Here is a 67,796-nt window from a genome sequence, read left to right on the forward strand (position 1 = left end):
TCCGTGGCGCAATGGGCTAGCGCGATCGGCTGCTGACCGAAAGGTTGGAGTTTCGAGCCCTCCCGGGAGTGGTGTGTTGCTTTTTTCTTTGCGCTGATAGCTTTGAAGATATGTTCTGATGGTGGTGAGAGTGGAGCAAGACTGTCTCCGTGGCGCAATGGGCTAGCGCGATCGGCTGTTGACCGAAAGGTGTGAGTTTCGAGCCCTCCCGGGAGTGGTGTGTTGCTTTTTTCTTTGCGCTGATAGCTTTGAAGATATGTTCTGATGATGGTGAGAGTGGAGCAAGACTGCCTCCGTGGCGCAATGGGCTAGCGCGATCGGCTGTTAACCGAAAGGTAGGAGTTTCGAGCCCTCCCGGGAGTGGTGTGTTGCTTTTTTCTTTGCGGTAATAGCTTTTAAGATATGTTCTGATGGTGGTGAGAGTGGAGCAAGACTGTCTCCGTGGCGCAATGGGCTAGCGCGATCGGCTGTTAACCGAAAGGTAGGAGGTTCGAGCCCACCCGGTGGTAGTGCAGCGCTTTTTTTTCTTTGCGCTGATAGCTTTGAAGATATGTTCTGATGATGGTGAGAGTGGAGCAAGACTGTCTCCATGGCGCAATTGGCTAGCGCGATTGGCTGTTAACCGAAAGGTTGGAGGTTCGAGCCAACCCGGTGGTGGTGCGGTGCTTTTTTTTCTTTGGGCTGATAGCTTTGAAGATATGTTCTGATGGTGGTGAGAGTGGAGCAGGACTGTCTGCGTGGCGCAATTGGCTTGCGCGATCGGCTGTTAACTGAAAGGTTGGAGGTTCGAGCCCACCCGGTGGTGGTGCGGCGCTTTTTTTTCTTTGCGCTGATAGCTTTGAAGATATGTTTTGATGGGGGTAAGAGTGGAGCAAGACTGTCCCCGTTGCGCAATGGGCTAGCGCGATCGGCTGTTAACCGAAAGGTTGAGTTTCGAGCCCTCCCGGGAGTTTTGTGTTGCTTTTTTCTATGCGCTGATAGCTTTGAAGATATGTTCTGATGATGGTGGGAGTGGAGCAAGACTGTCTCCATGGCGCAATTGGCTAGCGCGATTGGCTGTTAACCGAAAGGTTGAGTTTCGAGCCCTCCCGGGAGTTTTGTGTTGCTTTTTTCTATGCGCTGATAGCTTTGAAGATATGTTCTGATGATGGTGGGAGTGGAGCAAGACTGTCTCCATGGCGCAATTGGCTAGCGCGATTGGCTGTTAACCGAAAGGTTGGAGGTTCGAGCCAACCCGGTGGTGGTGCGGTGCTTTTTTTTCTTTGGGCTGATAGCTTTGAAGATATGTTCTGATGGTGGTAAGAGTGAAGCACGACTGTCTCCGTGGCGCAGTTGGCTAGCGCGATCGGCTGTTAACTGAAAGGTTGGAAGTTCGAGCCCACCCGGTGATGGTGTGGCGCTTTTTTTTCTTTGTGCTCATAGCTTTGAAGATATGTTCTGATGGTGGTGAGAGTGGAGCAGGACTGTCTCCGTGGCGCAACTGGCTAGCGCGATTGGCTGTTAACCGAAAGGTTGGAGGTTCGAGCCTACCCGGTGGTGGTGCGGCGCTTTTTTTTCTTTGCGCTGATAGCTTTGAAGATATGTTCTGATGGTGGTGAGAGTGGAGCAAGACTGTCCCCGTGGCACAATGGGCAAGCGCGACCGGCTGTTAACCGAAAGGTTGGAGTTTCGAGCCCACCCGGTGGTTGTGCGGCGCTTTTTTTTCTTTGCGCTGATAGTTTGAAGATATGTTCTTATGGTGGTGAGAGTGGAGCAAGACTGTCTCCGTGGCGCAATTGGCTAGCGCGATCGGCTGTTAACCGGAAAGTTGGAGGTTCGAGCTCTCCCGGTGGTGGTGCGGCGCTTCTTTCTGTGGGCTGATAGCTTTGAAGATATGTTCTGATGGTGGTGAGAGTAGAGCGGGACTGTCTCCGTGACGCAATTGGCTAGCGCGATTGGCTGTTAACCGAAAGGTTGGAGGTTCGAGCATACCTGGTGGTGGTGCGGCGCTTTTTTTTCTTTGCGCTGATAGCTTTGAAGATATGTTCTGATGGTGGTGAGAGTGGAGCATGACTGTCTCTATGGCGCGGTAGGCTAGCGCGATCGGCTGTTAACCGAAAGGTTGGAGGTTCGAGCCCACCCGGTGATGGTGTGGCGCTTTTTTTTCTTTGTGCTGATAGCTTTAAAGATATGTTCTGATGGTGGTGAGAGTGGAGCAGGACTGTCTCCGTGGCGCAATTGGCTAGCGCGATTGGCTGTTAACCGAAAGGTTGGAGGTTCGAGCCCACCCAGTGGTGGTGCGGTGCTTTTTTTTTCTTTGGGCTGATAGCTTTGAAGATATGTTCTGATGGTGGTGAGAGTGGAGCAGGACTGTCTCCGTGGCACAATTGGCTTGCGCGATCGGCTGTTAACCGAAAGGTTGGAGGTTCGAGCCCACTCGGTGGTGGTGCGGCGCTTTTTTTTTCTTTGCGCTGATAGCTTTGAAGATATACTCTGATGGTGGTGAGAGTGGAGCAAGACTGTCCCCGTGGCGCAATGGGCTAGCGCGATCGGCTGTTAACCGAAAGGTTGGAGTTTCGAGCCCTCCCGGGAGTGGTGTGTTGCTTTTTTCTTTGCACTGTTAGCTTTGAAGATATGTTCTGATGGTGGTGAGAGTGGAGCAGGACTGTCTCCGCGGCGCAATAGGCTAGCGCGATCGGCTGTTAACCGAAAGGCTGGAGGTTCGAGCCCACGCGGTGGTGGTGCGGCGCTTTTTTTTCTTTGCGCTAATAGCTTTGAAGATATGTTCTGATAGTGTTGAAAGTGGAGCAAGACTGTCTCTGTGGCGCAATGGGCTAGCGCGATCGGCTGTTAACGGAGAGGTTGAAGTTTCGAGCCCTCCCGGGAGTGGTGTGTTGCTTTTTTCTTTGTGGTAATAGCTTCGAAGATATGTTCTGATGGTGGTGACAGTGGAACAGGACTGTCTCCATGGCGCAATTGGCTAGCGCGATCGGCTGTTAACCTAAAGGTTGGAGTTTCGAGCCCACCTGGTGGTGGTGCGGCGCTTTTTTTTCTTTGTGCTGATAGCTTTGAAGATATGTTCTGATGGTGGTGAGAGTGGAGCAGGACTGTCTCCGTGGCGCAATTGGCTAGCGCGATAGGCTGTTAACCAAAAGGTTGGAGGTTCGAGCCCACCCGGTGGTGGTGCGGTGCTTTTTTTTTCTTTGGGCTGATAGCTTTGAAGGTATGTTCTGATGGTGGTGAGATTGGAGCAGGACTGTCTCTGTGCCGCAATTGGCTAGCGCGATCGGCTGTGAACCGAAAGGTTGGAGGTTCGAGCCAAACCGGTGGTGGTGCGGTGCTTTTTTTTCTTTGGGCTGATAGCTTTGAAGATATTTTCTGATGGTGGTGAGAGGGGAGCAAGACTGTCTCCGTGGCGCAATGGGCTAGCGCGATCGGCTGCTGACCGAAAGGTTGGAGTTTCGAGCCCTCCCGGGAGTGGTGTGTTGCTTTTTTTCTTTGCGCTGATAGCTTTGAAGATATGTTCTGATGGTGGTGAGAGTGGAGCAAGACTGTCTCCGTGGCGCAATGGGCTAGCGCGATCGGCTGTTGACCGAAAGGTGTGAGTTTCGAGCCCTCCCGGGAGTGGTGTGTTGCTTTTTTCTTTGCGCTGATAGCTTTGAAGATATGTTCTGATGATGGTGAGAGTGGAGCAAGACTGCCTCCGTGGCGCAATGGGCTAGCGCGATCGGCTGTTAACCGAAAGGTAGGAGTTTCGAGCCCTCCCGGGAGTGGTGTGTTGCTTTTTTCTTTGCGGTAATAGCTTTTAAGATATGTTCTGATGGTGGTGAGAGTGGAGCAAGACTGTCTCCGTGGCGCAATGGGCTAGCGCGATCGGCTGTTAACCGAAAGGTAGGAGGTTCGAGCCCACCCGGTGGTAGTGCAGCGCTTTTTTTTCTTTGCGCTGATAGCTTTGAAGATATGTTCTGATGATGGTGAGAGTGGAGCAAGACTGTCTCCATGGCGCAATTGGCTAGCGCGATTGGCTGTTAACCGAAAGGTTGGAGGTTCGAGCCAACCCGGTGGTGGTGCGGTGCTTTTTTTTCTTTGGGCTGATAGCTTTGAAGATATGTTCTGATGGTGGTGAGAGTGGAGCAGGACTGTCTGCGTGGCGCAATTGGCTTGCGCGATCGGCTGTTAACTGAAAGGTTGGAGTTTCGAGCCCTCCCGGGAGTGGTGCTTTTTCTTTGCGCTGATAGCTTTGAAGATATGTTCTGATGGTGGCGAGAGTGGAGCATGACTGTCTCCATGGCGCAGTAGGCTAGCGCGATCGGCTGTTAACCGAAAGGTTGGAGGTTCGAGCCCACCCGGTGATGTTGTGGCGCTTTTTTTTCTTTGTGCTGATAGCTTTGAAGATATGTTCTGATGGTGGTGAGAGTGGAGCAGGACTGTCTCCATGGCGCAATTGGCTAGCGCGATTGGCTGTTAACCGAAAGGTTGGAGGTTCGAGCCCACCCGGTGGTGGTGCGGTGCTTTTTTTTCTTTGGGCTGATAGCTTTGAAGATATGTTTTGATGGTGGTGAGAGTGGAGCAGGACTGTCTCCGTGGCGCAATTGGCTTGCGCGATCGGCTGTTAACCGAAAGGTTGGAGGTTCGAGCCCACCCGGTGGTGGTGCGGCGCTTTTTTTTCTTTGCGCTGATAGCTTTGAAGATATGTTCATATGGTGGTGAGAGTGGAGCAAGACTGTCCCCGTGGCGCAATTGGCTAGCGCGATCGGCTGTTAACCGATAGGTTGGAGTTTCGAGCCCTCCCGGGAGTGGTGTGTTGCATTTTTCTTTGCACTGATAGCTTTGAAGATATGTTCTGATGGTGGTGAGAGTGGAGCAGGACTGTATCCGTGGCGCAATTGGCTAGCGCGATCGGCTGTTAACCGGAAAGTTGGAGGTTCGAGCTCTCCCGGTGGTGGTGCGGCGCTTCTTTCTGTGGGCTGATAGCTTTGAAGATATGTTCTGATGGTGGTGAGAGTAGAGCGGGACTGTCTCCGTGACGCAATTGGCTAGCGCGATTGGCTGTTAACCGAAAGGTTGGAGGTTCGAGCCTACCTGGTGGTGGTGCGGCGCTTTTTTTTCTTTGCGCTGATAGCTTTGAAGATATGTTCTGATGGTGGTGAGAGTGGAGCAAGACTGTCCCCGTGGCACAATGGGCAAGCGCGACCGGCTGTTAACCGAAAGGTTGGAGTTTCGAGCCCACCCGGTGGTGGTGCGGCGCTTTTTTTTTCTTTGCGCTGATAGTTTGAAGATATGTTCTGATGGTGGTGAGAGTGGAGCAAGACTGTCTCCGTGGCGCAGTTGGCTAGCGCGATCGGCTGTTAACCGAAAGGTTGGAGGTTCGAGCCCACCCGGTGATGGTGTGGCGCTTTTTTTTCTTTGTGCTGATAGCTTTGAAGATATGTTCTGATGGTGGTGAGAGTGGAGCAGGACTGTCTCCGTGGCGCAATCGGCTAGCGCGATTGGCTGTTAACCGAAAGGTTGGAGGTTCGAGCCTACTCGGTGGTGGTGCGGCGCTTTTTTTTCTTTGAGCTGATAGCTTTGAAGATATGTTCTGATGGTGGTGAGAGTGGAGCAAGACTGTCCCCGTGGCACAATTGGCAAGCGCGACCGGCTGTTAACCGAAAGGTTGGAGTTTCGAGTCCACCCGGTGGTGGTGCGGCGCTTTTTTTTCTTTGCGCTGAGAGTTTGAAGATATGTTCTGATGGCGGTGAGAGTGGAGCAAGACTGTCTCCGTGGCGCAATGAGCTAGCGCGATCGGCTGTTAACCGAAAGGTTAGAACTTCGAGCCCTCCCGGGTGTGGTGCGGCGCTTTTTTTCTGTGGGCTGATAGCTTTGAAGATATGTTCTGATGGTGGTGAGAGTAGAGCAGGACTGTCTCCGTGACGCAATTGGCTAGCGTGATCGGCTGTTAACCGAAAAGTTCGAGGTTCGAGCCCACCCGGTGGTGGTGCGGCGCTTTTTTTTCTTTGGGCTGATAGCTTTGAAGATATGTTCTGATGGTGGTGAGAGTAGAGCAGGACTGTCTCCGTGGCGCAATTGGCTAGCGCGATCGGCTGTTAACCGAAAGGTTGGAGTTTCGAGCCCTCCCGGGAGTGGTGTGTTGCTTTTTTCTTTGCGCTGATAGCTTTGAAGATATGTTCTGATGGTGGCGAGAGTGGAGCATGACTGTCTCCATGGCGCAGTAGGCTAGCGCGATCGGCTGTTAACCGAAAGGTTGGAGGTTCGAGCCCACCCGGTGATGTTGTGGCGCTTTTTTTTCTTTGTGCTGATAGCTTTGAAGATATGTTCTGATGGTGGTGAGAGTGGAGCAGGACTGTCTCCATGGCGCAATTGGCTAGCGCGATTGGCTGTTAACCGAAAGGTTGGAGGTTCGAGCCCACCCGGTGGTGGTGCGGTGCTTTTTTTTCTTTGGGCTGATAGCTTTGAAGATATGTTTTGATGGTGGTGAGAGTGGAGCAGGACTGTCTCCGTGGCGCAATTGGCTTGCGCGATCGGCTGTTAACCGAAAGGTTGGAGGTTCGAGCCCACCCGGTGGTGGTGCGGCGCTTTTTTTTCTTTGCGCTGATAGCTTTGAAGATATGTTCATATGGTGGTGAGAGTGGAGCAAGACTGTCCCCGTGGCGCAATTGGCTAGCGCGATCGGCTGTTAACCGAAAGGTTGGAGTTTCGAGCCCTCCCGGGAGTGGTGTGTTGCATTTTTCTTTGCACTGATAGCTTTGAAGATATGTTCTGATGGTGGTGAGAGTGGAGCAGGACTGTATCCGTGGCGCAATTGGCTAGCGCGATCGGCTGTTAACCGAAAGGTTGGAGGTTCGAGCCCACCCGGTGGTGGTGAGGCGCTTTTTTTTCTTTGTGGTAATAGCTTTGAAGATATGTTCTGATGGTGGTGAGAGTGGAGCAGGACTGTCTCCAAGGCGCAATTGGCTAGCGCGATCGGCTGTTAACCTAAAGGTTGGAGTTTCGAGCCCACCCGGTGGTGGTGCGGCGCTTTTTTTTCTTTGTGCTGATAGCTTTGAAGATATGTTCTGATGGTGGTGAGAGTGGAGCAGGACTGTCTCCGTGGCGCAATTGGCTAGCGCGATTGGCTGTGAACCGAAAGGTTGGAGGTTCGAGCCCACCCGGTGGTGGTGCGGTGCTTTTTTTTCTTTGGGCCGATAGCTTTGAAGATATGTTCTGATGGTGGTGAGAGTGGAGCAGGACTGTCTCCGTGGCGCAATTGGCTAGCGCGATTGGCTGTGAACCGAAAGGTTGGAGGTTCGAGCCCAACCGGTGGTGGTGCGGTGCTTTTTTTTTCTTCGGGCTGATAGCTTTGAAGATATGTTCTGATGGTGGTGAGAGGGGAGCAAGATTGTCTCCGTGGCGCAATGGGCTAGCGCGATCGGCTGTTGACCGAAAGGTTGGAGTTTCGAGCCCTCCCGGGAGTGGTGTGTTGCTTTTTTCTTTGCGCTGATAGCTTTGAAGATATGTTCTGATGGTGGTGAGAGTGGAGCAAGACTGTCTCCGTGGCGCAATGGGCTAGCGCGATCGGCTGTTAACCGAAAGGTTGGAATTCGAGCCCACCCGGTGGTAGTGCAGCGCTTTGTTTTTCTTTGCGCTGATAGCTTTGAAGATATGTTCATATGGTGGTGAGAGTGGAGCAAGACTGTCCCCGTGGCGCAATGGGCTAGCGCGATCGGCTGTTAACCGAAAGGTTGGAGTTTCGAGCCCTCCCGGGAGTGGTGTGTTGCATTTTTCTTTGCACTGATAGCTTTGAAGATATGTTCTGATGGTGGTGAGAGTGGAGCAGGACTGTATCCGTGGCGCAATTGGCTAGCGCGATCGGCTGTTAACCGAAAGGTTGGAGGTTCGAGCCCACCCGGTGGTGGTGCGGCGCTTTTTTTCTTTGCGCTAATAGCTTTGAAGATATGTTCTGATGGTGGTGAGACGGGAGCAAGACTGTCTCCGTGGCGCAATGGGCTAGCGCGATCGGCTGTTGACCGAAAGGTTGGAGTTATGAGCCCTCCCGAGAGTGGTGTGTTGCTTTTTTCTTTGCGGTAATAGCTTTGAAGCTATGTTCTGATTTTGGTGAGAGTAGAGCAGGACTGTCTTCGTGGCACAATTGGCTAGCGCGATCGGCTGTTAACCGAAAGGTTGGTGGTTCGAGCCCACCCGGTGGTGGTGCGGCGCTTTTTTTTTTCCTTGGGGTGATAGCTCTGAAGAAATGGTCTGACGGTGGTGAGAGTGGAGCAGGACGGTCCCCGTGGCGCAAATGGCTAGCGCGATCGGCTGTTAACCGAAAAGTTGGAGGTTCGAGCCCTCCCGGGTGGAGTGTGTTGCTTTTTTCTTGCGCTGATATCTTTGAAGATATGTTCTGATGGTGGTGAGAGTGGAGCACGATTGTCTCCGTGGCGCAATTGGCTAGCGCGAGCTGCTGTTAACCAAAATGTTGGAGGTTCGAGCCCACCCGGTGGTAGTGCGGCCTTGAACTGGTATAGCGCATTACGGGGAAGAAGAAACGGCCGAGCAGACCGACTCAAGAGGACAGAGCGCTAACTTCCAACTGAGCTTTATTGTCAAAGTGCATCAAATAAGTAGACCGGCGCAAGCATACAAAACCACCCTAACGCAACGACAAGATAACACACAACATCACACCGTCACATATCGCACATTCATAGGCGGTTACTCTGATTAAGGAAGGCCACTTCATGTTCAGATAAACACAAAGAAGGGGCACTAATACACGTGCTGCCAGCTCTTGCTATACAATGCGCTTCTATAATTTCCCGAGTTAATTGCGACGGGTGCTTTTTTATCACTTCACCCTGGTCAAACATGGGGGTACATACACAATCGCGACAGTGAATTCCAATGTGGCCCTGGATTGCTTTGTGAGCATTATAATGGTGCTCTTTTAGCCTTTCATTAAGGCATCGCCCCGTTTGGCCGAAATACCACATACCACACGAGAATGGAATCGCGTAAACAACCCCCACTACACACGGCACAAACCGAGTTTTGTGCTTAGTTGCGCAACCAGTGGTGTGCGATTTGAGAGGGTTGACAGCTTTGCAAAGCCGCTGTAACTTATCCGGCGCTGAAAACACCACTTTTACGCTGCATTTCTCCCCTATCTTTTTTAGCCGGTGGGAAATGTCATGCACGTAGGGTAAAACTACGGGTCTTTTTCGGTCGTTAGATTCCGGCTGGGCCTCAGAGTTGCATCCATGACGTGCATGACATTTCCCACCGGCTAAAAAAGATAGGGGAGAAATGCAGCGTAAAAGTGGTGTTTTCAGCGCCGGATAAGTTACAGCGGCTTTGCAAAGCTGTCAACCCTCTCAAATCGCACACCACTGGTTGCGCAACTAAGCACAAAACTCGGTTTGTGCCGTGTGTAGTGGGGGTTGTTTACGCTATTCCATTCTCGTGTGGTATGTGGTATTTCGGCCAAACGGGGCGATGCCTTAATGAAAGGCTAAAAGAGCACCATTATAATGCTCACAAAGCAATCCAGGGCCACATTGGAATTCACTGTCGCGATTGTGGATGTACCCCCATGTTTGACCAGTGTGAAGTGATAAAAAAGCACCTGTCGCAATTAACTCGGGAAATTATAGAAGCGCATTGTATAGCAAGAGCTGGCAGCACGTGTATTAGTGCCCCTTCTTTGTGTTTATCTGAACATGAAGTGGCCTTCCTTAATCAGAGTAACCGCCTATGAATGTGTGATATGTGACGGTGTGATGTTGTGTGTTATCTTGTCGTTGCGTTAGGGTGGTTTTGTATGCTTGCGCCGGTCTACTTATTTGATGCAATTTGACAATAAAGCTCAGTTGGAAGTTAGCGCTCTGTCCTCTTGTGTCGGTCTGCTCGGCCGTTTCTTCTTCCCCGTAATGCGCTATACCAGTTCAAGTACGATGAACCAACTCGCCCAATCTTCAACACTCGTGGTAGTGCGGCGCTTTTTTTTTCTTTGGGCTGATAGCTTTGAAGATATGTTCTAATTGTGGTGAGAGTGGAGCAGGGCTGGCTCCGTGGCGCAATTGGCTAGCGCGATCGGCTGTTAACCGAAAGGTTGGAGGTTCGAGCCAACCCGGTGGTGGTGCGGTGCTTTTTTTCTTTGGGCTGATAGCTTTGAAGATATGTTCTGATGGTGGTGAGAGGGGAGCAAGACTGTCTCCGTGGCGCAATGGGCTAGCGCGATCGGCAGTTGACCGAAAGGTTGGAGTTTCAAGCCCTGCCGGGAGTGGTGTGTTGCTTTTTTCTTTGCGCTGATAGCTTTGAAGATATGTTCTGATGGTGGTGAGAGTGGAGCACGACTGTCTCCGTGGCGAAATTGGCTAGCGCGATCGGCTGTTACTCGAAAGGTTGGAGGTTCGAGCCCACCCGGTGGTGGTGCGGTGCTTTTTTTCTTTGGGCTGATAGCTTTGAAGATATGTTCTGATGGTGGTGAGAGGGGAGCAAAACTGTCTCCGTGGCGCAATGGGCTAGCGCGATCGGCAGTTGACCGAAAGGTTGGAGTTTCAAGCCCTGCCGGGAGTGGTGTGTTGGTTTTTTCTTTGCGCTGATAGCTTTGAAGATATGTTCTGATGGTGGTGAGAGTGGAGGAAGACTGTCTCCGTGGCGCAATGGGCTAGCGCGATCGGCTGTTAACCGAAAGGTTGGAGTTTCGAGCCCACCCGGTGGTAGTGCAGCGCTTTGTTTTTCTTTGCGCTGATAGCTTTGAAGATATGTTCATATGGTGGTGAGAGTGGAGCAAGACTGTCCCCGTGGCGCAATGGGCTAGCGCGATCGGCTGTTAACCGAAAGGTTGGAGTTTCGAGCCCTCCCGGGAGTGGTGTGTTGCATTTTTCTTTGCACTGATAGCTTTGAAGATATGTTCTGATGGTGGTGAGACTGGAGCAGGACTGTATCCGTGGCGCAATTGGCTAGCGCGATCGGCTGTTAACCGAAAGGTTGGAGGTTCGAGCCCACCCGGTGGTGGTGCGGCGCTTTTTTTCTTTGCGCTAATAGCTTTGAAGATATGTTCTGATGGTGGTGAGACGGGAGCAAGACTGTCTCCGTGGCGCAATCGGCTAGCGCGATTGGCTGTTAACCGAAAGGTTGGAGGTTCGAGCCTACTCGGTGGTGGTGCGGCGCTTTTTTTTCTTTGAGCTGATAGCTTTGAAGATATGTTCTGATGGTGGTGAGAGTGGAGCAAGACTGTCCCCGTGGCACAATTGGCAAGCGCGATCGGCTGTTAACCGAAAGGTCGGAGGTTCGAGCCCACCCGGTGATGGTGCGGTGCTTTTTTTTCTTTGGGCTGATAGCTTTGAAGATATGTTTTGATGGTGGTGAGAGTGGAGCAGGACTGTCTCCGTGGCGCAATTGGCTTGCGCAATCGGCTGTTAACCGAAAGGTTGGAGGTTCGAGCCCACCCGGTGGTGGTGCGGCGCTTTTTTTCTTTGCGCTGATAGCTTTGAAGATATGTTCATATGGTGGTGAGAGTGGAGCAAGACTGTCCCCGTGGCGCAATTGGCTAGCGCGATCGGCTGTTAACCGAAAGGTTGGAGTTTCGAGCCCTCCCGGGAGTGGTGTGTTGCATTTTTCTTTGCACTGATAGCTTTGAAGATATGTTCTGATGGTGGTGAGAGTGGAGCAGGACTGTATCCGTGGCGCAATTGGCTAGCGCGATCGGCTGTTAACCGAAAGGTTGGAGGTTCGAGCCCACCCGGTGGTGGTGAGGCGCTTTTTTTTCTTTGTGGTAATAGCTTTGAAGATATGTTCTGATGGTGGTGAGAGTGGAGCAGGACTGTCTCCAAGGCGCAATTGGCTAGCGCGATCGGCTGTTAACCTAAAGGTTGGAGTTTCGAGCCCACCCGGTGGTGGTGCGGCGCTTTTTTTTCTTTGTGCTGATAGCTTTGAAGATATGTTCTGATGGTGGTGAGAGTGGAGCAGGACTGTCTCCGTGGCGCAATTGGCTAGCGCGATTGGCTGTGAACCGAAAGGTTGGAGGTTCGAGCCCACCCGGTGGTGGTGCGGTGCTTTTTTTTCTTTGGGCCGATAGCTTTGAAGATATGTTCTGATGGTGGTGAGAGTGGAGCAGGACTGTCTCCGTGGCGCAATTGGCTAGCGCGATTGGCTGTGAACCGAAAGGTTGGAGGTTCGAGCCCAACCGGTGGTGGTGCGGTGCTTTTTTTTTCTTCGGGCTGATAGCTTTGAAGATATGTTCTGATGGTGGTGAGAGGGGAGCAAGATTGTCTCCGTGGCGCAATGGGCTAGCGCGATCGGCTGTTGACCGAAAGGTTGGAGTTTCGAGCCCTCCCGGGAGTGGTGTGTTGCTTTTTTCTTTGCGCTGATAGCTTTGAAGATATGTTCTGATGGTGGTGAGAGTGGAGCAAGACTGTCTCCGTGGCGCAATGGGCTAGCGCGATCGGCTGTTAACCGAAAGGTTGGAGTTTCGAGCCCACCCGGTGGTAGTGCAGCGCTTTGTTTTTCTTTGCGCTGATAGCTTTGAAGATATGTTCATATGGTGGTGAGAGTGGAGCAAGACTGTCCCCGTGGCGCAATGGGCTAGCGCGATCGGCTGTTAACCGAAAGGTTGGAGTTTCGAGCCCTCCCGGGAGTGGTGTGTTGCATTTTTCTTTGCACTGATAGCTTTGAAGATATGTTCTGATGGTGGTGAGAGTGGAGCAGGACTGTATCCGTGGCGCAATTGGCTAGCGCGATCGGCTGTTAACCGAAAGGTTGGAGGTTCGAGCCCACCCGGTGGTGGTGCGGCGCTTTTTTTCTTTGCGCTAATAGCTTTGAAGATATATTCTGATGGTGGTGAGACGGGAGCAAGACTGTCTCCGTGGCGCAATGGGCTAGCGCGATCGGCTGTTGACCGAAAGGTTGGAGTTATGAGCCCTCCCGAGAGTGGTGTGTTGCTTTTTTCTTTGCGGTAATAGCTTTGAAGCTATGTTCTGATTTTGGTGAGAGTAGAGCAGGACTGTCTTCGTGGCACAATTGGCTAGCGCGATCGGCTGTTAACCGAAAGGTTGGTGGTTCGAGCCCACCCGGTGGTGGTGCGGCGCTTTTTTTTTCCTTGGGGTGATAGCTCTGAAGAAATGGTCTGACGGTGGTGAGAGTGGAGCAGGACGGTCCCCGTGGCGCAAATGGCTAGCGCGATCGGCTGTTAACCGAAAAGTTGGAGGTTCGAGCCCTCCCGGGTGGAGTGTGTTGCTTTTTTCTTGCGCTGATATCTTTGAAGATATGTTCTGATGGTGGTGAGAGTGGAGCACGATTGTCTCCGTGGCGCAATTGGCTAGCGCGAGCTCCTGTTAACCAAAATGTTGGAGGTTCGAGCCCACCCGGTGGTAGTGCGGCCTTGAACTGGTATAGCGCATTACGGGGAAGAAGAAACGGCCGAGCAGACCGACTCAAGAGGACAGAGCGCTAACTTCCAACTGAGCTTTATTGTCAAATTGCATCAAATAAGTAGACCGGCGCAAGCATACAAAACCACCCTAACGCAACGACAAGATAACACACAACATCACACCGTCACATATCGCACATTCATAGGCGGTTACTCTGATTAAGGAAGGCCACTTCATGTTCAGATAAACACAAAGAAGGGGCACTAATACACGTGCTGCCAGCTCTTGCTATACAATGCGCTTCTATAATTTCCCGAGTTAATTGCGACGGGTGCTTTTTTATCACTTCACACTGGTCAAACATGGGGGTACATACACAATCGCGACAGTGAATTCCAATGTGGCCCTGGATTGTTTTGTGAGCATTATAATGGTGCTCTTTTAGCCTTTCATTAAGGCATCGCCCCGTTTGGCCGAAATACCACATACCACACGAGAATGGAATCGCGTAAACAACCCCCACTACACACGGCACAAACCGAGTTTTGTGCTTAGTTGCGCAACCAGTGGTGTGCGATTTGAGAGGGTTGACAGCTTTGCAAAGCCGCTGTAACTTATCCGGCGCTGAAAACACCACTTTTACGCTGCATTTCTCCCCTATCTTTTTTAGCCGGTGGGAAATGTCATGCACGTAGGGTAAAACTACGGGTCTTTTTCGGTCGTTAGATTCCGGCTGGGCCTCAGAGTTGCATCCATGACGTGCATGACATTTCCCACCGGCTAAAAAAGATAGGGGAGAAATGCAGCGTAAAAGTGGTGTTTTCAGCGCCGGATAAGTTACAGCGGCTTTGCAAAGCTGTCAACCCTCTCAAATCGCACACCACTGGTTGCGCAACTAAGCACAAAACTCGGTTTGTGCCGTGTGTAGTGGGGGTTGTTTACGCTATTCCATTCTCGTGTGGTATGTGGTATTTCGGCCAAACGGGGCGATGCCTTAATGAAAGGCTAAAAGAGCACCATTATAATGCTCACAAAGCAATCCAGGGCCACATTGGAATTCACTGTCGCGATTGTGGATGTACCCCCATGTTTGACCAGTGTGAAGTGATAAAAAAGCACCTGTCGCAATTAACTCGGGAAATTATAGAAGCGCATTGTATAGCAAGAGCTGGCAGCACGTGTATTAGTGCCCCTTCTTTGTGTTTATCTGAACATGAAGTGGCCTTCCTTAATCAGAGTAACCGCCTATGAATGTGTGATATGTGACGGTGTGATGTTGTGTGTTATCTTGTCGTTGCGTTAGGGTGGTTTTGTATGCTTGCGCCGGTCTACTTATTTGATGCAATTTGACAATAAAGCTCAGTTGGAAGTTAGCGCTCTGTCCTCTTGTGTCGGTCTGCTCGGCCGTTTCTTCTTCCCCGTAATGCGCTATACCAGTTCAAGTACGATGAACCAACTCGCCCAATCTTCAACACTCGTGGTAGTGCGGCGCTTTTTTTTTCTTTGGGCTGATAGCTTTGAAGATATGTTCTAATTGTGGTGAGAGTGGAGCAGGGCTGGCTCCGTGGCGCAATTGGCTAGCGCGATCGGCTGTTAACCGAAAGGTTGGAGGTTCGAGCCAACCCGGTGGTGGTGCGGTGCTTTTTTTCTTTGGGCTGATAGCTTTGAAGATATGTTCTGATGGTGGTGAGAGGGGAGCAAGACTGTCTCCGTGGCGCAATGGGCTAGCGCGATCGGCAGTTGACCGAAAGGTTGGAGTTTCAAGCCGTGCCGGGAGTGGTGTGTTGCTTTTTTCTTTGCGCTGATAGCTTTGAAGATATGTTCTGATGGTGGTGAGAGTGGAGCACGACTGTCTCCGTGGCGAAATTGGCTAGCGCGATCGGCTGTTACTCGAAAGGTTGGAGGTTCGAGCCCACCCGGTGGTGGGGCGGTGCTTTTTTTCTTTGGGCTGATAGCTTTGAAGATATGTTCTGATGGTGGTGAGAGGGGAGCAAAACTGTCTCCGTGGCGCAATGGGCTAGCGCGATCGGCAGTTGACCGAAAGGTTGGAGTTTCAAGCCCTGCCGGGAGTGGTGTGTTGGTTTTTTCTTTGCGCTGATAGCTTTGAAGATATGTTCTGATGATGGTGAGAGTGGAGCAGGACTGTCTCCGTGGCGCAATTGGCTAGCGCGATTGGCTGTGAACCGAAAGGTTGGAGGTTCGAGCCCAACCGGTGGTGGTGCGGTGCTTTTTTTTTCTTCGGGCTGATAGCTTTGAAGATATGTTCTGATGGTGGTGAGAGGGGAGCAAGATTGTCTCCGTGGCGCAATGGGCTAGCGCGATCGGCTGTTGACCGAAAGGTTGGAGTTTCGAGCCCTCCCGGGAGTGGTGTGTTGCTTTTTTCTTTGCGCTGATAGCTTTGAAGATATGTTCTGATGGTGGTGAGAGTGGAGGAAGACTGTCTCCGTGGCGCAATGGGCTAGCGCGATCGGCTGTTAACCGAAAGGTTGGAGTTTTGAGCCCACCCGGTGGTAGTGCAGCGCTTTGTTTTTCTTTGCGCTGATAGCTTTGAAGATATGTTCATATGGTGGTGAGAGTGGAGCAAGACTGTCCCCGTGGCGCAATGGGCTAGCGCGATCGGCTGTTAACCGAAAGGTTGGAGTTTCGAGCCCTCCCGGGAGTGGTGTGTTGCATTTTTCTTTGCACTGATAGCTTTGAAGATATGTTCTGATGGTGGTGAGAGTGGAGCAGGACTGTATCCGTGGCGCAATTGGCTAGCGCGATCGGCTGTTAACCGAAAGGTTGGAGGTTCGAGCCCACCCGGTGGTGGTGCGGCGCTTTTTTTCTTTGCGCTAATAGCTTTGAAGATATGTTCTGATGGTGGTGAGACGGGAGCAAGACTGTCTCCGTGGCGCAATGGGCTAGCGCGATCGGCTGTTGACCGAAAGGTTGGAGTTATGAGCCCTCCCGAGAGTGGTGTGTTGCTTTTTTCTTTGCGGTAATAGCTTTGAAGCTATGTTCTGATTTTGGTGAGAGTGGAGCAGGACTGTCTTCGTGGCACAATTGGCTAGCGCGATCGGCTGTTAACCGAAAGGTTGGAGGTTCGAGCCCAACCGGTGGTGGTGCGGCGCTTTTTTTTTCTTTGGGGTGATAGCTCTGAAGAAATGTTCTGACGGTGGTGAGAGTGGAGCACGACTGTCTCCGTGGGGCAATTGGCTAGCGCGATCGGCTGTTAACCGAAAGGTTGGTGGTTCGAGCCCACCCGGTGGTGGTGCGGCGCTTTTTTTTCCTTGGGGTGATAGCTCTGAAGAAATGGTCTGACGGTGGTGAGAGTGGAGCAGGACGGTCCCTGTGGCGCAAATGGCTAGCGCGATCGGCTGTTAACCGAAAAGTTGGATGTTCGAGCCCTCCCGGGTGGAGTGTGTTGCTTTTTTCTTTGCGCTGATATCTTTGAAGATATGTTCTGATGGTGGTGAGAGTGGAGCATGATTGTCTCCGTGGCGCAATTGGCTAGCGCGAGCTGCTGTTAACCAAAAGGTTGGAGGTTCGAGCCCACCCGGTGGTAGTGCGGCCTTGAACTGGTATAGCGCATTACGGGGAAGAAGAAACGGCAGAGCAGACCGACACAAGAGGACAGAGCGCTAACTTCCAACTGAGCTTTATTGTCAAATTGCATCAAATAAGTAGACCGGCGCAAGCATACAAAACCACCCTAACGCAACGACAAGATAACACACAACATCACACCGTCACATATCACACATTCATAGGCGGTTACTCTGATTAAGGAAGGCCACTTCATGTTCAGATAAACACAAAGAAGGGGCACTAATACATGTGGTGCCAGCTCTTGCTATACAATGCGCTTCTATAATTTCCCGAGTTAATTGCGACGGGTGCTTTTTTATCACTTCACACTGGTCAAACATGGGGGTACATCCACAATCGCGACAGTGAATTCCAATGTGGCCCTGGATTGCTTTGTGAGCATTATAATGGTGCTCTTTTAGCCTTTCATTAAGGCATCGCCCCGTTTGGCCGAAATACCACATACCACACGAGAATGGAATCGCGTAAACAACCCCCACTACACACGGCACAAACTGAGTTTTGTGCTTAGTTGCGCAACCAGTGGTGTGCGATTTGAGAGGGTTGACAGCTTTGCAAAGCCGCTGTAACTTATCCGGCGCTGAAAACACCACTTTTACGCTGCATTTCTCCCCTATCTTTTTTAGCCGGTGGGAAATGTCATGCACGTAGGGTAAAACTACGGGTCTTTTTCGGTCGTTAGATTCCGGCTGGGCCTCAGAGTTGCATCCATGACGTGCATGACATTTCCCACCGGCTAAAAAAGATAGGGGAGAAATGCAGCGTAAAAGTGGTGTTTTCAGCGCCGGATAAGTTACAGCGGCTTTGCAAAGCTGTCAACCCTCTCAAATCGCACACCACTGGTTGCGCAACTAAGCACAAAACTCGGTTTGTGCCGTGTGTAGTGGGGGTTGTTTACGCGATTCCATTCTCGTGTGGTATGTGGTATTTCGGCCAAACGGGGCGATGCCTTAATGAAAGGCTAAAAGAGCACCATTATAATGCTCACAAAGCAATCCAGGGCCACATTGGAATTCACTGTCGCGATTGTGGATGTACCCCCATGTTTGACCAGTGTGAAGTGATAAAAAAGCACCCGTCGCAATTAACTCGGGAAATTATAGAAGCGCATTGTATAGCAAGAGCTGGCAGCACGTGTATTAGTGCCCCTTCTTTGTGTTTATCTGAACATGAAGTGGCCTTCCTTAATCAGAGTAACCGCCTATGAATGTGTGATATGTGACGGTGTGATGTTGTGTGTTATCTTGTCGTTGCGTTAGGGTGGTTTTGTATGCTTGCGCCGGTCTACTTTTTTGATGCAATTTGACAATAAAGCTCAGTTGGAAGTTAGCGCTCTGTCCTCTTGTGTCGGTCTTCTCGGCCGTTTCTTCTTCCCCGTAATGCGCTATACCAGTTCAAGTACGATGAACCAACTCGCCCAATCTTCAACACTCGTGGTAGTGCGGCGCTTTTTTTTCTTTGGGCTGATAGCTTTGAAGATATGTTCTAATTGTGGTGAGAGTGGAGCAGGACTGGCTCCGTGGCGCAATTGGCTAGCGCGATCGGCTGTTAACCGAAAGGTTGGAGGTTCGAGCCAACCCGGTGGTGGTGCGGTGCTTTTTTTCTTTGGGCTGATAGCTTTGAAGATATGTTCTGATGGTGGTGAGAGGGGAGCAAGACTGTCTCCGTGGCGCAATGGGCTAGCGCGATCGGCAGTTAACTGAAAGGTTGGAGATTCGAGTCCTCCCGGGAGTGGTGTATTGCTTTTTTTCCTTTGGGCTGATAGCTTTGAAAATATGTTCTGATGGTGGTGAGAGTGGAGCACGACTGTCTCCGTGGCACAATTGGCTAGCGCGATCGGCTGTTAACCGAAAGTTTGGAGGTACGAGCCCACCCGGTGGTGGTGTGGCGCTTTTTTTTCTTTGGGCTGATAGCTCTGAAGAAATGTTCTGACGGTGGTGAGAGTGGAGCACGACTGTCTTCGTGGCGCAATTGGCTATGCGATCGGCTGTTAACTGAAAGGCTGGAGGTTGGAGCCCTCCCGGGAGTGGTGTGTTGCTTTTTTTTCTTTGGGCTGATAGCTTTGAAGATATGTTCTCATGGTGGTGAGAGTGGAGCACGACTGTCTCCGTGGCGCAATTGGCTAGCGCGATCGGCTGTTAACCGAAAGGTTGGAGGTACGAGCCCACACGTTGGTGGTGCGGCGCTTTTTTTCTTTGGCCTGATAGCTTTGAAGATATGTCCTGATGGTGGTGAGAGTGGAGCACGACTGTCTCCGTGGCGCAATTGGCTAGCGCGATTGGCTGTTAACCGAGAGGTTGGAGGTTCCAGCCCTCCCGGGAGTGGTGTGTTGCTTTTTTTTGGGCTGATAGCTTAGAAGATATGTTCTGATGGTGGTGAGAGTGGAGCAGGACTGTCCCCGTGGCGCAATTGGCTAGCGCGATCGGCTGTTAACCGAAAGGTTGGAGGTTCGAGCCCTCCCGGGAGTGGTGTGTTGCTTTTTTTATTTTGGGCTGATAGCTTTGAAGATATGTTTTGATGGTGGTGAGAGTGGAGCACGACTGTCTCCGTGGCGAAATTGGCTAGCGCGATCGGCTGTTAACCGAAAGGTTAGAGGTACGAGCCCACCCGGTGGTGGTGCAGCGCTTTTTTTCTTTGGGTGATAGCTCTGAAGAAATGTTCTGACAGTGGTGTGAGTGGAGCACGACTGTCTCCATGGCGCAATTGGCTAGCGCGATCGGCTGTTAACCGAAAGTTTGGAGGTTCGAGCCCTCCCGGGAGTGGTGTGTTGCTTTTTTTATTTTGGGCTGATAGCTTTGAAAATATGTTTTGATGGTGGTGAGTGTGGAGCAGGACGGTCTCCGTGGCGCAATTGGCTAGCGCGATCGGCTGTTAACCGAAAGGTTGGAGGTACGAGCCTACCCGCTGGAGCTGCGGCGCTTTTTTTTTCTTTGGGCTGATAGCTTTGAAGATATGTTCTGATGGTGGTGAGAGTGGAGCACGACTGTCTCCGTGGCGCAATTGGCTAGCGCGATCGGCTGTTAACCGAGAGGTTGGAGGTTGGAGCCCACCCGGTGGTGGTGCGGCGATTTTCTTCCTTTTGGCTGATAGCTATGAAGAAATGTTCTGACGGTGGTGAGAGTGGAGCACGACTGTCTCCATGGCGCAATTGGCTATGCGATCGGCTGTTAACTGAAACGGTGGAGGTTCGAGTCCTCCCAGGAGTGGTGTATTGCTTTTTTTTTCTTTGGGCTGATAGCTTTGAAGATATGTTCTGATGGTGGTGAGAGTGGAGCACGACTGTCTCCATGGCGCAATTGGCTAGCGCGATCGGCTGTTAACCGAAAGGTTGGAGGTACGGGCCCACATGGTGGTGGTGTGGCGCTTTTTTTTTCTTTAAGCTGATAGCTCTGAAGAAATGTTCTGACGGTGGTGAGAGTGGAGCACGACTGTCTTCGTGGCGCAATTGGCTATGCGATCGGCTGTCAACTGAAAGGTTGGAGGTTGGAGCCCTCCCGGGAGTGGTGTGTTGCTTTTTTTTCTTTGGGCTTATAGCTTTGAAGATATGTTCTCATGGTGGTGAGAGTGGAGCAGGACTGTCTCCGTGGCACAATTGGCTAGCGCGATCTGCTGTTAACCAAAAGGTTTGAGGTACGAGTCCACCCGGTGGTGGTGCGGCGCTTTTTTTTCTTTGGGCTGATAGCTTTGAAGAAATGTTCTGATGGTGGTGAGAGTGGAGCACGACTGTCTCCGTGGCGCAATTGGCTAGCGCGGTCGGCTGTTAACCGAAAGGTTGGAGGTTCCAGCCCTCCCGGGAGTGGCGTGTTGCTTTTTGTATTTTGGGCTGACAGCTTTGAAAATATGTTTTGATGGTGGTGAGTGTGGAGCAGGACAGTCTCCGTGACGCAATTGGCTAGCGCGATCGGCTGTTAACCGAAAGGTTGGAGGTATGAGCCCACCCGGTGGAGGTACGGCGCTTTTTTTCTTTGGACTGATAGCTTTGAAGATATGTCCTGATGGTGGTGAGAGTGGAGCACGACTGTCTCCATGGTGCAATTGGCTAGCGCGATCAGCTGTTAACTGAAAGGTTGGAGGTTGGAGCCCTCCCGGGAGTGGTGTGTTGCTTTTTTTTCTTTGGGCTTATAGATTTGAAGATATGTTCTCATGGTGGTGAGAGTGGAGTAGGACTGTCTCCGTGGCGCAATTGGCTAGCGTGATCTGCTGTTAACCGAAAGGTTGGAGGTACGAGCCCACCCGCTGGTGGTGCGGCGCTTTTTTTTCTTTGGGCTGATAGCTTTGAAGAAATGTTCTGATGGTGGTGAGAGTGGAGCACGACTGTCTCCGTGGCGCAATTGGCTAGCGCGGTCGGCTGTTAACTGAAAGGTTGGAGGTTCGAGCCCTCCCGGGAGTGGCGTGTTGCTTTTTTTATTTTGGGCTGATAGCTTTGAAAATATGTTTTGATGGTGGTGAGTGTGGAGCAGGACTGTCTCCGTGACGCAATTGGCTAGCGCGATCGGCTGTTAACCGAAAGGTTGGAGGTACGAGCCCACCCGGTGGAGGTGCGGCGCTTTTTTTTCTTTGGACTGATAGCTTTGAAGATATGTCCTGATGGTGGTGAGAGTGGAGCACGACTGTCTCCGTGGCGCAATTGGCTAGCGCGATCGGCTGTTAACCGAGAGGTTGGAGGTTTGAGCCCTCCCGGGAGTGGTGTGTTGCTTTTTTTATTTTGGGATGATAGCTTTGAAAATATGTTTTGTTGGTGCTGAGTGTGGAGCAGGACTGTCTCCGTGACGCATTTGGCTAGCGCGATCGGCTGTTAACCGAAAGGTTGGAGGTACGAGCCCACCCGGTGGAGGTGCGGCGCTTTTTTTTCTTTGGACTGATAGCTTTGAAGATATGTCCTGATGGGGGTGAGAGTGGAGCACGACTGTCTTCGTGGCGCAATTGGCTAGCGCGATCAGCTGTTAACCGAGAGGTTGGAGGTTCGAGCCCACCCGATGGTGATGCGGCGATTTTTTCCCTTTGGGATGATAGCTCTGAAAAAATGTTCTGGCGGTGGTGAGAGTGGAGCAAGACTGTCTCCATGGCGCAATTGGCTATTCGATCGGCTGTTAACTGAAAGGTTGGAGGTTCCAGCCCTCCCGGGAGTGGTGTGTTGCTTTTTTTTGGGCTGATAGCTTAGAAGATATGTTCTGATGGTGGTGAGAGCGGAGCACGACTGTCTCCGTGGCGCAATTTGCTATCGCGATCGGCTGTTAACCGAAAGGTTAAAGGTACGAGCTCACCCGTTGGTGGTGCGGCGCTTTTTTTTGGGGGCTGATAGCTTTGAAGAAATGTTCTGATGGTGGTGAGAGTGGAGCACGACTGTCTCCGTGGCGCAATTGGCTAGCGCGGTCGGCTGTTAACCGAAAGGTTGGAGGTTTGAGCCCTCCCGGGAGTGGTGTGTTGCTTTTTTTATTTTGGGCTGATAGCTTTAAAAATATGTTTTGTTGGTGGTGAGTGTGGAGCAGGACTGTCTCCGTGACGCATTTGACTAGCGCGATCGGCTGTTAACCGAAAGGTTGGAGGTACGAGCCCACCCATTGGTGATGCGGCGATTTTTTTCCTTTGGGATGATAGCTCTGAAAAAAATGTTCTGACGGTGGTGAGAGTGGAGCAAGACTGTCTCCATGGCGCAATTGGCTATGCGATCGGCTGTTAACTGAAAGGTTGGAGGTTCCAGCCCTCCCGGGAGTGGTGTGTTGCTTTTTTTTGGGCTGATAGCTTAGAAGATATGTTCTGATGGTGGTGAGAGCGGAGCACGACTGTCTCCGTGGCGCAATTTGCTATCGCGATCGGCTGTTAACCGAAAGGTTAAAGGTACGAGCCCACACGGTGGTGGTGCGGCACTTTTTTTTTCTTTGGGCTGATAGCTCTGAAGAAATGTTCTGACGGTGGTGAGAGTGGAGCACGACTGTCTCCGTGGCGCAATTGGCTATGCAAAAGGCTGTTAACCGGAAGGTTGGAGCTTCGAGCCCTCCCGGGAGTGGTGTGTTGCTTTTTTCTCTTTGGGCAGATAGCTTTGAAGATATGTTCTGATGGTGGTGAGAGTGGAGCAGCACTGTCTCCGTGGCGCAATTGGCTAGCGCGATTGGCTGTTAACCGAAAGGTTGGAGGTACGAGTCCACCCGGTGGTGGTGTGTTGCTTTTTATTCTTTGGGCTGATAGCTTTGAAGATATGTTCTGATGGTGGTGAGAGTGGAGCACGACTGTCTCCGTGGCGCAATTGGCTAGCGCGATCGGCTGTTAACCGAAAGGTTAGAGGTACGAGCCCACCCGGTGGTGGTGCAGCGCTTTTTTTGGGCTGATAGCTCTGGAGAAATGTTCTGACAGTGGTGTGAGTGGAGCACGACTGTCTCCGTGGCGCAATTGGCTAGCGCGATCGGCTGTTAACCGAAAGATTGGAGGTTCGAGCCCTCCCGGGAGTGGTGTGTTGCTTTTTTTTATTTTGGGCTTAGAGCTTTGAAAATATGTTCTGATGGTGGTGAGTGTGGAGCAGGACTGTCTCCGTGGCGCAATTGGCTAGCGCGATCGGCTGTTAACCGAAAGGTTGGAGGTACGAGCCTACCCGGTGGAGGTGCGGCGCTTTTTTTTCTTTGGGCTGATAGCTTTGAAGATATGTTCTGATGGTGGTGAGATGATTGATTGATATGTGGGGTTTAACGTCCCAAAACCACTATATGATTATGAGAGACGCCGTAGTGGAGGGCTCCGGAAATTTAGACCACCTGGGGTTCTTTAACGTGCACCCAAATCTGAGCACACGGGCCTACAACATTTCCGCCTCCATCGGAAATGCAGCCGCCGCAGCCGGGATTCGAACCCGCGCCCTGCGGGTCAGCAGCCGAGTACCTTAGCCACTAGACCACCGCGGCGGGGCAATGGTGGTGAGAGTGGAGCACGACTGTCTCCTTGGCGCAATTGGCTAGCGCGATCGGCTGTTAACCGAGAGGTTGGCGGTTGGAGCCCACCCGGTGGTGGTGCGGCGATTTTTTTCCTTTTGGCTGATAGCTCTGAAGAAATGTTCTGACGGTGGTGAGAGTGGAGCAGGACTGTCTCCGTGGCGCAATAGGCCAGCGCGATTGGTGTTAACCGAGAGGTTGGAGGTACGAGCCCACCCGGTGGTGTTGCGGCGCTTTTTTTTCTTTGGGCTGATAGCTTTGAAGAAATGTTCTGATGGTGGTGAGAGTGGAGCACGACTGTCTCCGTGGCGCAATAAGCTAGCGCGGTCGGCTGTTAACCGACAGGTTAGAGGTTCGAGCCCTCCCGGGAGTGGTGTGTTGCTTTTTTTATTTTGGGCTGATAGCTTTGAAAATATGTTTTGATGGTGGTGAGTGTGAAGCAGGACTGTCTCCGTGACGCAATTGGCTAGCGCGATCGGCTGTTAACCGAAAGGTTGGAGGTACGAGCCCACCCGGTGGAGGTGCGGCGCTTTTTTTTCTTTGGCCTGATAGCTTTGAAGATATGTCCTGATGGTGGTGAGAGTGGAGCACGACTGTCTCCGTGGCGCAATTGGCTAGCGCGATCGGCTGTTAACCGAGAGGCATGAGGTTCCAGCCCTCCCGGGAGTGGTGTGTTGCTTTTTTTGGGCTGATAGCTTAGAAGATATGTTCTGATGGTGGTGAGAGTGGAGAACGACTGTCTCCGTGGCGCAATTTGCTATCGCGATCGGCTGTTAACCGAAAGGTTGGAGGTACGAGCCCACATGGTGGTGGTGCGGCACTTTTTTTTCTTTGGGCTGATAGCTCTGAAGAAATGTTCTGACGGTGGTGAGAGTGGAGCACGACTGTCTCCGTGGCGCAATTGGCTATGCGAAAGGCTGTTAAAAGGGAGGTTGGAGGTTCGAGCCCTCCCGGGAGTGGTGTGTTGCTTTTTTTTCTTTGGGCTGATAGCTGTGAAGATATGTTCTCATGGTGGTGAGAGTGGAGCAGGACTGTCTCCGTGGCGCAATTAGCTAGCGCGATTGGCTGTTACCGAGAGGTTGGAGGTACGAGCCCACCCGGTGGTGGTGCGGCGCTTTTTTTTCTTTGGGCTGATAGCTTTGAAGAAATGTTCTGATGGTGGTGAGAGTGGAGCACGACTGTTTCCGTGGCGCAATTGGCTAGCGCGGTCGGCTGTTAACCGACAGGTTGGAGGTTCGAGCCCTCCCGGGAGTGGTGTGTTGCTTTTTTTTGGGGCTGATAGCTTAGAAGATATGTTCTGATGGTGGTGAGAGCGGAGCACGACTGTCTCCGTGGCGCAATTTGCTATCGCGATCGGCTGTTAACCGAAAAGTTAAAGGTACGAGCTCACCCGTTGGTGGTGCGGCGCTTTTTTTTGGGCTGATAGCTTTGAAGAAATGTTCTGATGGTGGTGAGAGTGGAGCACGACTGTCTCCGTGGCGCAATTGGCTAGCGCGGTCGGCTGTTAACCGAAAGGTTGGAGGTTTGAGCCCTCCCGGGAGTGGTGTGTTGCTTTTTTCATTTTTGGCTGATAGCTTTGAAAATATGTTTTGTTGGTGGTGAGTGTGGAGCAGGACTGTCTCCGTGACGCATTTGGCTAGCGCGATCGGCTGTTAACCGAAAGGTTGGAGGTACGAGCCTACCCGGTGGAGGTGCGGCGCTTTTTTTTCTTTGGACTGATAGCTTTGAAGATATGTCCTGATGGGGGTGAGAGTGGAGCACGACTGTCTTCGTGGCGCAATTGGCTAGCGCGATCGGCTGTTAACCGACAGGTTAGAGGTTCAAGCCCACCCAATGGTGATGCGGTGATTTTTTCCCTTTGGGATGATAGCTCTGAAAAAATGTTCTGACGGTGGTGAGAGTGGAGCAAGACTGTCTCCATGGCGCAATTGGCTATGCGATCGGCTGTTAACTGAAAGGTTGGAGGTTCCAGCCCTCCCGGGAGTGGTGTGTTGCTTTTTTTTGGGCTGATAGCTTAGAAGATATGTTCTGATGGTGGTGAGAGCGGAGCACGACTGTCTCCGTGGCGCAATTTGCTATCGCAATCGGCTGTTAACCGAAAGGTTAAAGGTACGAGCCCACACGGAGGTGGTGCGGCACTTTTTTTTCTTTGGGCTGATAGCTCTGAAGAAATGTTCTGACGGTGGTGAGAGTGGAGCACGACTGTTTCCGTGGCGCAATTGGCTATGCAAAAGGCTGTTAACCGGAAGGTTGGAGGTTCGAGCCCTCCCGGGAATGGTGTGTTGCTTTTTTTTCTTTGGGCAGATAGCTTTGAAGATATGTTCTGATGGTGGTGAGAGTGGAGCAGCACTGTCTCCGTGGCGCAATTGGCTAGCGCGATTGGCTGTTAACCGAAAGGTTGGAGGTACGAGTCCACCCGGTGGTGGTGTGTCGCTTTTTATTCTTTGGGCTGATAGCTTTGAAGATATGTTCTGATGGTGGTGAGAGTGGAGCACGACTGTCTCCGTGGCGCAATTGGCTAGCGCGATCGGCTGTTAGCCGAAAGGTTAGAGGTACGAGCCCACCCGGTGGTGGTGCAGCGCTTTTTTTTGGGCTGATAGCTCTGGAGAAATGTTCTGACAGTGGTGTGAGTGGAGCACGACTGTCTCCGTGGCGCAATTGGCTAGCACGATCGGCTGTTAACCGAAAGGTTGGAGGTTCGAGCCCTCCCGGGAGTGGTGTGTTGCTTTTTTATTTGGGCTGATAGCTTTGAAGATATGTTCCGATGGTGGTGAGAGTGAAGCACGACTGTCTCCTTGGCGCAATTGGCTAGTGCGATCGGCTGTTAACCGAGAGGTTGGAGGTTGGAGCCCACCCGGTGGTGGTGCGGCGATTTTTTTCCTTTTGGCTGATAGCTCTGAAGAAATGTTCTGACGGTGGTGAGAGTGGAGCAGGACTGTCTCCGTGGCGCAATAGGCCAGCGCGATTGGTGTTAACCGAGAGGTTGGAGGTACGAGCCCACCCGGTGGTGGTGCGGCGCTTTTTTTTCTTTGGGCTGATAGCTTTGAAGATATGTTCCGATGGTGGTGAGAGTGGAGCACGACTGTCTCCTTGGCGCAATTGGCTAGCGCGATCGGCTGGTAACCGAGAGGTTGGAGGTTGGAGCCCACCCGGTGGTGGTGCGGCGAATTTTTCCTTTTGGCTGATAGCTCTGAAGAAATGTTCTGACGGTGGTGAGAGTGGAGCAGGACTGTCTCCGTGGCGCAATAGGCCAGCGCGATTGGTGTTAACCGAGAGGTTGGAGGTACGAGCCCACCCGGTGGTGGTGCGGCGCTTTTTTTTCTTTGGGCTGATAGCTTTGAAGAAATGTTCTGATGGTGGTGCGAGTGGAGCACGACTGTCTCCGTGGCGCAATTGGCTAGCGCGGTCGGCTGTTAACCGACAGGTTAGAGGTTCGAGCCCTCCCGGGAGTGGTGTGTTGCTTTTTTTATTTTGGGCTGATAGCTTTGAAAATATGTTTTGATGGTGGTGAGTGTGAAGCAGGACTGTCTCCGTGACGCAATTGGCTATCGCGATCGGCTGTTAACCGAAAGGTTGGAGGTACGAGCCCACATGGTGGTGGTGCGGCACTTTTTTTTCTTTGGGCTGATAGCTCTGAAGAAATGTTCTGACGGTGGTGAGAGTGGAGCACGACTGTCTCCGTGGTGCAATTGGCTATGCGAAAGGCTGTTAAAAGGAAGGTTGGAGGTTCGAGCCCTCCCGGGAGTGGTGTGTTGCTTTTTTTTCTTTGGGCTGATAGCTTTGAAGATATGTTCTCATGGTGGTGAGAGTGGAGCAGGACTGTCTCCGTGGCGCAATTGGCTAGCGCGATTGGTTGTTACCGAGAGGTTGGAGGTACGAGCCCACCCGGTGGTGGTGCAGCGCTTTTAGATGCGGAGCATCTTATACTCGCGCCTTGTAGTGCGCCGTCCGCGCCGTCCGCGCCGTCCGCACCGCTTCTCGAACATTCGACAGCTGACGCGCGCGCATGCGCCGTCGCGCCGTCGCCCACTCTTCCACCATCTGTGCATCCCTTCCTCCTCTACACACCGCGCGCGCTTCACTCCTCCACCATCTGTGCACCCTTCCTCCTCTACACACCGCGTTCGACATCTACAATTCTCCTGATTCTCCAGTGGACGCGCATGTGGCGTCGCGCTTCGAGAACATTCAACAGCTGACAGTGCATGCGCCGTCGTGCTCTATATATACTCAAGGTTGGCGCTCACTCACTCAGTTGCCGCTCGTCGGTTGGTTTGTACGGCGCGTCGACGTCCAAGGTCGCGGTGAAATGAATTCCAACGAATCCACAAACACAATGATCGACGTCCCTTCGACCAGCGCCGCCCTTTCGCATACGTGTGTACGTGTTCACTCATTTAACACCCCCTCCTACAACCACGTTAACCAATTTAGCCATCGACCCAAGTAAGTCGCAATTTAACACCCCATTTCACAACCACGTTAACCAATTTAGCCATCGACCCAAGTAAGTCGCACTTTAACACCCCGTTAACCAATTATATGGTCCGCATCCTCCTCGGTGTCCCCCGAGGGAAGCTGCGGGCAATTTTTTTTTCTTTGGGCTGATAGCTTTGAAGAAATGTTCTGATGGTGGTGCGAGTGGAGCACGACTGTCTCCGTGGCGCAATAGGCCAGCGCGATTGGTGTTAACCGAGAGGTTGGAGGTACGAGCCCACCCGGTGGTGGTGCGGCGCTTTTTTTTCTTTGGGCTGATAGCTTTGAAGATATGTTCCGATGGTGGTGAGAGTGGAGCACGACTGTCTCCTTGGCGCAATTGGCTAGCGCGATCGGCTGGTAACCGAGAGGTTGGAGGTTGGAGCCCACCCGGTGGTGGTGCGGCGAATTTTTCCTTTTGGCTGATAGCTCTGAAGATATGTTCCGATGGTGGTGAGAGTGGAGCACGACTGTCTCCTTGGCGCAATTGGCTAGTGCGATCGGCTGTTAACCGAGAGGTTGGAGGTTGGAGCCCACCCGGTGGTGGTGCGGCGATTTTTTTCCTTTTGGCTGATAGCTCTGGAGAAATGTTCTGACAGTGGTGTGAGTGGAGCACGACTGTCTCCGTGGCGCAATTGGCTAGCACGATCGGCTGTTAACCGAAAGGTTGGAGGTTCGAGCCCACCCGGTGGTGGTGCGGCGCTTTTTTTTCTTTGGGCTGATAGCTTTGAAGAAATGTTCTGATGGTGGTGCGAGTGGAGCACGACTGTCTCCGTGGCGCAATTGGCTAGCGCGGTCGGCTGTTAACCGACAGGTTAGAGGTTCGAGCCCTCCCGGGAGTGGTGTGTTGCTTTTTTTTCCTTGGGCTGATAGCTTTGAAGATATGTTCTCATGGTGGTGAGAGTGGAGCAGGACTGTCTCCGTGGCGCAATTGGCTAGCGCGATTGGCTGTTACCGAGAGGTTGGAGGTACGAGCCCACCCGGTGGTGGTGCGGCGCTTTTTTTTCTTTGGGCTGATAGCTTTGAAGAAATGTTCTGATGGTGGTGAGAGTGGAGCGCGACTGTCTCCGTGGCGCAATTGGCTAGCGCGGTCGGCTGTTAACCGACAGGTTGGAGGTTCGAGCCCTCCCGGGAGTGGCGTGTTGCTTTTTGTATTTTGGGCTGACAGCTTTGAAAATATGTTTTGATGGTGGTGAGTGTGGAGCAGGACAGTCTCCGTGACGCAATTGGCTAGCGCGATCGGCTGTTAACCGAAAGGTAGGAGGTATGAGCCCACCCGGTGGAGGTACGGCGCTTTTTTTCTTTGGACTGATAGCTTTGAAGATATGTCCTGATGGTGGTGAGAGTGGAGCACGACTGTCTCCGTGGTGCAATTGGCTAGCGCGATCGGCTGTTAACTGAAAGGTTGGAGGTTGGAGCCCTCCCGGGAGTGGTGTGTTGCTTTTTTTTCTTTGGGCTTATAGATTTGAAGATATGTTCTCATGGTGGTGAGAGTGGAGTAGGACTGTCTCCGTGGCGCAATTGGCTAGCGCGATCTGCTGTTAACCGAAAGGTTGGAGGTACGAGCCCACCCGCTGGTGGTGCGGCGCTTTTTTTTCTTTGGGCTGATAGCTTTGAAGAAATGTTCTGATGGTGGTGAGAGTGGAGCACGACTGTCTCCGTGGCGCAATTGGCTAGCGCGATCGGCTGTTAACCGAGAGGTTGGAGGTTTGAGCCCTCCCGGGAGTGGTGTGTTGCTTTTTTATTTTGGGCTGATAGCTTTGAAAATATGTTTTGTTGGTGGTGAGTGTGGAGCAGGACTGTCTCCGTGACGCATTTGGCTAGCGCGATCGGCTGTTAACCGAAAGGTTGGAGGTACGAGCCCACCCGGTGGAGGTGCGGCGCTTTTTTTTCTTTGGACTGATAGCTTTGAAGATATGTCCTGATGGGGGTGAGAGTGGAGCACGACTGTCTTCGTGGCGCAATTGGCTAGCGCGATCGGCTGTTAACCGAGAGGTTGGAGGTTCGAGCCCACCCGATGGTGATGCGGCGATTTTTTCCCTTTGGGATGATAGCTCTGAAAAAATGTTCTGGCGGTGGTGAGAGTGGAGCAAGACTGTCTCCATGGCGCAATTGGCTATGCGATCGGCTGTTAACTGAAAGGTTGGAGGTTCCAGCCCTCCCGGGAGTGGTGTGTTGCTTTTTTTTGGGCTGATAGCTTAGAAGGTATGTTCTGATGGTGGTGAGAGCGGAGCACGACTGTCTCCGTGGCGCAATTTGCTATCGCGATCGGCTGTTAACCGAAAGGTTAAAGGTACGAGCTCACCCGTTGGTGGTGCGGCGCTTTTTTTTTGGGCTGATAGCTTTGAATAAATGTTCTGATGGTGGTGAGAGTGGAGCACGACTGTCTCCGTGGCGCAATTGGCTAGCGCGGTCGGCTGTTAACCGAAAGGTTGGAGGTTTGAGCCCTCCCGGGAGTGGTGTGTTGCTTTTTTTATTTTGGGCTGATAGCTTTAAAAATATGTTTTGTTGGTTGTGAGTGTGGAGCAGGACTGTCTCCGTGACGCATTTGGCTAGCGCGATCGGCTGTTAACCGAAAGGTTGGAGGTACGAGCCCACCCATTGCGGCGATGCGGCGATTTTTTCCCTTTGGGATGATAGCTCTGAAAAAAATGTTCTGACGGTGGTGAGAGTGGAGCAAGACTGTCTCCATGGCGCAATTGGCTATGCGATCGGCTGTTAACTGAAAGGTTGGAGGTTCCAGCCCTCCCGGGAGTGGTGTGTTGCTTTTTTTTGGGATGATAGCTTAGAAGATATGTTCTGATGGTGGTGAGAGCGGAGCACGACTGTCTCCGTGGCGCAATTTGCTATCGCGATCGGCTGTTAACCGAAAGGTTAAAGGTACGAGCCCACACGGTGGTGGTGCGGCACTTTTTTTTTCTTTGGGCTGATAGCTCTGAAGAAATGTTCTGACGGTGGTGAGAGTGGAGCACGACTGTCTCCGTGGCGCAATTGGCTATGCAAAAGGCTGTTAACCGGAAGGTTGGAGGTTCGAGCCCTCCCGGGAGTGGTGTGTTGCTTTTTTCTCTTTGGGCAGATAGCTTTGAAGATATGTTCTGATGGTGGTGAGAGTGGAGCAGCACTGTCTCCGTGGCGCAATTGGCTAGCGCGATAAATAAAAAATAAAAAAAAGCAACACACCACTCCCGGGAGTGGTGTGTTGCTTTTTTTTATTTTGGGCTTAGAGCTTTGAAAATATGTTCAGATGGTGGTGAGTGTGGAGCAGGACTGTCTCCGTGGCGCAATTGGCTAGCGCGATCGGCTGTTAACCGAAAGGTTGGAGGTACGAGCCTACCCGGTGGAGGTGCGGCGCTTTTTTTTCTTTGGGCTGATAGCTTTGAAGATATGTTCTGATGGTGGTGAGAGTGGAGCACGACTGTCTCCTTGGCGCAATTGGCTAGCGCGATCGGCTGTTAACCGAGAGGTTGGAGGTTGGAGCCCACCCGGTGGTGGTGCGGCGATTTTTTTCCTTTTGGCTGATAGCTCTGAAGAAATGTTCTGACGGTGGTGAGAGTGGAGAACGACTGTCTCCGTGGCGCAATAGGCCAGCGCGATTGGTGTTAACCGAGAGGTTGGAGGTAGGAGCCCACCCGGTGGTGGTGCGGCGCTTTTTTTTCTTTGGGCTGATAGCTTTGAAGAAATGTTCTGATGGTGGTGAGAGTGGAGCACGACTGTCTCCGTGGCGCAATAAGCTAGCGCGGTCGGCTGTTAACCGACAGGTTAGAGGTTCGAGCCCTCCCGGGAGTGGTGTGTTGCTTTTTTTATTTTGGGCTGATAGCTTTGAAAATATGTTTTGATGGTGGTGAGTGTGAAGCAGGACTGTCTCCGTGACGCAATTGGCTAGCGCGATCGGCTGTTAACCGAAAGGTTGGAGGTACGAGCCCACCCGGTGGAGGTGCGGCGCTTTTTTTTCTTTGGCCTGATAGCTTTGAAGATATGTCCTGATGGTGGTGAGAGTGGAGCACGACTGTCTCCGTGGCGCAATTGGCTAGCGCGATCGGCTGTTAACCGAGAGGCATGAGGTTCCAGCCCTCCCGGGAGTGGTGTGTTGCTTTTTTTGGGCTGATAGCTTAGAAGATATGTTCTGATGGTGGTGAGAGTGGAGAACGACTGTCTCCGTGGCGCAATTTGCTACCGCGATCGGCTGTTAACCGAAAGGTTGGAGGTACGAGCCCACATGGTGGTGGTGCGGCACTTTTTTTTCTTTGGGCTGATAGCTCTGAAGAAATGTTCTGACGGTGGTGAGAGTGGAGCACGACTGTCTCCGTGGCGCAATTGGCTATGCGAAAGGCTGTTAAAAGGAAGGTTGGAGGTTCGAGCCCTCCCGGGAGTGGTGTGTTGCTTTTTTTTCTTTGGGCTGATAGCTGTGAAGATATGTTCTCATGGTGGTGAGAGTGGAGCAGGACTGTCTCCGTGGCGCAATTGGCTAGCGCGATTGGCTGTTACCGAGAGGTTGGAGGTACGAGCCCACCCGGTGGTGGTGCGGCGCTTTTTTTTCTTTGGGCTGATAGCTTTGAAGAAATGTTCTGATGGTGGTGAGAGTGGAGCACGACTGTCTCCGTGGCGCAATTGGCTAGCGCGGTCGGCTGTTAACCGACAGGTTGGAGGTTCGAGCCCTCCCGGGAGTGGTGTGTTGCTTTTTTTTGGGCTGATAGCTTAGAAGATATGTTCTGATGGTGGTGAGAGCGGAGCACGGCTGTCTCCGTGGCGCAATTTGCTATCGCGATCGGCTGTTAACCGAAAGGTTAAAGGTACGAGCTCACCCGTTGGTGGTGCGGCGCTTTTTTTTGGGCTGATAGCTTTGAAGAAATGTTCTGATGGTGGTGAGAGTGGAGCACGACTGTCTCCGTGGCGCAATTGGCTAGCGCGGTCGGCTGTTAACCGAAAGGTTGGAGGTTTGAGCCCTACCGGGAGTGGTGTGTTGCTTTTTTCATTTTTGGCTGATAGCTTTGAAAATATGTTTTGTTGGTGGTGAGTGTGGAGCAGGACTGTCTCCGTGACGCATTTGGCTAGCGCGATCGGCTGTTAACCGAAAGGTTGGAGGTACGAGCCTACCCGGTGGAGGTGCGGCGCTTTTTTTTCTTTGGACTGATAGCTTTGAAGATATGTCCTGATGGGGGTGAGAGTGGAGCACGACTGTCTTCGTGGCGCAATTGGCTAGCGCGATCGGCTGGTAACCGAGATGTTAGAGGTTCAAGCCCACCCAATGGTGATGCGGTGATTTTTTCCCTTTGGGATGATAGCTCTGAAAAAATGTTCTGACGGTGGTGAGAGTGGAGCAAGACTGTCTCCATGGCGCAATTGGCTATGCGATTGGCTGTTAACTGAAAGGTTGGAGGTTCCAGCCCTCCCGGGAGTGGTGTGTTGCTTTTTTTTGGGCTGATAGCTTAGAAGATATGTTCTGATGGTGGTGAGAGCGGAGCACGACTGTCTCCGTGGCGCAATTTGCTATCGCGATCGGCTGTTAACCGAAAGGTTAAAGGTACGAGCCCAAACGGTGGTGGTGCGGCACTTTTTTTTCTTTGGGCTGATAGCTCTGAAGAAATGTTCGGACGGTGGTGAGAGTGGAGCACGACTGTCTCCGTGGCGCAATTGGCTATGCAAAAGGCTGTTAACCGGAAGGTTGGAGGTTCGAGCCCTCCCGGGAATGGTGTGTTGCTTTTTTTTCTTTGGGCAGATAGCTTTGAAGATATGTTCTGATGGTGGTGAGAGTGGAGCAGCACTGTCTCCGTGGCGCAATTGGCTAGCGCGATTGGCTGTTAACCGAAAGGTTGGAGGTACGAGTCCACCCGGTGGTGGTGTGTCGCTTTTTATTCTTTGGGCTGATAGCTTTGAAGATATGTTCTGATGGTGGTGAGAGTGGAGCACGACTGTCTCCGTGGCGCAATTGGCTAGCGCGATCGGCTGTTAACCGAAAGGTTAGAGGTACGAGCCCACCCGGTGGTGGTGCAGCGCTTTTTTTGGGCTGATAGCTCTGGAGAAATGTTCTGACAGTGGTGTGAGTGGAGCACGACTGTCTCCGTGGCGCAATTGGCTAGCACGATCGGCTGTTAACCGAAAGGTTGGAGGTTCGAGCCCTCCCGGGAGTGGTGTGTTGCTTTTTTTATTTGGGCTGATAGCTTTGAATATATGTGCCGATGGTGGTGAGAGTGGAGCACGACTGTCTCCTTGGCGCAATTGGCTAGCGCGATCGGCTGTTAACCGAGAGGTTGGAGGTTGGAGCCCACCCGGTGGTGGTGCGGCGATTTTTTTCCTTTTGGCTGATAGCTCTGAAGAAATGTTCTGACGGTGGTGAGAGTGGAGCAGGACTGTCTCCGTGGCGCAATAGGCCAGCGCGATTGGTGTTAACCGAGAGGTTGGAGGTACGAGCCCACCCGGTGGTGGTGCGGCGCTTTTTTTTCTTTGGGCTGATAGCTTTGAAGATATGTTCCGATGGTGGTGAGAGTGGAGCACGACTGTCTCCTTGGCGCAATTGGCTAGCGCGATCGGCTGTTAACCGAGAGGTTGGAGGTTGGAGCCCACCCGGTGGTGGTGCGGCGAATTTTTCCTTTTGGCTGATAGCTCTGAAGAAATGTTCTGACGGTGGTGAGAGTGGAGCAGGACTGTCTCCGTGGCGCAATAGGCCAGCGCGATCGGCTGTTAACCGAAAGGTTGGAGGTACGAGCCCACCCATTGGTGATGCGGCGATTTTTTCCCTTTGGGATGATAGCTCTGAAAAAAATGTTCTGACGGTGGTGAGAGTGGAGCAAGACTGTCTCCATGGCGCAATTGGCTATGCGATCGGCTGTTAACTGAAAGGTTGGAGGTTCCAGCCCTCCCGGGAGTGGTGTGTTGCTTTTTTTTGGGCTGATAGCTTAGAAGATATGTTCTGATGGTGGTGAGAGCGGAGCACGACTGTCTCCGTGGCGCAATTTGCTATCGCGATCGGCTGTTAACCGAAAGGTTAAAGGTACGAGCCCACACGGTGGTGGTGCGGCACTTTTTTTTTCTTTGGGCTGATAGCTCTGAAGAAATGTTCTGACGGTGGTGAGAGTGGAGCACGACTGTCTCCGTGGCGCAATTGGCTATGCAAAAGGCTGTTAACCGGAAGGTTGGAGGTTCGAGCCCTCCCGGGAGTGGTGTGTTGCTTTTTATTCTTTGGGCTGATAGCTTTGAAGATATGTTCTGATGGTGGTGAGAGTGGAGCACGACTGTCTCCGTGGCGCAATTGGCTAGCGCGATCGGCTGTTAACCGAAAGGTTAGAGGTACGAGCCCACCCGGTGGTGGTGCAGCGCTTTTTTTGGGCTGATAGCTCTGGAGAAATGTTCTGACAGTGGTGTGAGTGGAGCACGACTGTCTCCGTGGCGCAATTGGCTAGCGCGATCGGCTGTTAACCGAAAGATTGGAGGTTCGAGCCCTCCCGGGAGTGGTGTGTTGCTTTTTTTTATTTTGGGCTTAGAGCTTTGAAAATATGTTCTGATGGTGGTGAGTGTGGAGCAGGACTGTCTCCGTGGCGCAATTGGCTAGCGCGATCGGCTGTTAACCGAAAGGTTGGAGGTACGAGCCTACCCGGTGGAGGTGCGGCGCTTTTTTTTCTTTGGGCTGATAGCTTTGAAGATATGTTCTGATGGTGGTGAGAGTGGAGCACGACTGTCTCCTTGGCGCAATTGGCTAGCGCGATCGGCTGTTAACCGAGAGGTTGGAGGTTGGAGCCCACCCGGTGGTGGTGCGGCGATTTTTTTCCTTTTGGCTGATAGCTCTGAAGAAATGTTCTGACGGTGGTGAGAGTGGAGCAGGACTGTCTCCGTGGCGCAATAGGCCAGCGCGATTGGTGTTAACCGAGAGGTTGGAGGTACGAGCCCACCCGGTGGTGGTGCGGCGCTTTTTTTTCTTTGGGCTGATAGCTTTGAAGAAATGTTCTGATGGTGGTGAGAGTGGAGCACGACTGTCTCCGTGGCGCAATAAGCTAGCGCGGTCGGCTGTTAACCGACAGGTTAGAGGTTCGAGCCCTCCCGGGAGTGGTGTGTTGCTTTTTTTATTTTGGGCTGATAGCTTTGAAAATATGTTTTGATGGTGGTGAGTGTGAAGCAGGACTGTCTCCGTGACGCAATTGGCTAGCGCGATCGGCTGTTAACCGAAAGGTTGGAGGTACGAGCCCACCCGGTGGAGGTGCGGCGCTTTTTTTTCTTTGGCCTGATAGCTTTGAAGATATGTCCTGATGCTGGTGAGAGTGGAGCACGACTGTCTCCGTGGCGCAATTGGCTAGCGCGATCGGCTGTTAACCGAGAGGCATGAGGTTCCAGCCCTCCCGGGAGTGGTGTGTTGCTTTTTTTGGGCTGATAGCTTAGAAGATATGTTCTGATGGTGGTGAGAGTGGAGAACGACTGTCTCCGTGGCGCAATTTGCTATCGCGATCGGCTGTTAACCGAAAGGTTGGAGGTACGAGCCCACATGGTGGTGGTGCGGCACTTTTTTTTCTTTGGGCTGATAGCTCTGAAGAAATGTTCTGACGGTGGTGAGAGTGGAGCACGACTGTCTCCGTGGCGCAATTGGCTATGCGAAAGGCTGTTAAAAGGAAGGTTGGAGGTTCGAGCCCTCCCGGGAGTGGTGTGTTGCTTTTTTTTCTTTGGGCTGATAGCTGTGAAGATATGTTCTCATGGTGGTGAGAGTGGAGCAGGACTGTCTCCGTGGCGCAATTGGCTAGCGCGATTGGCTGTTACCGAGAGGTTGGAGGTACGAGCCCACCCGGTGGTGGTGCGGCGCTTTTTTTTCTTTGGGCTGATAGCTTTGAAGAAATGTTCTGATGGTGGTGAGAGTGGAGCACGACTGTCTCCGTGGCGCAATTGGCTAGCGCGGTCGGCTGTTAACCGACAGGTTGGAGGTTCGAGCCCTCCCGGGAGTGGTGTGTTGCTTTTTTTTGGGCTGATAGCTTAGAAGATATGTTCTGATGGTGGTGAGAGCGGAGCACGACTGTCTCCGTGGCGCAATTTGCTATCGCGATCGGCTGTTAACCGAAAGGTTAAAGGTACGAGCTCACCCGTTGGATGGTGCGGCGCTTTTTTTGGGCTGATAGCTTTGAAGAAATGTTCTGATGGTGGTGAGAGTGGAGCACGACTGTCTCCGTGGCGCAATTGGCTAGCGCGGTCGGCTGTTAACCGAAAGGTTGGAGGTTTGAGCCCTCCCGGGAGTGGTGTGTTGCTTTTTTCATTTTTGGCTGATAGCTTTGAAAATATGTTTTGTTGGTGGTGAGTGTGGAGCAGGACTGTCTCCGTGACGCATTTGGCTAGCGCGATCGGCTGTTAACCGAAAGGTTGGAGGTACGAGCCTACCCGGTGGAGGTGCGGCGCTTTTTTTTCTTTGGACAGATAGCTTTGAAGATATGTCCTGATGGGGGTGAGAGTGGAGCACGACTGTCTTCGTGGCGCAATTGGCTAGCGCGATCGGCTGTTAACCGAGAGGTTAGAGGTTCAAGCCCACCCAATGGTGATGCGGTGATTTTTTCCCTTTGGGATGATAGCTCTGAAAAAATGTTCTGACGGTGGTGAGAGTGGAGCAAGACTGTCTCCATGGCGCAATTGGCTATGCGATCGGCTGTTAACTGAAAGGTTGGAGGTTCCAGCCCTCCCGGGAGTGGTGTGTTGCTTTTTTTTGGGCTGATAGCTTAGAAGATATGTTCTGATGGTGGTGAGAGCGGAGCACGACTGTCTCCGTGGCGCAATTTGCTATCGCGATCGGCTGTTAACCGAAAGGTTAAAGGTACGAGCCCACACGGTGGTGGTGCGGCACTTTTTTTTCTTTGGGCTGATAGCTCTGAAGAAATGTTCTGACGGTGGTGAGAGTGGAGCACGACTGTCTCCGTGGCGCAATTGGCTATGCAAAAGGCTGTTAACCGGAAGGTTGGAGGTTCGAGCCCTCCCGGGAATGGTGTGTTGCTTTTTTTTCTTTGGGCAGATAGCTTTGAAGATATGTTCTGATGGTGGTGAGAGTGGAGCAGCACTGTCTCCGTGGCGCAATTGGCTAGCGCGATTGGCTGTTAACCGAAAGGTTGGAGGTACGAGTCCACCCGGTGGTGGTGTGTCGCTTTTTATTCTTTGGGCTGATAGCTTTGAAGATATGTTCTGATGGTGGTGAGAGTGGAGCACGACTGTCTCCGTGGCGCAATTGGCTAGCGCGATCGGCTGTTAACCGAAAGGTTAGAGGTACGAGCCCACCCGGTGGTGGTGCAGCGCTTTTTTTGGGGCTGAGAGCTCTGGAGAAATGTTCTGACAGTGGTGTGAGTGGAGCACGACTGTCTCCATGGCGCAATTGGCTAGCACGATCGGCTGTTAACCGAAAGGTTGGAGGTTCGAGCCCTCCCGGGAGTGGTGTGTTGCTTTTTTTATTTGGGCTGATAGCTTTGAAGATATGTTCCGATGGTGGTGAGAGTGGAGCACGACTGTCTCCTTGGCGCAATTGGCTAGCGCGATCGGCTGTTAACCGAGAGGTTGGAGGTTGGAGCCCACCCGGTGGTGGTGCGGCGATTTTTTTCCTTTTGGCTGATAGCTCTGAAGAAATGTTCTGACGGTGGTGAGAGTGGAGCAGGACTGTCTCCGTGGCGCAATAGGCCAGCGCGATTGGTGTTAACCGAGAGGTTGGAGGTACGAGCCCACCCGGTGGTGGTGCGGCGCTTTTTTTTCTTTGGGCTGATAGCTTTGAAGATATGTTCCGATGGTGGTGAGAGTGGAGCACGACTGTCTCCTTGGCGCAATTGGCTAGCGCGATCGGCTGTTAACCGAGAGGTTGGAGGTTGGAGCCCACCCGGTGGTGGTGCGGCGAATTTTTCCTTTTGGCTGATAGCTCTGAAGAAATGTTCTGACGGTGGTGAGAGTGGAGCAGGACTGTCTCCGTGGCGCAATAGGCCAGCGCGATTGGTGTTAACCGAGAGGTTGGAGGTACGAGCCCACCCGGTGGTGGTGCGGCGCTTTTTTTTCTTTGGGCTGATAGCTTTGAAGATATGTTCCGATGGTGGTGAGAGTGGAGCACGACTGTCTCCTTGGCGCAATTGGCTAGCGCGATCGGCTGTTAACCGAGAGGTTGGAGGTTGGAGCCCACCCGGTGGTGGTGCGGCGAATTTTTCCTTTTGGCTGATAGCTCTGAAGAAATGTTCTGACGGTGGTGAGAGTGGAGCAGGACTGTCTCCGTGGCGCAATAGGCCAGCGCGATTGGTGTTAACCGAGAGGTTGGAGGTACGAGCCCACCCGGTGGTGGTGCGGCGCTTTTTTTTCTTTGGGCTGATAGCTTTGAAGAAATGTTCTGATGGTGGTGCGAGTGGAGCACGACTGTCTCCGTGGCGCAACTGGCTAGCGCGGTCGGCTGTTAACCGACAGGTTAGAGGTTCGAGCCCTCCCGGGAGTGGTGTGTTGCTTTTTTTATTTTGGGCTGATAGCTTTGAAAATATGTTTTGATGGTGGTGAGTGTGAAGCAGGACTGTCTCCTTGCGCAATTGGCTAGCGCGATCGGCTGTTAACCGAGAGGTTTGAGGTTGGAGCCCACCCGGTGGTGGTGCGGCGATTTTTTTCCTTTTGGCTGATAGCTCTGAAGAAATGTTCTGACGGTGGTGAGAGTGGAGCACGACTGTCTCCGTGGTGCAATTGGCTATGCGAAAGGCTGTTAAAAGGAAGGTTGGAGGTTCGAGCCCTCCCGGGAGTGGTGTGTTGCTTTTTTTTCTTTGGGCTGATAGCTTTGAAGATATGTTCTCATGGTGGTGAGAGTGGAGCAGGACTGTCTCCGTGGCGCAATTGGCTAGCGCGATTGGTTGTTACCGAGAGGTTGGAGGTACGAGCCCACCCGGTGGTGGTGCAGTGCTTTTAGATGCGGAGCATCTTATACTCGCGCCTTGTAGTGCGCCGTCCGCGCCGTCCGTGCCGTCCGCACCGCTTCTCGAACATTCGACAGCTGACGCGCGCGCATGCGCCGTCGCGCCATCGCCCACTCTTCCACCATCTGTGCATCCCTTCCTCCTCTACACACCGCGCGCGCTTCACTCCTCCACCATCTGTGCACCCTTCCTCCTCTACACACCGCGTTCGACATCTACAATTCTCCTGATTCTCCAGTGGACGCGCATGTGGCGTCGCGCTTCGAGAACATTCAACAGCTGACAGTGCATGCGCCGTCGTGCTGTATATATACTCAAGGTTGGCGCTCACTCGCTCAGTTGCCGCTCGTCGGTTGGTTTGTACGGCGCGTCGACGTCCAAGGTCGCGGTGAAATGAATTCCAACGAATCCACAAACACAATGATCGACGTCCCTTCGACCAGCGCCGCCCTTTCGCATACGTGTGTACGTGTTCACTCATTTAACACCCCCTTCTACAACCACGTTAACCAATTTAGCCATCGACCCAAGTAAGTCGCAATTTAACACCCCATTTCACAACCACGTTAACCAATTTAGCCATCGACCCAAGTAAGTCGCACTTTAACACCCCGTTAACCAATTATATGGTCCGCATCCTCCTCGGTGTTCCCCCGAGGGAAGCTGCGGGCAATTTTTTTTTCTTTGGGCTGATAGCTTTGAAGAAATGTTCTGATGGTGGTGCGAGTGGAGCACGACTGTCTCCGTGGCGCAATTAGCTAGCGCGGTCGGCTGTTAACCGACAGGTTGGAGGTTCGAGCCCTCCCGGGAGTGGTGTGTTGCTTTTTTTTGGGCTGATAGCTTAGAAGTTATGTTCTGATGGTGGTGAGAGTGGAGCACGACTGTCTCCGTGGCGCAATTTGCTATCGCGATCGGCTGTTAACCGAAAGGTTGGAGGTACGAGCCCACATGGTGGTGGTGCGGCACTTTTTTTTTCTTTGGGCTGATAGCTCTGAAGAAATGTTCTGACGGTGGTGTGAGTGGAGCACGACTGTCTCCGTGGCGCAATTGGCTAGCGCGATCGGCTGTTAACCGAAAGGTTGGAGGTTCGAGCCCTCCCGGGAGTGGTGTGTTGCTTTTTTTATTTTGGGCTTAGAGCTTTGAAAATATGTTCTGATGGTGGTGAGTGTGGAGCAGGACTGTCTCCGTGGCGCAATTGGCTAGCGCGATCGGCTGTTAACCGAAAGGTTGGAGGTACGAGCCTACCCGGTGGAGGTGCGGCGCTTTTGTTTCTTTGGGCTGATAGCTTTGAAGATATGTTCTGATGGTGGTGAGAGTGGAGCACGACTGTCTCCTTGTGCAATTGGCTAGCGCGATCGGCTGTTAACCGAGAGGTTGGAGGTTGGAGCCCACCCGGTGGTGGTGCGGCGATTTTTTTCCTTTTGGCTGATAGCTCTGAAGAAATGTTCTGACGGTGGTGAGAGTGGAGCACGATTGTCTCCATGGCGCAATTGGCTATGCGATCGGCTGTTAACTGAAAGGTTGGAGGTTCGAGTCCGCCCGGGAGTGGTGTATTGCTTTTTTTTCTTTGGGCTGATAGCTTTGAAAATATGTTCTGATGGTGGTGAGAGTGGAGCACGACTGTCTCCGTGGCGCAATTAGCTAGCGCGATCGGCTGTTAACCGAAAGTTTGGAGGTACGAGCCCACCCGGTGGTGGTGTGGCGCTTTTTTTTCTTTGGGCTGATAGCTCTGAAGAAATGTTCTGACGGTGGTGAGAGTGGAGCACGACTGTCTTCGTGGCGCAATTGGCTATGCGATCGGCTGTTAACTGAAAGGCTGGAGGTTGGAGCCCTCCCGGGAGTGGTGTGTTGCTTTTTTTTTCTTTGGGCTGATATCTTTGAAGATATGTTCTCATGGTGGTGAGAGTGGAGCAGGACTGTCTCCGTGGCGCAATTGGCTAGCGCGATCGGCTGTTAACCGAAAGGTTGGAGGTACGAGCCCACCCGGTGGAGGTGCGGCGCTTTTTTTTCTTTGGCCTGATAGCTTTGAAGATATGTCCTGATGGTGGTGAGAGTGGAGCACGACTGTCTCCGTGGCGCAATTGGCTAGCGCGATGGGCTGTTAACCGAGAGGCATGAGGTTCCAGCCCTCCCGGGAGTGGTGTGTTGCTTTTTTTATTTTGGGCTGATAGCTTTGAAAATATGTTTTGATGGTGGTGAGTGTGAAGCAGGACTGTCTCCGTGACGCAATTGGCTAGCGCGATCGGCTGTTAACCGAAAGGTTGGAGGTACGAGCCCACCCGGTGGAGGTGCGGCGCTTTTTTTTCTTTGGCCTGATAGCTTTGAAGATATGTCCTGATGGTGGTGAGAGTGGAGCACGACTGTCTCCGTGGCGCAATTGGCTAGCGCGATCGGCTGTTAACCGAGAGTCATGAGGTTCCAGCCCTCCCGGGAGTGGTGTGTTGCTTTTTTTGGGCTGATAGCTTAGAAGATATGTTCTGATGGTGGTGAGAGTGGAGAACGGCTGTCTCCGTGGCGCAATTTGCTATCGCGATCGGCTGTTAACCGAAAGGTTGGAGGTACGAGCCCACATGGTGGTGGTGCGGCACTTTTTTTTTCTTTGGGCTGATAGGTCTGAAGAAATGTTCTGACGGTGGTGAGAGTGGAGCACGACTGTCTCCGTGGCGCAATTGGCTATGCGAAAGGCTGTTAAAAGGAAGGTTGGAGGTTCGAGCCCTCCCGGGAGTGGTGTGTTGCTTTTTTTTCTTTGGGCTGATAGCTGTGAAGATATGTTCTCATGGTGGTGAGAGTGGAGCAGGACTGTCTCCGTGGCGCAATTGGCTAGCGCGATTGGCTGTTACCGAGAGGTTGGAGGTACGAGCCCACCCGGTGGTGGTGCGGCGCTTTTTTTTCTTTGGGCTGATAGCTTTGAAGAAATGTTCTGATGGTGGTGAGAGTGGAGCACGACTGTCTCCGTGGCGCAATTGGCTAGCGCGGTCGGCTGTTAACCGACAGGTTGGAGGTTCGAGCCCTCCCGGGAGTGGTGTGTTGCTTTTTTTTGGGCTGATAGCTTAGAAGATATGTTCTGATGGTGGTGAGAGCGGAGCACGACTGTCTCCGTGGCGCAATTTGCTATCGCGATCGGCTGTTAACCGAAAGGTTAAAGGTACGAGCTCACCCGTTGGTGGTGCGGCGCTTTTTTTTTGGGCTGATAGCTTTGAAGAAATGTTCTGATGGTGGTGAGAGTGGAGCACGACTGTCTCCGTGGCGCAATTGGCTAGCGCGGTCGGCTGTTAACCGAAAGGTTGGAGGTTTGAGCCCTCCCGGGAGTGGTGTGTTGCTTTTTTCATTTTTGGCTGATAGCTTTGAAAATATGTTTTGTTGGTGGTGAGTGTGGAGCAGGACTGTCTCTGTGACGCATTTGGCTAGCGCGATCGGCTGTTAACCGAAAGGTTGGAGGTACGAGCCTACCCGGTGGAGGTGCAGTGCTTTTTTTTCTTTGGACTGATAGCTTTGAAGATATGTCCTGATGGGGGTGAGAGTGGAGCACGACTGTCTTCGTGGCGCAATTGGCTAGCGCGATCGGCTGTTAACCGAGAGGTTAGAGGTTCAAGCCCACCCAATGGTGATGCGGTGATTTTTTCCCTTTGGGATGATAGCTCAGAAAAAATGTTCTGACGGTGGTGAGAGTGGAGCAAGACTGTCTCCATGGCGCAATTGGCTATGCGATTGGCTGTTAACTGAAAGGTTGGAGGTTCCAGCCCTCCCGGGAGTGGTGTGTTGCTTTTTTTGGGCTGATAGCTTAGAAGATATGTTCTGATGGTGGTGAGAGCGGAGCACGACTGTCTCCGTGGCGCAATTTGCTATCGCGATCGGCTGTTAACCGAAAGGTTAAAGGTACGAGCCCACACGGTGGTGGTGCGGCACTTTTTTTTCTTTGGGCTGATAGCTCTGAAGAAATGTTCTGACGGTGGTGAGAGTGGAGCACGACTGTCTCCGTGGCGCAATTGGCTATGCAAAAGGCTGTTAACCGGAAGGTTGGAGGTTCGAGCCCTCCCGGGAATGGTGTGTTGCTTTTTTTTCTTTGGGCAGATAGCTTTGAAGATATGTTCTGATGGTGGTGAGAGTGGAGCAGCACTGTCTCCGTGGCGCAATTGGCTAGCGCGATTGGCTGTTAACCGAAAGGTTGGAGGTACGAGTCCACCCGGTGGTGGTGTGTCGCTTTTTATTCTTTGGGCTGATAGCTTTGAAGATATGTTCTGATGGTGGTGAGAGTGGAGCACGACTGTCTCCGTGGCGCAATTGGCTAGCGCGATCGGCTGTTAACCGAAAGGTTAGAGGTACGAGCCCACCCGGTGGTGGTGCAGCGCTTTTTTTGGGCTGATAGCTCTGGAGAAATGTTCTGACAGTGGTGTGAGTGGAGCACGACTGTCTCCGTGGCGCAATTGGCTAGCACGATCGGCTGTTAACCGAAAGGTTGAAGGTTCGAGCCCTCCCGGGAGTGGTGTGTTGCTTTTTTTATTTGGGCTGATAGCTTTGAATATATGTTCCGATGGTGGTGAGAGTGGAGCACGACTGTCTCCTTGGCGCAATTGGCTAGCGCGATCGGCTGTTAACCGAGAGGTTGGAGGTTGGAGCCCGCCCGGTGGTGGTGCGGCGATTTTTTTCCTTTTGGCTGATAGCTCTGAAGAAATGTTCTGACGGTGGTGAGAGTGGAGCAGGACTGTCTCCGTGGCGCAATAGGCCAGCGCGATTGGTGTTAACCGAGAGGTTGGAGGTACGAGCCCACCCGGTGGTGGTGCGGCGCTTTTTTTTCTTTGGGCTGATAGCTTTGAAGAAATGTTCTGATGGTGGTGAGAGTGGAGCACGACTGTCTCCGTGGCGCAATAAGCTAGCGCGGTCGGCTGTTAACCGACAGGTTAGAGGTTCGAGCCCTCCCGGGAGTGGTGTGTTGCTTTTTTTATTTTGGGCTGATAGCTTTGAAAATATGTTTTGATGGTGGTGAGTGTGAAGCAGGACTGTCTCCGTGACGCAATTGGCTAGCGCGATCGGCTGTTAACCGAAAGGTTGGAGGTACGAGCCCACCCGGTGGAGGTGCGGCGCTTTTTTTTCTTTGGCCTGATAGCTTTGAAGATATGTCCTGATGCTGGTGAGAGTGGAGCACGACTGTCTCCGTGGCGCAATTGGCTAGCGCGATCGGCTGTTAACCGAGAGGCATGAGGTTCCAGCCCTCCCGGGAGTGGTGTGTTGCTTTTTTTGGGCTGATAGCTTAGAAGATATGTTCTGATGGTGGTGAGAGTGGTGAACGACTGTCTCCGTGGCGCAATTTGCTATCGCGATCGGCTGTTAACCGGAAGGTTGGAGGTACGAGCCCACATGGTGGTGGTGCGGCACTTTTTTTTTCTTTGGGCTGATAGCTCTGAAGAAATGTTCTGACGGTGGTGAGAGTGGAGCACGACTGTCTCCGTGGCGCAATTGGCTATGCGAAAGGCTGTTAAAAGGAAGGTTGGAGGTTCGAGCCCTCCCGGGAGTGGTGTGTTGCTTTTTTTTCTTTGGGCTGATAGCTGTGAAGATATGTTCTCATGGTGGTGAGAGTGGAGCAGGACTGTCTCCGTGGCGCAATTGGCTAGCGCGATTGGCTGTTACCGAGAGGTTGGAGGTACGAGCCCACCCGGTGGTGGTGCGGCGCTTTTTTTTCTTTGGGCTGATAGCTTTGAAGAAATGTTCTGATGGTGGTGAGAGTGGAGCACGACTGTCTCCGTGGCGCAATTGGCTAGCGCGGTCGGCTGTTAACCGACAGGTTGGAGGTTCGAGCCCTCCCGGGAGTGGTGTGTTGCTTTTTTTGGGCTGATAGCTTAGAAGATATGTTCTGATGGTGGTGAGAGCGGAGCACGACTGTCTCCGTGGCGCAATTTGCTATCGCGATCGGCTGTTAACCGAAAGGTTAAAGGTACGAGCTCACCCGTTGGTGGTGCGGCGCTTTTTTTTGGGCTGATAGCTTTGAAGAAATGTTCTGATGGTGGTGAGAGTGGAGCACGACTGTCTCCGTGGCGCAATTGGCTAGCGCGGTCGGCTGTTAACCGAAAGGTTGGAGGTTTGAGCCCTCCCGGGAGTGGTGTGTTGCTTTTTTCATTTTTGGCTGATAGCTTTGAAAATATGTTTTGTTGGTGGTGAGTGTGGAGCAGGACTGTCTCCGTGACGCATTTGGCTAGCGCGATCGGCTGTTAACCGAAAGGTTGGAGGTACGAGCCTACCCGGTGGAGGTGCGGCGCTTTTTTTTCTTTGGACTGATAGCTTTGAAGATATGTCCTGATGGGGGTGAGAGTGGAGCACGACTTTCTTCGTGGCGCAATTGGCTAGCGCGATCGGCTGTTAACCGAGAGGTTAGAGGTTCAAGCCCACCCAATGGTGATGCGGTGATTTTTTCCCTTTGGGATGATAGCTCTGAAAAAATGTTCTGACGGTGGTGAGAGTGGAGCAAGACTGTCTCCATGGCGCAATTGGCTATGCGATCGGCTGTTAACTGAAAGGTTGGAGGTTCCAGCCCTCCCGGGAGTGGTGTGTTGCTTTTTTTGGGCTGATAGCTTAGAAGATATGTTCTGATGGTGGTGAGAGCGGAGCACGACTGTCTCCGTGGCGCAATTTGCTATCGCGATCGGCTGTTAACCGAAAGGTTAAAGGTACGAGCCCACACGGTGGTGGTGCGGCACTTTTTTTTCTTTGGGCTGATAGCTCTGAAGAAATGTTCTGACGGTGGTGAGAGTGGAGCACGACTGTCTTCGTGGCGCAATTGGCTATGCAAAAGGCTGTTAACCGGAAGGTTGGAGGTTCGAGCCCTCCCGGGAATGGTGTGTTGCTTTTTTTTCTTTGGGCAGATAGCTTTGAAGATATGTTCTGATGGTGGTGAGAGTGGAGCAGCACTGTCTCCGTGGCGCAATTGGCTAGCGCGATTGGCTGTTAACCGAAAGGTTGGAGGTACGAGTCCACCCGGTGGTGGTGTGTCGCTTTTTATTCTTTGGGCTGATAGCTTTGAAGATATGTTCTGATGGTGGTGAGAGTGGAGCGCGACTGTCTCCGTGGCGCAATTGGCTAGCGCGATCGGCTGTTAACCGAAAGGTTAGAGGTACGAGCCCACCCGGTGGTGGTGCAGCGCTTTTTTTGGGGCTGAGAGCTCTGGAGAAATGTTCTGACAGTGGTGTGAGTGGAGCACGACTGTCTCCATGGCGCAATTGGCTAGCACGATCGGCTGTTAACCGAAAGGTTGGAGGTTCGAGCCCTCCCGGGAGTGGTGTGTTGCTTTTTTTATTTGGGCTGATAGCTTTGAAGATATGTTCCGATGGTGGTGAGAGTGGAGCACGACTGTCTCCTTGGCGCAATTGGCTAGCGCGATCGGCTGTTAACCGAGAGGTTGGAGGTTGGAGCCCACCCGGTGGTGGTGCGGCGATTTTTTACCTTTTGGCTGATAGCTCTGAAGAAATGTTCTGACGGTGGTGAGAGTGGAGCAGGACTGTCTCCGTGGCGCAATAGGCCAGCGCGATTGGTGTTAACCGAGAGGTTGGAGGTACGAGCCCACCCGGTGGTGGTGCGGCGCTTTTTTTTCTTTGGGCTGATAGCTTTGAAGATATGTTCCGATGGTGGTGAGAGTGGAGCACGACTGTCTCCTTGGCGCAATTGGCTAGCGCGATCGGCTGTTAACCGAGAGGTTGGAGGTTGGTGCCCACCCGGTGGTGGTGCGGCGAATTTTTCCTTTTGGCTGATAGCTCTGAAGAAATGTTCTGACGGTGGTGAGAGTGGAGCAGGACTGTCTCCGTGGCGCAATAGGCCAGCGCGATTGGTGTTAACCGAGAGGTTGGAGGTACGAGCCCACCCGGTGGTGGTGCGGCGCTTTTTTTTCTTTGGGCTGATAGCTTTGAAGAAATGTTCTGATGGTGGTGCGAGTGGAGCACGACTGTCTCCGTGGTGCAATTGGCTATGCGAAAGGCTGTTAAAAGGAAGGTTGGAGGTTCGAGCCCTCCCGGGAGTGGTGTGTTGCTTTTTTTTCTTTGGGCTGATAGCTTTGAAGATATGTTCTCATGGTGGTGAGAGTGGAGCAGGACTGTCTCCGTGGCGCAATTGGCTAGCGCGATTGGTTGTTACCGAGAGGTTGGAGGTACGAGCCCACCCGGTGGTGGTGCAGTGCTTTTAGATGCGGAGCATCTTATACTCGCGCCTTGTAGTGCGCCGTCCGCGCCGTCCGTGCCGTCCGCACCGCTTCTCGAACATTCGACAGCTGACGCGCGCGCATGCGCCGTCGCGCCGTCGCCCACTCTTCCACCATCTGTGCATCCCTTCCTCCTCTACACACCGCGCGCGCTTCACTCCTCCACCATCTGTGCACCCTTCCTCTTCTACACACCGCGTTCGACATCTACAATTCTCCTGATTCTCCAGTGGACGCGCATGTGGCGTCGCGCTTCGAGAACATTCAACAGCTGACAGTGCATGCGCCGTCGTGCTGTATATATACTCAAGGTTGGCGCTCACTCGCTCAGTTGCCGCTCGTTGGTTGGTTTGTATGGCGCGTCGACGTCCAAGGTCGCGGTGAAATGAATTCCAACGAATCCACAAACACAATGATCGACGTCCCTTCGACCAGCGCCGCCCTTTCGCATACGTGTGTACGTGTTCACTCATTTAACACCCCCTCCTACAACCACGTTAACCAATTTAGCCATCGACCCAAGTAAGTCGCAATTTAACACCCCATTTCACAACCACGTTAACCAATTTAGCCATCGACCCAAGTAAGTCGCACTTTAACACCCCGTTAACCAATTATATGGTCCGCATCCTCCTCGGTGTTCCCCCGAGGGAAGCTGCGGGCAATTTTTTTTTCTTTGGGCTGATAGCTTTGAAGAAATGTTCTGATGGTGGTGAGAGTGGAGCACGACTGTCTCCGTGGCGCAATTAGCTAGCGCGGTCGGCTGTTAACCGACAGGTTGGAGGTTCGAGCCCTCCCGGGAGTGGTGTGTTGCTTTTTTTTGGGCTGATAGCTTAGAAGTTATGTTCTGATGGTGGTGAGAGTGGAGCACGACTGTCTCCGTGGCGCAATTTGCTATCGCGATCGGCTGTTAACCGAAAGGTTGGAGGTACGAGCCCACATGGTGGTGGTGCGGCACTTTTTTTTTCTTTGGGCTGATAGCTCTGAAGAAATGTTCTGACGGTGGTGTGAGTGGAGCACGACTGTCTCCGTGGCGCAATTGGCTAGCGCGATCGGCTGTTAACCGAAAGGTTGGAGGTTCGAGCCCTCCCGGGAGTGGTGTGTTGCTTTTTTTATGTTGGGCTTAGAGCTTTGAAAATATGTTCTGATGGTGGTGAGTGTGGAGCAGGACTGTCTCCGTGGCGCAATTGGCTAGCGCGATCGGCTGTTAACCGAAAGGTTGGAGGTACGAGCCTACCCGGTGGAGGTGCGGCGCTTTTGTTTCTTTGGGCTGATAGCTTTGAAGATATGTTCTGATGGTGGTGAGAGTGGAGCACGACTGTCTCCTTGCGCAATTGGCTAGCGCGATCGGCTGTTAACCGAGAGGTTGGAGGTTGGAGCCCACCCGGTGGTGGTGCGGCGATTTTTTTCCTTTTGGCTGATAGCTCTGAAGAAATGTTCTGACGGTGGTGAGAGTGGAGCACGATTGTCTCCATGGCGCAATTGGCTATGCGATCGGCTGTTAACTGAAAGGTTGGAGGTTCGAGTCCGCCCGGGAGTGGTGTATTGCTTTTTTTTCTTTGGGCTGATAGCTTTGAAAATATGTTCTGATGGTGGTGAGAGTGGAGCACGACTGTCTCCGTGGCGCAATTGGCTAGCGCGATCGGCTGTTAACCGAAAGTTTGGAGGTACGAGCCCACCCGGTGGTGGTGTGGCGCTTTTTTTTCTTTGGGCTGATAGCTCTGAAGAAATGTTCTGACGGTGGTGAGAGTGGAGCACGACTGTCTTCGTGGCGCAATTGGCTATGCGATCGGCTGTTAACTGAAAGGCTGGAGGTTGGAGCCCTCCCGGGAGTGGTGTGTTGCTTTTTTTTTCTTTGGGCTGATAGCTTTGAAGATATGTTCTCATGGTGGTGAGAGTGGAGCAGGACTGTCTCCGTGGCGCAATTGGCTAGCGCGATTGGTGTTAACCGAGAGGTTGGAGGTACGAGCCCACCCGGTGGTGGTGCGGCGTTTTTTTTTCTTTGGGCTGATAGCTTTGAAGAAATGTTCTGATGGTGGTGAGAGTGGAGCACGACTGTCTCCGTGGCGCAATTGGCTAGCGCGGTCGGCTGTTAACCGACAGGTTGGAGGTTCGAGCCCTCCCGGGAGTGGTGTGTTGCTTTTTTTATTTTGGGCTGATAGCTTTGAAAATATGTTTTGATGGTGGTGAGTGTGAAGCAGGACTGTCTTCGTGACGCAATTGGCTAGCGCGATCGGCTGTTAACCGAAAGGTTGGAGGTACGAGCCCACCCGGTGGAGGTGCGGCGCTTTTTTTTCTTTGGCCTGATAGCTTTGAAGATATGTCCTGATGGTGGTGAGAGTGGAGCACGATTGTCTCCGTGGCGCAATTGGCTAGCGCGATCGGCTGTTAACCGAGAGGTCTGAGGTTCCAGCCCTCCCGGGAGTGCTGTGTTGCTTTTTTTGGGGCTGATAGCTTAAAAGATATGTTCTGATGGTGGTGAGAGTGGAGCATGACTGTCTCCGTGGCGCAATTTGCTATCGCGATCGGCTGTTAACCGAAATGTTGGAGGTACGAGCCCAAATGGTGGTGGTGCGGCACTTTTTTTTCTTTGGGCTGATAGCTCTGAAGAAATGTTCTGACGGTGGTGAGAGTGGAGCACGACTGTCTCCGTGGCGCAATTGGCTATGCGAAAAGCTGTTAACAGGAAGGTTGGAGGTTCGAGCCCTCCCGGGAGTGGTGTGTTGCTTTTTTTTCTTTGGGCTGATAGCTTTGAAGATATGTTCTCATGGTGGTGAGAGTGGAGCGCGACTGTCTCCGTGGCGCAATTGGCTAGCGCGGTCGGCTGTTAACCGACAGGTTAGAGGTTCGAGCCCTCCCGGGAGTGGTGTGTTGCTTTTTTTTGGGCTGATAGCTTAGAAGATATGTTCTGTTGGTGGTGAGAGGGGAGCACGACTGTCTCCGTGGCGCAATTTGCTATCGCGATCGGCTGTTAACCGAAAGGTTGGAGGTACGAGCCCACATGGTGGTGGTGCGGCACTTTTTTTTTCTTTGGGCTGATAGCTCTGAAGAAATGTTCTGACGGTGGTGAGAGTGGAGCACGACTGTCGCCGTGGCGTAATTGGCTATGCGAAAGGCTGTTAACAGGAAGGTTGGAGGTTCGAGCCCTCCCGGGAGTGGTGTGTTGCTTTTTTTTCTTTGGGCTGATAGCTTTGAAGATATGTTTTCATGGTGGTGAGAGTGGAGCAGGACTGTCTCCGTGGCGCAATTGGCTAGCGCGATTGGCTGTTACCGAGAGGTTGGAGGTACGAGCCCACCCGGTGGAGGTGCGGCGCTTTTTTTCTTTGGGCTGATGGCTTTGAAGATATGTCCTGATGGTGGTGAGAGTGGAGAACGACTGTCTCCGTGACGCATTTGGCTAGCGCGATCGGCTGTTAACCGAAAGGTTGGAGGTACGAGCCCACCCGGTGGAGGTGCGGCGCTTTTTTTTCTTTGGACTGATAGCTTTGAAGATATGTCCTTGTGGTGGTGATAGTGGAGCACGACTGTCTTCGTGGCGTAATTGGCTAGCGAGATCGGCTGTTAACCGAGAGGTTGGAGGTTCGAGCCCACCCGGTGGTGATGCGGCGATTTTTTCCCTTTGGGCTGATAGCTCTGAAAAAATGTTCTGACGGTGGTGAGAGTGGAGCACGACTGTCTCCATGGCGCAAGTGGCTATGCGATCGGCTGTTAACTGAAAGGTTGGAGGTTCCAGCCCTCCCGGGAGTGGTGTGTTGCTTTTTTTTTGGGCTGATAGCTAAGAAGATATGTTCTGATGGTGGTGAGAGTGGAGCACGACTGTCTGCGTGGCGCAATTGGCTAGCGCGATCGGCTGTTAACCGAAAGTTTGGAGGTACGAGCCCACCCGGTGGTGGTGCAGCGCTTTGTTTTCTTTGGGCTGATAGCTTTGAAGAAATGTTCTGATGGTGGTGAGAGTGGAGCACGACTGTCTCCGTGGCGCAATTGGCTAGCGCGATCGGCTGTTAACCGAGAGGTTGGAGGTACGAGCCCACCCGTTGGTGGTGCGGCGCTTTTTTTCCTTTTGGCTGATAGCTCTGAAGAAATGTTCTGACGGTGGTGAGAGTGAAGCACGATTGTCTCCATGGCGCAATTGGCTAGCGCGGTCGGCTGTTAACCAAAAGGTTGGAGGTTCGAGCCCTCCCGGGAGTTGTGTGTAGCTTTTTTTTATTTTGGGCTGATAGCTTTGAAAATATGTTTTGATGGCGGTGAGTGTGGAGCAGGACTGTCTCCGTGACGCATTTGGCTAGCGCGATCGGCATTTAACCGAAAGGTTGGAGGTACGAGCCCACCCGGTGGAGGTGCGGCGCTTTTTTTTCTTTGGACTGATAGCTTTGAAGATATGTCCTGATGGTGGTGAGAGTGGAGCACGACTGTCTTCGTGGCGTAATTGGCTAGCGCGATCGGCTGTTAACCGAGAGGTTGGAGGTTCGAGCCCACCCGGTGGTGATGCGGCGATTTTTTCCCTTTGGGCTGATAGCTCTGAAAAAAAGATCTTATGGTGGTGAGAGTTGAGCACGACTGTCTCCATGGCGCAAGTGGCTATGCGATCGGCTGTTAACTGAAAGGTTGGAGGTTCCAGCCCTCTCGGGAGTGGTGTGTGGCTTTTTTTTGGGCTGATAGCTAAGAAGATATGTTCTGATGGTGGTGAGAGTGGAGCACGACTGTCTCCGTGGCGCAATTTGCTATCGCGATCGGCTGTTAACCCAAAGGTTGGAGGTACGAGCCCACACGGTGGTGGTGCGGCACTTTTTTTTAGGCTGATAGCTCTGAAGAAATGTTCTGACGGTGGTGAGAGTGGAGCACGACTGTCTCCGTGGCGCAATTGGCTATGCGAAAGGCTGTTAACCGGAAGGTTGGAGGTTCGAGCCCTCCCGGGAGTGGTGTGTTGCTTTTTTTTCTTTGAGCTGACAGCTTTGAAGATATGTTCTGATGGTGGTGAGAGTGGAGCAGGACTGTCTCCGTGGCGCAATTGGCTAGCGCGATTGGCTGTTAACCGAAAGGTTGGAGGTACGAGTCCACCCGGTGGTGGTGCGGCGCTTTTTTTTGGGCTGATAGCTCTAAAAGAAATGTTCTGACAGTGGTGTGTGTGGAGCACGACTGTCTTCGTGGCGCAATTGGCTAGCGCGATCGGCTGTTAACCGAGAGGTTGGAGGTTGGAGCCCACCCGGTGGTGGTGCGGCGATTTTTTTCCTTTTGGCTGATAGCTCTGAAGAAATGTTCTGACGGTGGTGAGAGTGGAGCACGATTGTCTCCATGGCGCAATTGGCTATGCGATCGGCTGTTAACTGAAAGGTTGGAGGTTCCAGTCCTCCCGGGAGTGGTGTATTGCTTTTTTTTCTTTGGGCTGATAGCTTTGAAGATATGTTCTGATGGTGGTGAGAGTGGAGCACGACTGTCTCCGTGGCGTATTGGCTAGCGCGATCGGCTGTTAACCGAAAGTTTGGAGGTACGAGCCCACCCGGTGGTGGTGCGGCGCTTTTTTTTCTTTGGGCTGATAGCTTTGAAGATATGCTCTGATGGTGGCGAGAGTGGAGCACGACTGTCTCCGTGGCGCAATTGGCTAGCGCGATCGGCTGTTAACCTTAAAGTTTGGAGGTACGAGCCCACCCGATGGTGGTGCGGCGCTTTTTTTTCTTTGGGCTGATAGCTTTGAAGAAATGTTCTGATGGTGGTGAGAGTGGAGCACGACTGTCTCCGTGGCGCAATTTGCTATCGCGATCGGCTGTTAACCGAAAGGTTGGAGGTACGAGCCCACATGGTGGTGGTGCGGCACTTTTTTTTTTCTTTGGGCTGATAGCTCTGAAGAAATGTTCTGACGGTGGTGTGAGTGGAGCACGACTGTCTCCGTGGCGCAATTGGCTAGCGCGATCGGCTGTTAACCGAAAGGTTGGAGGTTCGAGCCCTCCCGGGAGTGGTGTGTTGCTTTTTTTATTTTGGGCTTAGAGCTTTGAAAATATGTTCTGATGGTGGTGAGTGTGGAGCACGACTGTCTCCGTGGCGCAATTGGCTATGCGAAAGGCTGTTAACAGGAAGGTTGGAGGTTCGAGCCCTCCCGGGAGTGGTGTGTTGCTTTTTTTTCTTTGGGCTGATAGCTTTGAAGATATGTTTTCATGGTGGTGAGAGTGGAGCAGGACTGTCTCCGTGGCGCAATTGGCTAGCGCGATTGGCTGTTACCGAGAGGTTGGAGGTACGAGCCCACCCGGTGGTGATACGGCGATTTTTTCCGTTTGGGCTGATAGCTCTGAAAAAAAGTTCTGATGGTGGTGAGAGTGGAGCACGACTGTCTCCATGGCGCAAGTGGCTATGCGATCGGCTGTTAACTGAAAGGTTGGAGGTTCCAGCCCTCTCGGGAGTGGTGTGTTGCTTTTTTTTTGGGCTGATAGCTAAGAAGATATGTTCTGATGGTGGTGAAAGTGGAGCATTACTGTCTCCGTGGCGCAATTTGCTATCGCGATCGGCTGTTAACCGGAAGGTTGGAGGTTCGAGCCCTCCCGGGAGTGGTGTGTTGCTTTTTTTTTCTTTGAGCTGATAGCTTCGAAGATATGTTCTGATGGTGGTGAGAGTGGAGCAGGACTGTCTCCATGGCGCAATTGGCTGTTAACCGAAAGGTTGGAGGTACGAGTCCACCCGGTGGTGGTGCGGCGCTTTTTTTTCTTTGGGCTGATCGCTTTGAAGATATGTTCTGATGGTGGTGAGAGTGGAGCACGACTGTCTCCGTGGCGCAATAGGCTAGTGCGATCGGCTCTTAACCGAAAGGTTGGAGGTACGAGCCCTCCAAGGAGTGGTGTGTTGCTTTTTATTCTTTGGGCTGATAGCTTTGAAGATATGTTCTGATGGTGGTGAGAGTGGAGCACGACTGTCTTCGTGGCGCAATCGGCTAGCGCGATCGGCTGTTAACCGAAAGGTTAGAGGTACGAGCCCACCCGGTGGTGGTGCGGCGCTTTTTTTTGGGCTGATAGCTCTGAAGAAATGTTCTGACAGTGGTGTGAGTGGAGCACGACTGTCTCCATGGCGCAATTGGCTATGCGATCGGCTGTTAACTGAAAGGTTGGAGGTTCCAGTCCTCCCGGGAGTGGTGTATTGCTTTTTTTTCTTTGGGCTGATAGCTTTGAAGATATGTTCTGATGGTGGTGAGAGTGGAGCACGACTGTCTCCGTGGCGCAATTGGCTAGCGCAATCGGCTGTTAACCGAAAGTTTGGAGGTACGAGCCCACCCGGTGGTGGTGCGGCGCTTTTTTTTCTTTGGGCTGATAGCTTTGAAGATATATTCTGATGGTGGTGAGAGTGGAGCACGACTGTCTCCGTGGCGCAATTGGCTAGCGCGATCGGCTGTTAACCGAAAGTTTGGAGGTACGAGCCCACCCGGTGGTGGTGCGGCGCTTTTTTTGGGCTGATAGCTCTGAAGAAATGTTCTGACAGTGGTGTGAGTGGAGCACGACTGTCTCCATGGCGCAATTGGCTATGCGATCGGCTGTTAACTGAAAGGTTGGAGGTTCCAGTCCTCCCGGGAGTGGTGTATTGCTTTTTTTTCTTTGGGCTGATAGCTTTGAAGATATGTTCTGATGGTGGTGAGAGTGGAGCACGACTGTCTCCGTGGCGCAATTGGCTAGCGCAATCGGCTGTTAACCGAAAGTTTGGAGGTACGAGCCCACCCGGTGGTGGTGCGGCGCTTTTTTTTCTTTGGGCTGATAGCTTTGAAGATATATTCTGATGGTGGTGAGAGTGGAGCACGACTGTCTCCGTGGCGCAATTGGCTAGCGCGATCGGCTGTTAACCGAAAGTTTGGAGGTACGAGCCCACCCGGTGGTGGTGCGGCGCTTTTTTTTCTTTGGGCTGATAGCTCTGAAGAAATGTTCTGACGGTGGTGTGAGTGGAGCACGACTGTCTCCGTGGCGCAATTGGCTAGCGCGATCGGCAGTTAACCGAAAGGTTGGAGGTTCGAGCCCTCCCGGGAGTGGTGTGTTGCTTTTTTTATTTTGGGCTTAGAGCTTTGAAAATATGTTCTGATGGTGGTGAGTGTAGAGCAGGACTGTCTCCGTGGCGCAATTGGCTAGCGCGATCGGCTGTTAACCGAAAGGTTGGAGGTACGAGCCTACCCGGTGGAGGTGCGGCGCTTTTTTTTCTTCGGGCTGATAGCTTTGGAGATATGTTCTGATGGTGGTGAGAGTGGAGCACGACTGTCTCCTTGCGCAATTAGCTAGCGCGATCGGCTGTTAACCGAGAGGTTGGAGGTTGGAGCCCACCCGGTGGTGGTGCGGCGATTTTTTTCCTTTTGGCTGATAGCTCTGAAGAAATGTTCTGACGGTGGTGAGAGTGGAGCACGATTGTCTCCATGGCGCAATTGGCTATGCGATCGGCTGTTAACTGAAAGGTTGGAGGTTCGAGTCCTCCTGGGAGTGGTGTATTGCTTTTTTTTCTTTGGGCTGATAGCTTTGAAAATATGTTCTGATGGTGGTGAGAGTGGAGCACGACTGTCTCTGTGGCGCAATTGGCTAGCGCGATCGGCTGTTAACCGAAAGTTTGGAGGTACGAGCCCACCCGGTGGTGGTGTGGCGCTTTTTTTTCTTTGGGCTGATAGCTCTGAAGAAATGTTCTGACGGTGGTGAGAGTGGAGCACGACTGTCTTCGTGGCGCAATTGGCTATGTGATCGGCTGTTAACTGAAAGGCTGGAGGTTGGAGCCCTCCCGGGAGTGGTGTGTTGCTTTTTTTTTCTTTGGGCTGATAGCTTTGAAGATATGTTCTCATGGTGGTGAGAGTGGAGCAGGACTGTCTCCGTGGCGCAATTGGCTAGCGCGATTGGTGTTAACCGAGAGGTTGGAGGTACGAGCCCACCCGGTGGTGGTGCGGCGCTTTTTTTTCTTTGGGCTGATAGCTTTGAAGAAATGTTCTGATGGTGGTGAGAGTGGAGCACGACTGTCTCCGTGGCGCAATTGGCTAGCGCGGTCGGCTGTTAACCGACAGGTTGGAGGTTCGAGCCCTCCCGGGAGTGGTGTGTTGCTTTTTTTATTTTGGGCTGATAGCTTTGAAAATATGTTTTGATGGTGTTGAGTGTGAAGCAGGACTGTCTCCGTGACGCAATTGGCTAGCGCGATCGGCTGTTAACCGAAAGGTTGGAGGTACGAGCCCACCCGGTGGAGGTGCGGCGCTTTTTTTTCTTTGGCCTGATAGCTTTGAAGATATGTCCTGATGGTTGTGAGAGTGGAGCACGATTGTCTCCGTGGCGCAATTGGCTAGCGCGATCGGCTGTTAACTGAGAGGTCTGAGGTTCCAGCCCTCCCGGGAGTGCTGTGTTGCTTTTTTTTGGGCTGATAGCTTAGAAAATACGTTCTGATGGTGGTGAGAGTGGAGCATGACTGTCTCCGTGGCGCAATTTGCTATCGCGATCGGCTGTTAACCGAAATGTTGGAGGTACGAGCCCACATGGTGGTGGTGCGGCACTTTTTTTTCTTTGGGCTGATAGCTCTGAAGAAATGTTCTGACGGTGGTGAGAGTGGAGCACGACTGTCTCCGTGGCGCAATTGGCTATGCGAAAGGCTGTTAACAGGAAGGTTGGAGGTTCGAGCCCTCCCGGGAGTGGTGTGTTGCTTTTTTTTCTTTGGGCTAATAGCTTTGAAGATATGTTCTCATGGTGGTGAGAGCGGAGCAGGACTGTCTCCGTGGCGCAATTGGCTAGCGCGATTGGCTGTTACCGAGAGGTTGGAGGTACGAGCCCACCCAGTGGTGGTGTGGCGCTTTTTTTTCTTTCAGCTGATAGCTTTAAAGAAATGTTCTGATGGTGGTGAGAGTGGATCACGACTGTCTCCGTGGCGCAATTGGCTAGCGCGGTCGGCTGTTAACCGACAGGTTGGAGGTTCGAGCCCTCCCGGGAGTGGTGTGTTGCTTTTTTTTGGGCTGATAGCTTAGAAGATATGTTCTGATGGTGGTGAGAGTGGAGCACGACTGTCTCCGTGGCGCAATTTGCTATCGCGATCGGCTGTTAACCGAAAGGTTGGAGGTACGAGCCCACATGGTGGTGGTGCGGCACTTTTTTTTTCTTTGGGCTGATAGCTCTGAAGAAATGTTCTGACGGTGGTGAGAGTGGAGCACGACTGTCCCCGGGGCGCAATTGGCTATGCGAAAGGCTGTTAACAGGAAGGTTGGAGGTTCGAGCCCTCCCGGGAGTGGTGTGTTGCTTTTTTTTCTTTGGGCTGATAGCTTTTCATGGTGGTGAGAGTGGAGCAGGACTGTCTCCGTGGCGCAATTGGCTAGCGCGATTGGCTGTTACCGAGAGGTTTGAGGTACGAGCCCACCCGGTGGTGGTGCGGCGCTTTTTTTTCTTTGGGCTGATAGCTTTGAAGAAATGTTCTGATGGTGAAGAGAGTGGAGCACGACTGTCTCCGTGGCGCAATTGGCTAGCGCGGTCGGCTGTTAACGGACAGGTTGGAGGTTCGAGCCCTCCCGGGAGTGGTGTGTTGCTTTTTTTATTTTGGGCTGATAGCTTTGAAAATATGTTTTGATGGTGGTGAGTGTGAAGCAGGACTGTCTCCGTGACGCAATTGGCTAGCGCGATCGGCTGTTAACCGAAAGGTTGGAGGTACGAGCCCACCCGGTGGACGTGCGGCGCTTTTTTTTCTTTGGCCTGATAGCTTTGAAGATATGTCCTGACGGTGGTGAGAGTGGAGCACGACTGTCTCCATGGCGCAAGTGGCTATGCGATCGGCTGTTAACTGAAAGGTTGGAGGTTCCAGCCCTCCCGGGAGTGGTGTGTTGCTTTTTTTGGGCTGATAGCTTAGAAGATATGTTCTGATGGTGGTGAGAGTGGAGCACGACTGTCTCCGTGGCGCAATTTGCTATCGCGATCGGCTGTTAACCGAAAGGTTGGAGGTACGAGCCCACCCAGTGGTGGTGTGGCGCTTTTTTTTCTTTGTGCTGATAGCTTTAAAGAAATGTTCTGATGGTGGTGAGAGTGGAGCACGACTGTCTCCGTGGCGCAATTGGCTAGCGCGGTCGGCTGTTAACCGACAGGTTGGAGGTTCGAGCCCACCCGTTGGTGGTGCGGCGCTTTTTTTTCTTTGGGCTGATAGCTTTGAAGAAATGTTCTGATGGTGGTGAGAGTGGAGCATGACTGTCTCCGTGGCGCAATTGGCTAGCGCGGTCGGCTGTTAACCAAAAGGTTGGAGGTTGGAGCCCTCCTGGGAGTGGTGTGTAGCTTTTTTTTATTTTGGGCTGATAGCTTTGAAAATATGTTTTGATGGTGGTGAGTGTGGAGCAGGACTGTCTCCGTGACGCATTTGGCTAGCGCGATCGGCTGTTAACCGAAAGGTTGGAGGTACGAGCCCACCCGGTGGAGGTGCGGCGCTTTTTTTTTGGACTGATAGCTTTGAAGATATGTCCTGATGGTGGTGAGAGTGGAGCACGACTGTCTTCGTGGCGTAATTGGCTAGCGCGATCGGCTGTTAACCGAGAGGTTGGAGGTTCGAGCCCACCCGGTGGTGATGCGGCGATTTTTTCTCTTTGAGCTGATAGCTCTGAAAAAATGTTCTGATGGTGGTGAGAGTGGAGCACGACTGTCTCCATGGCGCAAGTGGCTATGCGATCAGCTGTTAACTGAAAGGTTGGAGGTTCCAGCCCTCCCGGGAGTGGTGTGTTGCTTTTTTTGGGCTGATAGCTTTGAAGATATGTTCTGATGGTGGTGAGTGTGGAGCAGGGCTGTCTCCGTGGCGCAATTGGCTAGCGCGATTGGCTGTTAACCGAAAGGTTGGAGGTACGAGTCCACCCGGTGGTGGTGCGGCGCTTTTTTTTCTTTGGGCTGATCGCTTTGAAGATATGTTCTGATGGTGGTGAGAGTGGAGCACGACTGTCTCCGTGGCGCAATAGGCTAGCGCGATCGGCTCTTAACCGAAAGGTTGGATGTACGAGCCCTCCAAGGAGTGGTGTGTTGCTTTTTATTCTTTGGGCTGATAGCTTTGAAGATATGTTCTGATGGTGGTGAGAGTGGAGCACGACTGTCTCCGTGGCGCAATCGGCTAGCGCGATCGGCTGTTAACCGAAAGGTTAGAGGTACGAGCCCACCCGGTGGTGGTGCGGCGCTTTTTTTTGGGCTGATAGCTCTGAAGAAATGTTCTGACAGTGGTGTGAGTGGAGCACGACTGTCTCCGTGGCGCAATTGGCTAGCGCGATCGGCTGTTAACCGAAAGGTTGGAGGTTCGAGCCCTCCCGGGAGTGGTGTGTTGCTTTTTTTTATTTTGGGCTTATAGCTTTAAAAATATGTTCTGATGGTGGTGAGTGTGGAGCAGGACTGTCTCCGTGGCGCAATTGACTAGCGCGATGGGCTGTTAACCGAAAGGTTGGAGGTTGGAGCCCACCCGGTGGTGGTGCGGCGATTTTTTTTATTTTGGGCTGATAGCTTTGAAAATATGTTTTGATGGTGGTGAGTGTGAAGCAGGACTCTCTCCGTGACGCAATTGGCTAGCGCGATCGGCTGTTAACCGAAAGGTTGGAGGTACGAGCCCTACCGGTGGAGGTGCGGCGCTTTTTTTTCTTTGGCCTGATAGCTTTGAAGATATGTCCTGATGGTGGTGAGAGTGGAGCACGACTGTCTCCGTGGCGCAATTGGCTAGCGCGATCAGCTGTTAACCGAGAGGTCTGAGGTTCCAGCCCTCCCGGGAGTGGTGTGTTGCTTTTTTTTGGGCTGATAGCTTAGAAGATATGTTCTGATGGCGGTGAGAGTGGAGCACGACTGTCTCCGTGGCGCAATTTGCTATCGCGATCGGCTGTTAACCGAAAGGTTGGAGGTACGAGCCCACATGGTGGTGGTGCGGCACTTTTTTTTTCTTTGGGCTGATAGCTCTGAAGAAATGTTCTGACGGTGGTGAGAGTGGAGCACAACTGTCTCCGTGGCGCAATTGGCTAGCGCGGTCGGCTGTTAACCGACAGGTTGGAGGTTCGAGCCCTCCCGGGAGTGGTGTGTTGCTTTTTTTGGGCTGATAGCTTAGAAGATATGTTCTGATGGTGGTGAGAGTAGAGCACGACTGTCTCCGTGGCGCAATTTGCTATCGAGATCGGCTGTTAACCGAAAAGTTGGAGGTACGAGCCCACAAGGTGGTGGTGCGGCACTTTTTTTTTCTTTGGGCTGATAGCTCTGAAGAAATGTTCTGACGGTGGTGTGAGTGGAGCACGACTGTCTCCGTGGCGCAATTGGCTAGCGCGATCGGCTGTTAACCGAAAGGTTGGAGGTTCGAGCCCTCCCGGGAGTGGTGTGTTGCTTTTTTTATTTTGGGCTTAGAGCTTTGAAAATATGTTCTGATGGTGGTGAGTGTGGAGCAGGACTGTCTCCGTGGCGCAATTGGTTAGCGCGATCGGCTGTTAACCGAAAGGTTGGAGGTACGAGCCTACCCGGTGGAGGTGCGGCGCTTTTTTTTCTTTGGGCTGATAGCTTTGAAGATATGTTCTGATGGTGGAGAGAGTGGAGCACGACTGTCTCCTTGGCGCAATTGGCTAGCGCGATCGGCTGTTAACCGAGAGGTTGGAGGTTGGAGCCCACCCGGTGGTGGTGCGGCGATTTTTTTCCTTTTGGCTGATAGCTCTGAAGAAATGTTCTGACAGTGGCGAGAGTGGAGCACGATTGTCTCCATGGCTCAATTGGCTATGCGATCGGCTGTTAACTGAAAGGTTGGAGGTTCCAGTCCTCCCGGGAGTGGTGTATTGCTTTTTTTTCTTTGGGCTGATAGCTTTGAAGATATGTTCTGATGGTGGTGAGAGTGGAGCACGACTGTCTCCGTGGCGCAATTGGCTAGCGCGATCGGCTGTTAACCGAAAGTTTGGAGGTACGAGCCCACCCGGTGGTGGTGCGGCGCTTTTTTTTCTTTGGGCTGATAGCTTTGAAGAAATGTTCTGATGGTGGTGAGAGTGGAGCACGACTGTCTCCGTTGCGCAATTGGCTAGCGCGGTCGGCTGTTAACCGACAGGTTAGAGGTTCGAGCCCTCCCGGGAGTGGTGTGTTGCTTTTTTTTATTTTGGGCTGATAGCTTTGAAAATATGTTTTGATGGTGGTGAGTGTGAAGCAGGACTCTCTCTGTGACGCAATTGGCTAGCGCGATCGGCTGTTAACCGAAAGGTTGGAGGTACGAGCCCTACCGGTGGAGGTGCGGCGCTTTTTTTTCTTTGGCCTGATAGCTTTGAAGATATGTCCTGATGGTGGTGAGAGTGGAGCACGACTGTCTCCGTGGCGAGATTGGCTAGCGCGATCAGCTGTTAACCGAGAGGTCTGAGGTTCCAGCCCTCCCGGGAGTGGTGTGTTGCTTTTTTTTGCGCTGATAGCTTAGAAGATATGTTCTGATGGTGGTGAGAGTGGAGCACGACTGTCTCCGTGGCGCAATTTGCTATCGCGATCGGCTGTTAACCGAAAGGTTGGAGGTACGAGCCCACATGGTGGTGGTGCGGCACTTTTTTTTTCTTTGGGCTGATAGCTCTGAAGAAATGTTCTGACGGTGGTGAGAGTGGAGCACAACTGTCTCCGTGGCGCAATTGGCTAGCGCGGTCGGCTGTTAACCGACAGGTTGGAGGTTCGAGCCCTCCCGAGTGTTGTGTGTTGCTTTTTTTGGGCTGATAGCTTAGAAGATATGTTCTGATGGTGGTGAGAGTAGAGCACGACTGTCTCCGTGGCGCAATTTGCTATCGCGATCGGCTGTTAACCGAAAAGTTGGAGGTACGAGCCCACATGGTGGTGGTGCGGCACTTTTTTTTTCTTTGGGCTGATAGCTCTGAAGAAATGTTCTGACGGTGGTGTGAGTGGAGCACGACTGTCTCCGTGGCGCAATTGGCTAGCGCGATCGGCTGTTAACCGAAAGGTTTGAGGTTGGAACCCTCCCGGGAGTGGTGTGTTGCTTTTTTTTCTTTGGGCTGATAGCTTTGAAGATATGTTCTCATGGTGGTGAGAGTGGAGCAGGACTGTCTCCGTGGCGCAATTGGCTAGCGCGATTGGTGTTAACCGAGAGGTTGGAGGTACGAGCCCACCCGGTGGTGGTGCGGCGCTTTTTTTTGGGCTGATAGCTTTGAAGAAATGTTCTGATGGTGGTGAGAGTGGAGCACGACTGTCTCCGTGGCGCAATTGGCTAGCGCGGTCGGCTGTTAACCGAGAGGTCTGAGGTTCCAGCCCTCCCGGGAGTGGTGTGTTGCTTTTTTCGGGCTGATAGCTTAGAAGATATGTTCTGATGGTGGTGAGAGTGGAGCACGACTGTCTCCGTGGCGCAATTTGCTATCGCGATCGGCTGTTAACCGAAAGGTTGGAGGTACGAGCCCACATGGTGGTGGTGCGGCACTTTTTTTTTCTTTGGGCTGATAGCTCTGAAGAAATGTTCTGACGGTGGTGAGAGTGGAGCACGACTGTCTCCGTGGCGCAATTGGCTATGCGAAAGGCTGTTAACAGGAAGGTTGGAGGTTCGAGCCCTCCCGGGAGTGGTGTGTTGCTTTTTTTTCTTTGGGCTGATAGCTTTGAAGATATGTTCTCATGGTGGTAAGAGTGGAGCAGGACTGTCTCCGTGGCACAACTGGCTAGCGCGATTGGCTGTTACAGAGAGGTTGGAGGTTCGAGCCCTCCCGGGAGTGGTGTGTTGCTTTTTTTTGGGCTGATAGCTTAGAAGATATGTTCTGATGGTGGTGAGAGTGGAGCACGACTGTCTCCGTGGCGCAATTAGCTATCGCGATCGGCTGTTAACCGAAAGGTTGGAGGTACGAGCCCACATGGTGGCGGTGCGGCACTTTTTTTTTTCTTTGGGCTGATAGCTCTGAAGAAATGTTCTGAAGGTGGTGAGAGTGGAGCACGACTGTCTCCGTGGCGCAATTGGCTATGCGAAAGGCTGTTAACAGGAAGGTTGGAGGTTCGAGCCCTCCCGGGAGTTGTGTGTTGCTTTTTTTTCTTTGGGCTGATAGCTTTGAAGATATGTTCTGATGGTGGTGAGAGTGGAGCAGGACTGTCTTCGTGACGCAATTGGCTAGCGCGATCGGCTGTTAACCGAAAGGTTGGAGGTACGAGCCCACCCGGTGGAGGTGCGGCGCTTTTTTTTCTTTGGGCTGATAGCTTTGAAGATATGTCCTGATGGTGGTGAGAGTGGAGAACGACTGTCTCCGTGGCGCAATTGGCTAGCGCGATCGGCTGTTAACCGAGAGGTTGGAGGTACGAGCCCTCCCGGGAGTGATGTGTAGCTTTTTTTTATTTTGGGCTGATAGCTTTGAAAATATGTTTTGATGGTGGTGAGTGTGGAGCAGGACTGTCTCCGTGACGCAAGTGGCTATGCGATCGGCTGTTAACTGAAAGGTTGGAGGTTGCAGCCCTCCCGGGAGTGGTGTGTTGCTTTTTTTGGGCTGATAGCTAAGAAGATATGTTCTGATGGTGGTGAGAGTGGAGCACGACTGTCTCCGTGGCGCACTTTGCTATCGCGATCGGCTGTTAACCGAAAGGTTGGAGGTACGAGCCCACACGTTGGTGGTGCGGCACTTTTTTTTCTTTGGGCTGATAGCTCTGAAGAAATGTTCTGACGGTGGTGAGAGTGGAGCACGACTGTCTCCGTGGCGCAATTGGCTATGCGAAAGGCTGTTAACCGGAAGGTTGGAGGTTCGAGCCCTCCCGGGAGTGGTGTGTTGCTTTTCTTTCTTTGGGCTGATAGCTTTGAAGATATGTTCTGATGGTGGTGAGAGTGGAGCAGGACTGTCTCCGTGGCGCAATTGGCTAGCGCGATTGGCTGTTAACCGAAAGGTTGGAGGTACGAGTCCACCCGGTGGTGGTGCGGCGCTTTTTTTTCTTTGGGCTGATCGCTTTGAAGATATGTTCTGATGGTGGTGAGACTGGAGCACGACTGTCTCCGTGGCGCAATAGGCTAGCGCGATCGGCTCTTAACCGAAAGGTTGGAGGTACGAGCCCTCCAAGGAGTGGTGTGTTGCTTTTTATTCTTTGGGCTGATAGCTTTGAAGATATGTTCTGATGGTGGTGAGAGTGGAGCACGACTGTCTCCGTGGCGCAATCGGCTAGCGCGATCGGCTGTTAACCGAAAGGTTAGAGGTACGAGCCCACCCGGTGGTGGTGCGGCGCTTTTTTTTGGGCTGATAGCTCTGAAGAAATGTTCTGACAGTGGTGTGAGTGGAGCACGACTGTCTCCGTGGCGCAATTGGCTAGCGCGATCGGCTGTTAACCGAAAGGTTGGAGGTTCGAGCCCTCCCGGGAGTGGTGTGTTGCTTTTTTTATTTTGGGCTGATAGCTTTGAAAATATGTTCTGATGGTGGTGAGTGTGGAGCAGGACTGTCCCCGTGGCGCAATTGGCTAGCGCGATGGGCTGTTAACCGAAAGGTTGGAGGTACGAGCCTACCCGGTGGAGGTGCGGCGCTTTTTTTTCTTTGGGCTGATAGCTTTGAAGATATGTTCTGAATGTGGTGAGAGTGGAGCACGACTGTCTCCTTGGCGCAATTGGCTAGCGCGATCGGCTGTTAACCGAGAGGTTGGAGGTTGGAGCCCACCCGGTGGTGGTGCGGCGATTTTTTTCCTTTTGGCTGATAGCTCTGAAGAAATGTTCTGATGGTGATGAGAGTGGAGCACGATTGTCTCCATGGCGCAATTGGCTATGCGATCGGCTGTTAACTGAAAGACTGGAGGTTCCAGTCCTCCCGGGAGTGGTGTATTGCTTTTTATTCTTTGGGCTGATAGCTTTGAAGATATGTTCTGATGGTGGTGAGAGTGGAGCACGACTGTCTCCATGGCGCAATTGGCTAGCGCGATCGGCTGTTAACCGAAAGTTTGGAGGTACGAGCCCACCTGGTGGTGGTGTGGCGCTTTTTTTTCTTTGGGCTGATAGCTCTGAAGAAATGTTCTGACGGTGGTGAGAGTGGAGCACGACTGTCTTCGTGGCGCAATTGGCTATGCGATCGGCTGTTAACTGAAAGGTTGGAGGTTGGAGCCCTCCCGGGAGTGGTGTGTTGCTTTTTTTTTCTTTGGGCTGATAGCTTTGAAGATATGTTATCACGGTGGTGAGAGTGGAGCAGGACTGTCTCCGTGGCGCAATTGGCTAGCGCGATTGGCTGTTAACCGAGAGGTTGGAGGTACGAGCCCACCCGGTGGTGGTGCGGCGCTTTTTTTTCTTTGGGCTGATAGCTTTGAAGAAATGTTCTGATGGTGGTGAGAGTGGAGCACGACTGTCTCCGTGGCGCAATTGGCTAGCGCGGTCGGCTGTTAACCGACAGGTTGGAGGTTCGAGCCCTCCCGGGAGTGGTTTGTTGCTTTTTTTATTTTGGGCTGATAGCTTTGAAAATATGTTTTGATGGTGGTGAGTGTGAAGCAGGATTGTCTCCGTGACGCAATTGGCTAGCGCGATCGGCTGTTAATTGAAAGGTTGGAGGTACGAGCCCACACGGTGGTGGTGCGGCGCTTTTTTTCTTTGGCCTGATAGCTTTGAAGATATGTCCTGATGGTGGTGAGAGTGGAGCACGACTGTCTCCGTGGCGCAATTGGCTAGCGCGATCGGCTGTTAACCGAGAGGTTGGAGGTTCCAGCCCTCCCGGGAGTTGTGTGTTGCTTTTTTTTGGGCTGATAGCTTAGAAGATATGTTGTGATGGTGGTGAGAGTGGAGCACGACTGTGTCCGTGGCGCAATTTGCTATCGCGATCGGCTGTTAACCGAAAGGTTGGAGGTACGAGCCCACACGGTGGTGGTGCGGCACTTCTTTTTCCTTTGGGCTGATAGCTCTGAAGAAATGTTCTGACGGTGGTGAGAGTGGAGCACGACTGTCTCCGTGGCGCAATTGGCTATGCGAAAGGCTGTTAACCGAAAGGTTGGAGGTTCGAGCCCTCCCGGGAGTGGTGTGTTGCTTTTTTTTCTTTGGGCTGATAGCTTTGAAGGTATTTTCTCATGGTGGTGAGAGTGGAGCAGGACTGTCTCCGTGGCGCAATTGACTAGCGCGATTGGCTGTTAACCGAGAGGTTCGAGGTACGAGCCCACCCGGTGGTGGTGCGGCGCTTTTTTTTGGGCTGATAGCTTTGAAGAAATGTTCTGATGGTGGTGAGAGTGGAGCACGACTGTCTCCGTGGCGCAATTGGCTAGCGCGGTCGGCTGTTAACCGACAGGTTCCAGGTTCGAGCCCTCCCGGGAGTGGTGTGTTGCTTTTTTTATTTTGGGCTGATAGCTTTGAAAATATGCTTTGATGGTGGTGAGTGTGAAGCAGGACTGTCTCCGTGACGCAATTGGCTAGCGCGATCGGCTGTTAACCGAAAGGTTGGAGGTACGAGCCCACCCGGTGGAGGTGCGACGCTTTTTTTTCTTTGGCCTGATAGCTTTGAAGATATGTCCTGACGGTGGTGAGAGTGGAGCACGACTGTCTCCATGGCGCAAGTGGCTATGCGATCGGCTGTTAACTGAAAGGTTGG

At 52.5% G+C, this 67,796-nt stretch overlaps 11 non-coding genes across 11 annotated transcripts; all 11 read left to right on the forward strand.

The window, feature by feature from the left end:
• The first annotated feature begins 25,019 nt into the window (after nt 1–25,019).
• TRNAN-GUU (transfer RNA asparagine (anticodon GUU)) lies at nt 25,020–25,093 on the forward strand. The gene has a single exon. It is a non-coding gene; the product is annotated as a tRNA-Asn (tRNA).
• Nucleotides 25,094–29,375: 4,282 nt separating this feature from the next.
• Nucleotides 29,376–29,452, forward strand: TRNAN-GUU (transfer RNA asparagine (anticodon GUU)). The gene has a single exon. It is a non-coding gene; the product is annotated as a tRNA-Asn (tRNA).
• Nucleotides 29,453–32,905: 3,453 nt separating this feature from the next.
• Nucleotides 32,906–32,982, forward strand: TRNAN-GUU (transfer RNA asparagine (anticodon GUU)). The gene has a single exon. It is a non-coding gene; the product is annotated as a tRNA-Asn (tRNA).
• Nucleotides 32,983–37,159: 4,177 nt separating this feature from the next.
• On the forward strand, nt 37,160–37,236 carry TRNAN-GUU (transfer RNA asparagine (anticodon GUU)). Its single transcript has one exon. It is a non-coding gene; the product is annotated as a tRNA-Asn (tRNA).
• A 5,900-nt stretch (nt 37,237–43,136) lies between these two features.
• Nucleotides 43,137–43,213, forward strand: TRNAN-GUU (transfer RNA asparagine (anticodon GUU)). Its single transcript has one exon. It is a non-coding gene; the product is annotated as a tRNA-Asn (tRNA).
• A 2,708-nt stretch (nt 43,214–45,921) lies between these two features.
• TRNAN-GUU (transfer RNA asparagine (anticodon GUU)) lies at nt 45,922–45,998 on the forward strand. Its single transcript has one exon. It is a non-coding gene; the product is annotated as a tRNA-Asn (tRNA).
• A 4,426-nt stretch (nt 45,999–50,424) lies between these two features.
• On the forward strand, nt 50,425–50,501 carry TRNAN-GUU (transfer RNA asparagine (anticodon GUU)). Its single transcript has one exon. It is a non-coding gene; the product is annotated as a tRNA-Asn (tRNA).
• Nucleotides 50,502–57,322: 6,821 nt separating this feature from the next.
• On the forward strand, nt 57,323–57,399 carry TRNAN-GUU (transfer RNA asparagine (anticodon GUU)). The gene has a single exon. It is a non-coding gene; the product is annotated as a tRNA-Asn (tRNA).
• An 805-nt stretch (nt 57,400–58,204) lies between these two features.
• Nucleotides 58,205–58,281, forward strand: TRNAN-GUU (transfer RNA asparagine (anticodon GUU)). The gene has a single exon. It is a non-coding gene; the product is annotated as a tRNA-Asn (tRNA).
• Nucleotides 58,282–61,276: 2,995 nt separating this feature from the next.
• TRNAN-GUU (transfer RNA asparagine (anticodon GUU)) lies at nt 61,277–61,353 on the forward strand. Its single transcript has one exon. It is a non-coding gene; the product is annotated as a tRNA-Asn (tRNA).
• Nucleotides 61,354–66,568: 5,215 nt separating this feature from the next.
• Nucleotides 66,569–66,645, forward strand: TRNAN-GUU (transfer RNA asparagine (anticodon GUU)). Its single transcript has one exon. It is a non-coding gene; the product is annotated as a tRNA-Asn (tRNA).
• Nucleotides 66,646–67,796: the final 1,151 nt, after the last annotated feature.

Source organism: Rhipicephalus microplus, unplaced genomic scaffold (assembly GCF_043290135.1).
Source record: "Rhipicephalus microplus isolate Deutch F79 unplaced genomic scaffold, USDA_Rmic scaffold_13, whole genome shotgun sequence".
Classification (NCBI taxonomy): Eukaryota; Metazoa; Arthropoda; class Arachnida; order Ixodida; family Ixodidae; genus Rhipicephalus; species Rhipicephalus microplus.